Genomic DNA, 72089 nt, shown 5'->3' with positions numbered 1-72089 from the left:
ACTTTCCAAGCAAATATTCTTGAGAGCTCCCTCTCCATGAATATCATCTCTTTTCCCTCATCACTTACTGGGCTATGTAGGCTTGGCAGCATTGACCTTGGAAGCAGGGCCAACTTCCTTGAATTGTGTACTCTGATGAAGACAGAAGAGCTGTCCACTGAAAGAGCAGGGAGACAGAGCCAGGCATATGGTATGGGGTCTGGCTGACTTCTTCTGGAGAAGGCATGAGTGTCTTAGCCTGGCACTTAAAGGCCTTGGTGACTATAAGCTGATGAGTTTCAAGTTGCACCCTGGAGGCTGTATCCCCAGTGAAGTTTATTAAACAAATTGATCAATGGTATGTTCCTTCCTTGATCAGTTTGGCTGCATAACAGCAGGAATAAACAGGAAGAAGTCTCTAACTCCTCAATTCCTTATTCCAGGGAGACTAACTGTAGGTCCATCAGGATTCCTCTCTCCTGTGTTCCTCTCCTCTGGGAAGAGTCACTAGTCTTGCTAGATTCCCTCTTGGTGACAAATGTCACCATTTTCCACTTACAGTTTCCTTATTAGGCAGATGGCTGAGTAGCAAAGGGTCTCAGGATTCTCTAGGGTAGGGATTCTCAAAATTTGGCCTACACCAGGATGACCATGAGGACTTGTTTAAATTCAGAGTACTGAGACCCACTCACCCCCAGTTTTGTCTCAGTAGATCTGACTTTAAGTCTAATAATTTGCATTTTGGGCAAGTTTCAATTTTTATATCCCCAAGACAGTCTTTTTTTTGAGAGAGAGAGAGAGAGAGAGAGAGAGAGAGAGAGAGAGAGAGAGAGAGAGAATTTTTTAATATTTATTTTTTTAGTTTTCGGTGGGCACAACATGTTTATTTTACTTTTATGTGGTGCTGAGGATGGAACCCAGCACCCTGCGCATGCCAGGTGAGCGCGCTACCACTTGAGCCACATCCCTAGCCCCCAGTACAGTCTTTTGAGAAACACTGTCCTAGGATTTAGGTTTCTCAAAATCATCACCTTGGGCTTTGCTAACATACAGCTTCCTACTCTATCCAAGACTTAACTTGTCAATATATTCAGGGAAAGATCTCAGAATCTACTTTTTAAATATTTCAAGGGGTTTTTAAACTTTTTATTAATTTTTATTGTGGTAAAATATACCATTGTCACGATTTTTCAGTGCATGGTTCAGTGGCACCATGTGTATTCATAATGCTGTGCGGCAGCACCACTGTCCATTTCCCAGGCTTTTGATCACCCCAAACATAACTTTTATTTCCATTAAACAGTAACTCACCATACTCCTCTATACTCTAGCCCTTGGAAACCACTATGTCTTTTTTTTATGCCTATGAATTCCCTCTTCTAGGTTTTCCATCTAAAAGATGAATACTTGGAGGTAGTCTTTTTATTGCCTAATGATGTTCATCATGCGGCACATAATCAGGAAAAGAACAAATTTTAAAAGGAAGAATTGAATATTTATTTTACCATAGAGTGTAATATTTTAGTTTTTATATACAATATTATCTAACCTCAGTATTGGAAGTAATATCAAATCAATGGTATGTTCCTTCCTTGATCAGTTTGGCTCCTTGGATCTACCTATCATGATTGCAATTTGATATTACATTTTGAGGGATCTACCCATAATTATTTCAATTTGATATTATACTTCTTGCTACTGATTCAGCATTCTAAATTTTCTCATTATTCAATCTCTCCCTTTCCAGCCAACCTCTAAATACATGCCACTTGGTCACTTGTTCTCAGAAAATTACTCTCTGCCATTTACCCACACATACACACACCATCCTTTCTTGTACATCCATTGTGATTGGGTATGGATTTGAGTTTTCCTCATGTCAGTTAATGACAAACTAATCTCTCTGTCCTCAGTACAGAAATCTCCCAATCAAAAGGGCTGTATATCATCTCTAATTATCAGAGAAATGCAAATCAAAAGCAATACACCATAATTCTCATATATTCCACTTGATCAACTATATAAAATACTCAGAGGTGAAGAGCACATTTATTGAAGACTTCATGAACTGCAAACATGAACAAATATAATGCAAGTATATTCTAGAGTTACATGAGTCTTTGTAACTAAGTAGAAGTGAGAATTCACTAGGACAATTGTTGAGTTCAGACACAGAATAGCTATGACTGAAACTGAATGATGGGGGACTCTAGAGGTAGTGGAAGACAAACTAGATAGATTCTTCTGACTGCATGCAGAAAAATGAAACTGGACCTTAATCTCACACCATATACAAAAACCTCCTCAAAATGAATTAAACATTTAATCCTAAGACCTGAAACTGTAAAGCTACTAGAAGAAAACCAGAGAAGAAAAAACCCTTGACACTGGTCTAGGAAAATGGTTTTGCTTGATTTTTTTATTAGGGACTGAACCAAGGGCAATTTAACTCCTAAGCTACCTTCCAGCCCTTTTTGTTTTTTAGTTCAAGGTAGGGTCTTGCTAAGTTGCTGAGTCTGGCTTTGAAATCACAATTCACCTACCTCCATCTCCCAAATTGCTGGGATTACAGCTGTGTGCACTGTGCCCTGTAAAAATGTTTTTAAGGTATACAGGCAAATGAGATTACATCTAACTAAAAACAATTTTGCACAGCAAAGAAAACAATCAGTGAAGATATAACCTACAGAATAGGAAAATAGTTTGCAAACCATTTATCTGACAAAAAGTTAAGACACAAAATACATATGGAACACAAACAACTCAATACCAAAAATAAATAAATAATTCAATTAAAAATATATAAAGGGCCTAAAAAGACATTTCTCAAAGAAGACATGAAATGGCAAACAGATATATGAAAAATATTCAACATCTCTAATTGTCAACTGAATGCAAATCAAAACCATGTAAGTCACATGTTTTATAATGGTTATTAACAAAAAGTCAAAATATAACAAGTGCTGGTAAGGGTATGGAAAAAAGGAAACCTATGTACTTTGTTTGTAGTATATCCATTATGGAATGCCATATAGAAGTTCCTAAAAATAAACACACACACACACAGAGAGAGAGAGAGAGAAAGAGAGAGAGAGAATATCATGTGATTCAGCAATTCCTTTTGATTGTATATCCCAGGAATAAAATATTTGCACTTTTACACTAACTTCAGCATTATTCAAAATAGCCAAAATATAAAACAATGTGTCTGACACATGAATGGATAAAGAAAATGAGATACACACACACAGTACCCAAGGTGTGGAAACAACCAAGTATTCTTCAAAAGATGAATCAATAAACAAAACATAATGTATATATACAAGGGAATATTATTTAGCCTTGAAATTCTGGAAATTCTGACACATACTACAACATGGATGAACCTTGAAGACATTATGATGAGTGAAATTATCCAGTCACAAAAGGACAAATATTGTATGATTCCACTCATGTGATATCCCTAGAGCAGTCAAATTCACAGAGACAAAAAATAGAGTGGTCATTGTTAAGGTCTGAGGTAGGTGGAAATGGATAGTTATTGTTGAATATGTACAGAATTTCACATAGGGAAGATGAAAAAAGTTCTGGAGATAGTGGAGATGGCTGTACAACATTGTGAAGGAATTTAATGCCACTAAATTATGTACTTAAAATGGCTAAAATAGTTATTTCTTATGTTATAGACCATAATTATAAAATAATAAGGCAATATTATCTTTGCAAATTCCAAGACTTTTGGCAATCACTTACTTTTGTTTCAGAGTAGATCAGACACCAAAGTGTCTTATTGCAGTTTGTTAGAGCCAGTAAATCAGAACTCTAATTTAGCCATTTTTATGAGAGTATCTCTTATCACTGGCTGGTATGACTTCTTCCTTTGTAAACAGCATTCCCTTCTCGGATATCAGTACTGAGGAGTGAAGCTGGTAGACAACTTAGCTTAATAGCAAAAAGACAAATAGCATGACATCAGCTCTGTTGAGAGTTTCCCTGGACTATGTCACATCATAGGAGGTGGCATCATGAGGAAAGCACACAGAAAGGGAAAGATCACATGGTAAGCAGGACTCCAGAGAGCAGGGAGGGGCCAGCCTTACTCCTTTATAACATACCACTCTCATGAGAACTAACTCATTCCTTGAGACCAGCATTAATCACTTTCAAGGACACTCCCCAATAATATATTTAATTTCTGGTACCCCACCACTCAAAGGTTCCACCACCTCCTATATCACCACTCTGAGGACCAAGCTACCAACACATGGAGCTTTGAGTCACTGTAACCAAACCAGAGCACCCAGACTGAGGACCATTTACATTCATCCTTACACATAACATACCTAAATATATCTAAAAGACATGAAAGTAGTATAGAAAAGAGACATGAATTCTTGACAGGGATGAAGATTAAAATTACTTTTCAAAAACATTGGTGCATTTCTCCAAGATGCTCGGGCCATAGATTAAAAATAAAGAAGGTTATATAGATGTTGTAGAATTCAGTTATACAGTGACTCTAATGCAGACAACATCCCATAATACTCCATCAATCCCATTACATCAATCCCAGAGAAGCAATGTTCATATAGGAGATATTGAGAAAACTGAAAGACATGAGAGCTACAAAAACTACAGAACCAGATGGGCAGAGTTGGGGGATCCATAAGTTTGGTTTCACTGGCTTATCCAATATGTACACTGTACTTTTGAGGAACCTCCTCATGGTTCTCTTGATGTCCCTGTTCCTCAGGCTGTATATGAAGGGGATGAGCATGGGAATGACTGTGGTGTACATCACTGAAGTCAAATAAATAAATACACTGTATAGAAAAAATGAGTGAAGAAACTAGCCAAAGACTGGAAAAGGTTATCCGATATAATATATATGCATTTTTATGAACATATATACTATATGTATATATGTGTGTGTGTGTGTGTGTGTGTGTGTGTGTGTGTGTGTGTGAATATAGATAGATAGATAGGTCAATGTGTATGTATCAAGATACAAAGTTACACATACATACAATTAGACAAGTAACCAGAAAAAAGCGTTCAAATTTTTTAAAAAAGAGAGAGGACAACAAATGGGTGAATTGCTTCAAAAAGTGCCTTCATCAAGATGACCAAATAACCAATAAGCACACAAAAAAGTACTCTAAACCATTACATATCAGAAAAAATGCATAATATCACTACACACTCTATTGAATGCCTAAAGTTTCTAAGCATGACCCAGGTGTGTGGAACTGCTAAAACTTACATGCTGTTGGGGGATTTCTGCTGAAACTAACATTTTTTTAAAAACTAAAGTATCTACCAAAAGTATACATGAAGTCTTCCCTTTCATTCTGTCATTGCACTACCCCACATACAGCATATACCAAGAGAAGTAAGTGTGTAAGTCTACCAAAAGACCATCTAAAGGACAAACCAGGCATTAAGCTGAGTTAAAGAAGCCAAACAAATAACTGTACATATTATAGTTTAACATTTATCTAAAAGCAAGAACAATGAAACCAAATCAAGTATAATAAGAGTTAAAATTGTGTTTCCGCTGTGGTGTGATTATTGACAAAGGGATAAATGAACTTCCTGGAATCCTGGAAATGTGTCCACCAGGATGTACACATTCACGTGAAATTTCATAAAGCTGTACACAGATTGGCACTTCATGCACATTAGCGTATATACCCTTGACAAAACAGTAAAAAAGTAATTAAGGGAAATGGTGTAGTTATACTTTTAGAAATAAAGTATAACTTTTTTTTTTAAAAAAAAAGTACCCACTAAAAAGAAATGACCAGATATGATGGCACTCACCTGAAATCCCAGCCATTCTGGAGACTAAGACAGGAGGATCACCAAATTCAAAGCCAGCCTCAACATAATGAGGCACGAAGCAACTTAGCAAGACTCTGTCTCAAAATAAAAACAAAAAGGACTGGGATTTGGCTCAGTGGTTAAGTGCCCATGGGTTCAATTCCTGGTACCAAGAAAAAAAATCTAAATACAAAGAATGAATTCTATGTGATGATGATATATCAACATAGTTCATTAATTATTTTTAAAAATTACCATTCTGGTGAGGCTATCCATGTTTGGGAGTAGAAAAATCTCTCTACCTTCCACTCAATTTTGCTATTAACTGAAACTTCATCTAAAAGTAGTTTGAATATCTTCTCAAAAAAAAAAAAATCCACCCAGAACCTTAGAATATTGCCTTATATATGGAAACAAGTTATTTGTCAATATAGTAAAGTTAAGATGAGGTTATTCTGGATTAAGATGGACCCTAAATCCAATGACTGATGTCCCTATATGGACAGAGATTAGAAACAGGTACACAGGGAAGGTAATGGTGGAGGCAGAGACTAGAGTGATACATCTATAAACAAAAAGGTCTGCCAGCAACCACTAGAAGCTAGAAAGAGACAGGGAAAGACTTTTTCCTTAGAGCCTTTAGAAAGAATATAGCTCCACTGATACCTTGTTTCACAATCCCAGATGCCAGAAATAAAAAAGAATAAATTTCTATACTTTTTACCCACCATTTTGCGGTACTTGTTCACAGAGGGCCTAAGAAACCAATATAATCTACCCCATAGACTCATCTCTAAATCATCCAAAAAGCACAAATTCTCTAATAGGTACTTTCTAATGCCCTCTTACTAAAATGCCCCTCGACTCCCCATGGGTATGTTCTCCCATGACTGCAAAATAAACCCTGCTTGTTTAACTTACAGGTGTACTCCTGGTGGTCTCTGGGTAAAGGGCATTCACAGCAGTAGATTCTTCAAAGGTCTAAATCACAAACTCTCCCTGTGCCCCAGAGAAGCCCCTCAATGCCCACACATTCAACACTTAATAAGCCTCAAGGCTTTCAACCACAAAAAGAAAAAGAAAAAACAAGTTTAATATGCCCATGTTCATTTTCATGAAGAAGACTCTAGATTGTAAGCACCCTGTGGTCAGTGACCACGTTTGTCTTATTTACTAAGTACTCCCACTCCTCAGCACAGATCATGGAACAAGGTGAACTAGTAGATAAAATTGTTTTCTAAACCACTACATGGACAACATTGCCAATCTTACCTAGTGAGACCAGGTTCTGGAAGGTTTCCAGCATCACATCTCTGTAGAGGCTCCTCTGAGCAAGATCCAGCGAACCCCACTCCTGCTGGGTAAAGTCCACAGCCACATCCTCAAAGGTCACAAACTCTGTTCAGAAAGGTAAAATTCCTCCATTGTGTGCGAGATGATGGGTGAGGCTGACAGCACTGGAGACCTGAGAATCAATTCAGGGGAGGCTCAGAAGATTCTGTGTTCTCCCCGAGTCTATGTCAGGACTCAGTCAGCAGATCTCTTTCCCTTTCTTCCCACATATACTTTCTGGTTGATCAAATTCTTTCTGATAGACTTATCAATTCTAAAAAAATAAATTTATCTCTTCACAGTATAATTATAATGAGGTCACACAAAATTACTCTTATACAATAATCTAATTTAGCACACAATACTTCTGTTACAAGATGTCAGGGGGATCTGCACACATCAAGCAGTCCAGCAGACAACCACTGGGTATCTGATAATTCAATAAAACTATTTTACCATCCATCTGGAGATACTGTCATTCCACAGGTTGAGGGCTCAGTCCCACAATACTTTCCCAAGTCCAGAAGCCAGTCACAGGTAGTAGGTTGTCACATACACCTCTGACCAACTGGCTACCTCCTCCTTGAGGGATCGATTTGCTGGGAATTTGCTGGGACCACTCAAAGAATGCAAAGAAATACTTCTCTGTGTTTACTAGTTTCTTATAAAGAATATTACAAAGTACATAGATGGATGGCCAGATAAAGAGATGGATAGGACACAGTATGGTGGCAAAGGTGCAGAGCTTCCATGCCCAAGAACCTCAACATGTTCAGCTATCCTGAAGCTCCCCAAACCCAGTCTTCTGGGGTTCCCATACAGGCTTTACTTGAAGCCACTGGTTATCAATCTAACTCCCAGTCTGTTTCCCTTCCTAGAGTTTGGCCTGTGGGAGTGTGAAAGTTCCAAGCCTTTAATTATGCCTCCATCTTTCTGGACCAGCCATGATCCTTAGGTTATCTACAGCCTATGAGCCACTAGTCATCTTATGGGCATACAAAGCTATTTTTATCACTCCAGACATTCCACAGGTCTTAGAAACTCTGTACCAAGACACTGGACTAAGACCAAATACAGACCGCACAATATCACACTTGGTGACCAATTCCAGTTCCATATTGCTCCAGAATATGTGGCAGAAATGAGAGAAATATTCTAAAAGAAATAATTTCCACAATGATAGAATCAGTTCCTTGTAACAGAAACAATTTCACCTGATACCTTAGTTACATCATAGCAAATCTGCACAACATGAAACCCAAGATTAAATGAGTTTTTGTTTGTTTGTTCCTTCTCCACCTTGCTGAGGATTGAATCCAGAAGCACTCTACTCCTGAGCTACATCCACAGCCCTTTTCATATTTTAATTTGAGACAGGGTCTTCCTAAATTGCCTATGCCCTTAAACTCAGAACCTCTTTCCTCAGTCTTCCAAGTAGTTGGCATTACAGGCACATGATGAGGTTTTAATGAATAAAAACACACTGAGGGAAAAGGAATTTTTCTGTTTTTCCCCCTCACAAACCTGAGAGGCCTATGAGCCTGCACAGCACATCTTTATGGCAGGCCCACAAGTAGCAAATTTTCTTTATTCTAGGCCAGGATTTGGCAAAATAGGCATGAACTAATCAGTCCTGTATTTGTGTACATCAGTTTGACTGGAACACAACAAAACATTTCTTTATAAGATTTCCCTTGGTACTTTTATACTAAAATGAGAATTTCCTTGCAATAGAAATTCTCTGGCCTTCAAAACCTAAAATATTTCCTCTATGATCCAATAAAGAAACAGATGGCCAACGTGTGTTCTAAAACAGATAAGCAATACCCATCAAAAGACACATTGTGATAGCAAGAACCAGAATTTGTTGTTCCTCGCTGCCTAGAACATATGAACCTTTGAATATCTGATGAATGAAAACTGTTAATGGATGGATGAATGAAATCTAATCTGTGAAGCCAAGTATGTAAATCTGGAACCTCTTTTCTGTGAGAACTTTGTAATCACGTTCACGTTCAATTGAATGCCATATATTCCTTTTAAATAAATACATTAAACAGCTAGAAAGCCAGACACAGAGGTACACACCTATAACCCCAGTTACTTGAGAGGCTGAGGCAGGAGGATTACTATTATAAAACTGCTAAGCCAGAGTATGACAAGTCTACTTGTCTTCAAAGCCTAAATGCCTGAGTACATTTCTGGACACATGCCTTACAATTTAGTTGTTATTAGAGTTCTTTTTCCCTATTATCAGAACTTAACCTAGAACACTGTTGGGCACTATAGTGTCAGAGGAAAGACTTTATTCAAATGTGCTATCTCTAAGCTCCTCTTCCAAGCCATTGGCCTTGGGCAAGGACATTTTTCTTAATACCCACACCAACTACTGCTTAATATCATTTTACTTAGGTAATAATTGTGCTTACCCTACCACATGCAGTCATGGGTGTTAGTTATGGAAAATGAAAAACCCCAAGATAGTGCAGCCTGGGAAAAGGGAGTGAAAAAGAAAGCCATACATTGATAGCCTTCATCTCTTGTAAGATAAATCCTTTTCAGACGCTGGCCACAAGTGGGGAGAAAGTGTTTCATCAAACCTAAAATGATAATCTCTGGGAAGCTTTTAATCTCTTTCAAGATGAATCCTCTCCAGGTGCTGGCCACAGACCCCACAACCCCAAAACTCAAAATTCCTGAGTGCCCAAACTGACATGCTCACTAAATCACCTCTCAGTATAACCTATTTAAGCCCAACTCCTCTGGCCAGTGACTCATTTCCACCAGGACAGTGAGTCCACTGGAGGTATAATACCATTCCTGAATAAAAAGCTGATGAGAGCTGGGACAGTGCCCAGTGGTCAAGTGCTTGCCTCACCATATGTGAGGCACTGGGTTCAATCCTCAGCACCACATAAAAATAAATAAAAACACTGTGTGTTCATCTACAACTAAAAATAAACCCTAACTAAAAAAAAAAAAAAAAAATCCTGAAGTGCCAAGCACAGTGCTGCACACCTCTAAACCCAGCTACTAGGAAGGCTGAAGCAGGAAGATCACAAACTGCAGGCCAGCCTGGCCACCAAGAACCCAGTCTCAAAATTTAAAAATAAGTAAAAAAAAAAAAAATGCTGGGAACCTAGCTCAGGGGTAGAACATCCCTGAGCATGGGTAAGGCCCTTGGCTCAGTCTCCAGCACCTCAAAACAAACAAGGACATTTAATCACTGGTTAGCAAAATTCACAGCATTAATAGAAAAAAGATTGTCTGGTTCATCCCCTTAGTCATGACACAGTGACAAATCTATTTCAACATACAAGCCTGGGCAACTACAATTTAGCCCACTAGAAAGGAAGCTACCACGCGGAGACCCTCTCCAAGTGCCTGTCCCGAACCCGACGGCAACACGGCTTCTGCTCTCGGCAGAGAGGCCGCGGGTGGAGACCAGAAACACTGCGGGGCTCTCCAGCTCCCGCTTAAGGGAAACACGCCAGCGCCCCTGAGGAACCACCTGACCAGGAGACCCCAAGGCACACGTGTAGAGGCATATTCCGCTTCCAGTTTCTGCATGCAGGAGGCGGGGCATACTAAGCAAGGGGCGGGGCCTCGGGGGCTGGGATTTAGGGTGGTACATCCTAGCAGGGTTGAGGCCTGCTTGGGTGCTGTTGGAAAATGATGGGTTTTGCAGGGGCTGAGGGTAAAGAAAGAATAATCAGGTCGTAAATGCCAAATGTCTTCTTTGATATAAGGAGAGTAACTAAGATCAGAGTAGGGATGAAGAGCAGGAGAAGAAGATTAACATTTAACAGGGATGAGAGGTGGGAGGGAAAGGGAGAGAGAAGGGAAATTGCATGGTAATGGAAGGAGACCCTCAGGGTTATACAGTGGAGGGGATAGAGAGAGAGGAGGGGAGGGGAGGGGAGAGGTGGGGAGGGGGGAGGGTGGAGGATGGGAAAGGCAGCGGAGCACAACAGACACTAGTATGGCAATATGTAAATCAATGGATGTGTAACTGATGTGATTCTGCAATCTGTGTATGGGGTGAAGGTGGGAGTTCATAACCCACTTCAATCAAAGTGTGGAATATGATATGTCAAGAAATTTGTAATGTTTTGAACAACCCACAATAAAAAATTAAAAAAAAAAAAAGAATAATCAGGTCGTTTGGAAAAGCAGAGCATGATGGCGACTATCCTCTGGCGGTGATACCAAGTTGAAGAGCTATGCGTGCTCTCAGCTATCTTCTCAAGAGCTGAGGAAACCAATGCACCCCTGAGGCCAGAAGTTCAAAACCAGTCTGGGCAACTTAGTAACACCCTGTCTTAAGATAAAAACTTCCAACCTGGCGCACACCTGTAATCCCAGCAGCTCAGGAAACTTAGGCAGGAGGATCACGAGTTCAAAGACAGCCTCAGCAAGGGCAAGGCCCTAAGCAACTCACCGAGACCCTGTCTCTAAGTAAAATTCAAAAATAGGCTGGGGGTGTGGCTCATTGGTCGAGTGCCCCTGAGTTAAGTCCTCAGTACCTAAATAAATAAATAATTTCCAAAAAGAGCTGGGGATTTACCTCACTAGTGGAGCATTTGCCTAGCCTGGGTTCCTTCCCAAGTAGGAAGGCAGGGGATGTTAAGGAAACCAGTTGAGAGACCATAGTGTCTGCTGTTAGTAGAAAAAAAAAAAGATGTTTGAAGAGGATACAAAAAGAGTTGCCATCCGCCTCCATCTCTAAGCAGCTCAGCATGTAGAGACACTTTCCACCTAGACAAGGGAGAAAGAAATAACTCTAGGCCTTAGATTTCAAACCCTTTACCAGGCCTGGGTGAAACCAGCTGCCATGCTGGCAGGTGGCACAGCCTGTAAACCCTGTAATCCCAGCAATTTGGAAGGCTGAGGCAGGAGGCTTGAGAGTTCAAAGTATCCTCAGCAACTCAGCCAAGACTCTGTCTCTAAATAAAATAAAATAAAATAAAACGGATGGGGACTGGGGTTGTAGCTCAGTGGTAGATCAGTTGCATTGCATGCGTGAGGCACTTGGTTTGAATCTCAGCACCACATAAAAATAAATAGAGATATTGTGTCCATCTACAACTAAAAAAAAAAAGAAATTAAAAGGCTGGAGATTGGCTCAGTGGTTAAGTGTTCCTGAGCTTAATCCCCAGTACAAAAAAAAAAAACCCACCACCACCTATGGCCATGGCCATGCACAGTCCCACAACCTCCAATACTAGCTCAGTGAGCTTGCTGCTGGAACTGTGTTTGCCAGGGCACAGAACCACAGAAATTCTCCATCACCCTTCCCCCAAGAGTGGGCAGCTGAGGGAGGAGAAGGACTACCTCCACAGGAGAACAGGTCATGAAAGCTAGTACGGGTCTTTGTCTTGGAGCTCAGTGACAGGCCTGCAACTGTGAGACTGAGAAGAATAGAGACCAAGGCCCCTGTGTAGGCCCGAGCTCACAGATGGAGCCTCTAGACATGAACCAGCATCAGGCAGATACCTTCATGCCACCTCGGAGAGACTATATCATTCAGCCTATATCATCACCAGCCTCCCCAAAATTGTATCTGTCCTCTGGATGTGAGACTCAGATGTGACCCAGCTTAGTGTCAGTCTTGGGGTCCATTTCTACCACCAGTCACCCAGTCTCAGGCAGCACAGCTATTGTGAGGCCAGTACTTACAGATGAGGCTCTAGAACTTCTTCAGCACCAGACACCTATGGATAAACTACCACCAGCTTCAGTTTTGGAAGTGTGAGAACTGGGCATGATCCAGTTAAATACCAGCCTGGGTGGACAAGGGGCTGCCTTTGTTATTGGAGACAGGATCTTCTGGCTTGGAAACAGGAATGAGACCAAGTCCAATATTGTGGGCACACAGAAGCAAGCCTTTAATTAGGGCTTCACCAAAGGTGGACAGCACTAATTAAGGAACGAGGCTGTTTCACCAAAGCAAGATGTGGAAATTTTTATTGGTTTTCTGGGGTGAGGCAAAGTCCAATAATTTCCAATAACCAGGGGCATGATTCCAAAAGATGTGTTTTCTTGCAAGAAACTAGAATACTAGGCCAACAGGAGGTTAAAGAAGAATAAAATAAAAAGGAAAAAAAATTACAGGGGCACACACCTGTAATTCCAGCAACTTGGGAGCCTGAGAAAGAATTGTAAGTTCAAGGCCAGCCTGAGCAACTTAGCAAGACCCATCTCAAAATAAAAAGGGCTGGATATGTGCCTCAGTGGTAGAGTTCCCCTGGGTTCAATCCCCAGTACCAAAAACAAGAACAAAAACCAAGAAAAAAAATCATATATACATTTTGATAAATCATAAAACAAACACCAATATAAATACAGACATGATTTTCTTTAAAGTAGCATGTTGAATCTAGCAAAATGCAAAGGCTAATAGACCAATATGTACAAATTTAATTTATTCCAGTAATACATATTGTTTTACCATCTGAAAATCAAAGAATGTATAGTTCATTCTGTTAACAGAATTAAGGATTTTTTAAAGACCCTGATACATGCAGAAAAGGCACTGGTTAAAATCCAATATCAATTTGTGATTTTTAAAAATATTTGACAATCCAGGAACAAAACAGAATTCACTTAATTTGATAAAAGTTATCTATGAAAATTTACAAGTAGCATTATATTTAATGGTGAGATGTTGAATACTCTTTCATACAGGAACAAGGAAAAGATATTCATTTTCATGACCTCTATTCATTAAATAAGACAAGAAAAATAAATAAAAGATTTAGAAACCAGGTGAGAATTACTTGAGTGAGTTAAATTTATCTCACTAGCTATAAAGCTGATGTAAGAAAAAGGTGTGTACTAATCCAAAAATTAAATATAAAAAGGTATGTACTAATCCAAAAATTAAAAATAAAAAAATTTACAAAGCAAAACACACCATGTATCTAGAAATAAAGGCATTCAAGACCTCTACAATTAAACTACAAAACACCTTCAGAAAAATTAAAGACAACCTAGGTAAATGGATTGTTGCATCATGTTCATCAATTGAAAGATGCAATTCTGTCTTAAGATCTAAATTATCCTTAGGTTATTCTATAAAATGGACTCTGAATATTTTTATAAAAATTAATAAATTCTAAAATGAGAATTTATTACTAGATTTCCAAAAATACTACAAAGCAATACAAATTAAGATAGTATGGTGCTGCTGCAAGGAAAGACAAACAAACCAAAAGACATAGATTGCATACCTAAGCTGAGGGAAAACATGATCTAGTGGATAAATCTGTACACATACACCTGCATCCTACCTCACACCCTATCAAACAAAAAAATACTTGAAATGGATCACCGACCTGAATACAAGAAGTCAAACAATGAAGGGTCAAAAAGAAAACATAAAATATATTCAGTATCTTGGTCTAGGCAAATACTTCATAAAGAACACTCAGGTCTCTACTTATTTTTATGTTCTGTAAAGACTGAGAGCAATTTTTAGCAATCTAAAAGACATGTGGCATCTGACATTCTAAAAGGATTTCTAGGAAGTAACAAACACTGGGTAAGTTCCCAGACTTTGTATTTCCCAAAGTCAGCATCAGGTGCAAGCTTACAATATTGCACCTATTTTGAGCCCTCACCTGCTCACAGCTGCCTCTCTCTCCTCTCCATGTGCATCATAACTGCCACAGCTCTATGATTTAGCGGTGCAAATTCTAACCTCAGTTTCTCAATGAGAAACTGGGAGCTGGTCCTAAACAAATCAGAGTATTAACATTCCCCTGGCCATGGTGGACAAAATAAGCCATTAATCAGATTCCATTTTTTTATTATTAGTTGTTCAAAACATTACATAGCTCTTGACATATCATATTTCATACATTTGATTCAAGTGGGTTATGAACTCCCATTTTTACCCCGCATACACATTCCAGAATCACATCAGTTACACATCCATGTTTTTACATACTGCCATACTAGTGTCTGTTCTATTCTGTTGCCTTTCCTATCCTCTACTATCCCCCCTCCCCCCCTCAGATTCCATTTTGATGATTATATTGGAACTGTTCAAAAAAGATGTCACTCTTCTCCCTGAAGCATTATCTTGGGAAGAAAGCACCACAGAACTTCTGAAGCCTACTGTGAAGAAAACATCCCAGCTGGAAGAAAAGACAATGCAAAAGGATGCACAGCCAAGACTCGGAGACAGACAAATGCACATCTTTTAGCCTCAGGATCCAGATTGAAGCTTAGTTATAGCCAAGGACTTTTTAGCAGCAAGGAAACACTTCAAAAGAAAAAAGAAAATAAAAATGGGTGAAATGCTTCAAAAGGTAGCCTAATTAAGATATACAAATAACCAATAAGCACACCAAAAACTATTCAAATTCATGACATGTCAGGAAAATGCATATTTCAACAACAACAAAAAAACATCACCACACACTCTGCTGAAGAACTAAAGTTAGAAAGTGTGGGCACAGTATGCAGAATAGCCAACACTCACATGTACTGGTGGAACCAACATTTTTGAAAATCTAAAGTATCTACCAAAACTACAATTGAAGTATACCCTATCATTCAGTAATTGCATTCCCCACATATAGCATATACCAAGAGAAATAAGAGCAACCAACTGACAAACCAGACATTATGTTGAGTAAAAGAAGCCAAACAGGTAACAGTACATGTTGTAGTTTTAACATTTATTTGAAAAGTCAGAAAAAGCACACCAAATCAAGAGTAATAAGAGTCAAAATCCAATTTCCTCTGTGGAGTGATTATTGATAAAGGAGATGAATGAACTTCCTGGAATCCTGGAAATGTGTCCACCAGGATGTATACATCTATGTGAAATTACATCAAGCTGTACACAGCTTGCACATTAGTGTATGTATACCTTGATAAACAGTAAAAAGTGATTAAGGGAAATGGTATAGTTATGCTTTTAAGAGATAAAATATAATTTTCTGAAATATTTTTAGTTTTTAATAGACCTTCATTTTATTCATTTATTTATATGCCATGCTGAGAATCAAACACAGTGCCTCATACATGCTAGGCAAATGCTATACCACTGATCCACAACACCACCCCTTAAAATACAATGTTTTAAAAAAGGGGAGGAGATAGCAAAATGTACCTGAAACAGCTCATAGCATTCCTCTTCTCACATAAAGGCAGTAAAATCGTCCCTGTCTGAAGGTATCAAATATAAATCCTCCTCTACCAAAATAGGATGACACCTATCTGAGGCTTGCCTTAATTACAGTCAGGATAACTTCATTAACCACAGCTCTACTCACTTTTGGGACCATCATAGTGTTAAGAGCCACAGCCAAGTAATATGATGCATGGCATTTTTGGTTGAAAGGTGATGCCAGCAAGCCATTGAGATGATATGATTATGTTAAGATCTGCATTCTTATGGATATTAGATTCCTGCTGTTCACCTGGCCTGCTAAGGGACTCCTGGAGAGTTCCCATTGGTTGGGGAAGTGTGGTAGGAGGGAATTCCAGAGGAGGGACTTCCTGTGGGGGTCCGGGACAATGCCACATGGGTTGGTCAGCAATCTTCCCTGGAGCGTATGGGGTATTGGCATCAGTTTCAAAAATAAAGTTTGTTCCTGCTTGAGTGGCTCGTGATTTTGTGCCCAGCCAGACTGCGGCAATTGGTGGCCCGTGCGGGGGACGCCTGAAGCTTGGAGGTGAGTAAAATTGCTTGCCCCTGAGGGAAGGAGAGAGAATGGGTGACCATTTCAAAAAACAATGTGTTCTTGTTTTGATTTATTTTGTTTTTGTTTCAAGCTGCCTATCCTTAGAATTTTCTCAGGCAAACTGGGAAAAATGGTTGGCTCAAGGTTTGAAGTTGTTCGGCCCTGAGAAAGAGAAAATTGATACAACGATTTTTTGTTCTGTTTTTGTTTCATTCTGTCTCGGTTTTGTTTTATGTTATCTTATTGGGTTGCATTACCTTTATAGTAATTTAGAAATTAGTAAAAAACAAACCGAAAGACTGTTAAGTAAATTGTTAGAGGTCCAGACTATGGTAGAAAACATGTTAGGTCAAGCAAAAGAGAAGGTGTCTCGAGCTAGTCAGACAGAGGAAAATTTAAAGGAAGAAAGCTTAAAGGACAAACAAACATCAGGGGGGGAGCTACAACAGGAGGCTGCTACTAACTCTGTTCTATCACCAGAGGGCGTAATTCAACCAACAGCTCCATCTACAGCTGAGTGGCCCTCAACTCCCGTAATTGATGGACGGAATCCTGAGGCAGGACCTCAAAGATTAGCATGCCCTGTACTTGAGCAGGCAGGAGGGCAACGAATTCACCGTGCTTTAGATTTCAAAACAGTGAAGCAATTAAAGGAGGCTGTAACAACCTATGGCCTGCAAGCACCCTTCACTGTGAGCATGGTCAAATCCATTACCAACTTGGACATGACGCCAGCAGATTGGGCTACCATGTGTCGATCTGTGCTAAATGGAGGACAATATTTGTTATGGAAGGTTGCCAATGAGGAATTTTGCATGGAGACAGCTAGGCAAAATGCAGCAGCTGGTTACCCTCAAAGAAATCTAGATATGTTGTTAGGAAAAGGACCTTATGAGGTTCAACGGCAACAAATTGAATATGATCCTGGCATATACGCACAAATTGCTGTAGATGTGGTTAGGGCATGGAAAACTTTACAGGGGCATGGAGATTTATAAGGACAATTATCTAAGGTAATACAAGGAACTAATGAACCTTATGCTTAATTTGTAGATAGGCTTATTCAAACAGCTTCCAGAATTTGGGGGGATACAGAACAAGCAATGCCATTTATAAAACAACTGGCTTATGACCAAGCAAATTGTTGCTGCAGAGAGGTCATTAGACCATGGAGACATGAAGATTTAAACACATATATTAAATTATGTAGAGACATTAATGAACAAGAGCAAGTCTTGGCAGCAGTACAACAGGCTTTAGATGCTAGGCCAAAAACATGCTACAATTGTGAACAAACAGGACATTTTAAAAGGTGTTGCCCCATAGGGGGAGGATTTAACAAAGCTAGGTATCAAAGGAATAGAATACCGGGTATTTGCCCATGATGCCGTAGAGGGAGAGATTGGGCTAATGAATACCATTCTCAAACTACCATAGAGGGTATTCCGTTATCAAAAAACGGAAAAGCACCAAGTGTTTACGCATGATATCGTGGAGAAAGGCATCAGGCTCCATTGCCAAAAAACGGACTGGGGGGCCCAATGCTCCGGGGCCCACAACCACAAATATATGGAGCAATGGGGGAACCCAGCAACACCATCAGTGTAGTGCCCAGGACACATTATCCATTAAATCCCTCATCAGACAAACTAGAGGGAGTGCAGGGTTGGACATCTGCACCTCCACCAGAGCAGTACTAACTCTAGAGATGGGAGTTTAAATCATTCCCACAGGAGTAAAAGGACCTCTTCCCCAAGGAACAGTAGGCTTATTATTGGGACGCAGTTTTTCTACACTAAAAGGATTTATGATAAGTCCTGGGGTAATTGATCCCGATTATGAAGGTGAAATAAAAATCATAGCTAGTTCTCCAAGAGGTATATCAGTAATATCACCAGGAGATAGAATAGCACAGTTATTAATAATACCCAGCCTGCATGATAAATTTTCCAGTCGTTCTGTAGAAAGAGGTTCCAGGGGATTAGGCTCCACAGGTGTGGATAGGGCTATGCTGTCTTTAAATTTAGATTCTCACCCAATGCTAAAACTAAATATTCAAGGACATGAATTTAATGGGCTACTGGACACAGGAGCTGACCTTAGCATCACATCTCGTCAAGAATGGCCAAAACATTGGCTATTACAACAAGCCACTCAAGCGCTTCGAGGCCCAGGAGTGGCAACTAATTCCCATAGAAGTACAATAGTATTGGATTGTAAGGATCCTGAAGGATGTGAAGGAACTATACAGCCTTTTGTATTGGATCATCTTCCTATAAATTTATGGGGACGAGATGTCCTAGATCAATTAGGTTTGACATTAACAAATAACATCAATCCTAACGCGCCCACTACTAGGGCTAGACAAGGGTTTAGGAAAGAAAAAAGATTAAGAGAACAAGAAGAAGGTCTGACAGCACCAATTCAAATAGATCAAGGAATAAATAGACATGGATTGGGTTTTCAGAAAGGGGCACTGAGACAATCAAAATTACTTGGAAATCAGAAAGACCAGTGTGGGTTCCTCAGTGGCCCCTGACTAAAGAAAAGATACAAGTAGCCCATGACCTGGTCAACCAACAATTAGTGGAGGGACATATACAACCTTCCGTGTCTCCCCATAATACTCCCATTTTTGTCATTAAAAAGAAATCTGGTAAATGGAGATTATTGCAAGATTTAAGAGCCATTAATAATGAGATGGTTATTATGGGACCTGCTCAATCAGGGATTCCCCAATTGTCTGCTTTGCCAAAAACCTGGTATGTTTTAGCTATAAATATTAAAGATTGTTTTTTTCAATTCCAATTCATCCTGAGGATAGTCCACGCTTTGCATTTACTATCCCTGCACTAAATCATGAAGGTCCTGATCAGAGATATTAATGGAAAGTACTCCCTCAAGGGATGGCTAATAGTCCAACTATGTGTCAAATTTATGTTAACAAAGCAATCCAGCCACTTAGAAATCAAAATCCTGAACTACAAATATTTCACTATATGGATGATGTATTATTGGCACATAAAGATAAAAACATATTGCTAGAAGGTTATGTCACACTTACAAATTTATTAAAAAATTATAATCTAGAGATAGCAATAGATAAAGTACAATTAAATCTTCCAATTAATTATTTAGGAGTTCTATTATCCTCAACCATGGTCCATCCACCAAAAATTCAAATACGAGTAGATCAACTCAAATCACTTAACGACTTTCAAAAGTTATTGGGAGACATAAATTGGATAAGGCCTTATCTAGGCATACCAACAGGAGAGCTAGGACCTTTATTTGATATCCTAAAAGGTCCATCAGATCCAAATTCACCCCACATGTTAACGCCTGAAGCAAGAAAGGCATTAAAAATTATTGAAACATATATGGAAAATATGCATTTGAATATAATTGATATAAGTTTGCCTTTGTTATTTATCATAATACCAACAAAAAATATTCCTACAGGAGTATTTTGGCAAGAAGGTCCATTATTGTGGGTACATTTATCTTATTCTCCTAACACTATTCTTACTAGGTATCCTGAGGCTGTAGGACAATTGATACGCAAAGGAATAAAAGCAGCAAAGGGAGTGTTTGGAATTTCTCCCAATAAAATTATTACTCCATATACTATGGATCAAATTGATGAGTTAGCTAATGAGTTAAATACTTGGGCAATAATCATGTGCAAATCTAATGTTTCATTTGATAATCACTTACCATCTAATCCTTTGTTGTCTTTTTCGTCTTCGCATCCTGTAGTTTTTTTCCAAAAATGACAAGAAAAACACCTATCATGAATGTTCCAAATATATTCACTGATGGGTCAAATAATGGTACAGCAGCAGTAGTTACCCCTGATCAAACTTTTACATTTTTAGTACTGAAACAATCAGCTAAAATGTAGAGCTTAATGCAGTATTCCAAGCTTTTGTGATGTTTAAAGTTTCTGTATTTAATTTATTTTCTGATAGTCAGTATATAGTTAATGCTATAGTATCCCTTGAAGATGCTGGTAATTTCTCCTTCCTCTACTGTTTTCTCTTTGTTTTCCACTATACAAAGTCTAATCTGTGACAGAAAAGATCCATTCTTTATAGGAGATATCAGGGCACATACAGGATTGCCTAGAGCCCTTAGTTTGGGCAATGATTTAGCAGAAAAAACTACACATGACATACATATTTTCTCTACACTAGAAGAAGCTACAAATTTTCATAAAAGCTTCCATGTCAATGCTAATACTTTACAGAAGCATTTTAAAACAACTAAGGAACAAGCTAGACAAATAATAAAACAATGTCAAAATTGTGTGACCTTTTTACCACAAGTTAATCTTGGAGTCAATCCTAGAGGACTGATACCTAACCATATTTGGCAGATGGACATCACTCACTTGCCAGAATTTGGAAAATTAAAATATTTGCATGTTATAGTTGATATTTCTTCCTGATTTTTGATGGGCTCCCTTCATAATGGAGAAAAAACTAAAGATATTATAGCTCATTGCTTTCAAAATTTTGCCACTGTGGGCATTCCAAAACAGTTAAAAACAGATAATGCCCCTGGCTATACCTCTACCTCTTTTAAACAATTTTGCTCAGCATTTGGCATTACTCACATAACAGGAATTCCATACAATCCACAGGGACAAGGCATAGTTGAAAGAGCTCATCAAACTATTAAAATGTACTTATTAAAACAAAAGGAGGGAATTGGAAAGGGGCATATATCCCCCAAAGATAAACTTAAAATAACCCTTTTTACTCTAAACATTTTAAATTTGGATTCATCAGGGCTTAGTGCTACGGAAAGACATTAGAATCCAAAAAATGTACATAAGCCTAAGGTACTTTGGAAGGATATTCTAACAGGACAATGGAAAGGTCCTGACCCAGTGATTGTCTGGTGTCGGGGTTGTGTTTGTGTGTTTCTACAGGGAGAACAGCAGCCGATTTGGATTCCAGAGAGACTAACCAAAACAATTTCTACAGACCAAAAAAAAAAGATGATTTGACTCAAATCCATAACAGCTGATATCCAGAGCTCCAGTTGGCTAGTCTTACATCTGTCACAGTGATTAACCAGGATGCTTTTTCCAATGTCTATTTTATTATTGCTTTTTCCCACATCATAAAGTTCTATTTTATTTTTGAGCTCATACAGACCTAGGTTAATGTTTTTCTGATCAGTTTTATTTTTTGACTGTGGAGTTTTTAAACATTGCAATGGAGATTTCACCTGTGTAAAGCTACAAGGCCTTTACTATTGTCTTATGTGTTGTATGTTATATGTGCACATTTCTGTTGTGTTGTAAGTCTGTATGTGTGTGTGTCCATATATCATATATGAGGAGCGCTCATGAATAAATGGATCCAAATTTTTTTTATTATTTACATGATTTTAATGGTTTAATTTAAATTGGGTAAACAGCTGTTGAGGATTGTTTTAATATGTGAACAAATAGGAAGTTGACATATCTGTTTGTTTACTTTCACCTTTCCTTTTCATTATATTTAATAATTCTGTTCAGGAAAATGTAAATTGTTCAGAAAATTGTTTTCTCAGTACCTGTTGAAATGTTACATAATTTTTTTAGCATCATTGTCAGAATTCCTATTTCAATCCCAGTGCCAGTGAAGACAAAAATGAAACCAAACTACAACTTCTTCGATAGTTATCACAACAAACTGTATAAACTGATGCATCAATGAATAATAACTCAACAAGTAATGCTCAATCAAAGAGTCGATTTATTTTGGGAGGAAACGGACATATTGATAGATTCCTCCACTTTGAACTGCTTGCAGAAATTGCCTGGACTATATATCACTTGCATGCATTGTGAACTATCTGTTAATGCAGCGAATTATGGTAGTGCTGGTGTATCTTTGCTGATGTGTCACCAGTGATGCAATTTTTCCTAAGGAGCTATCAATTGGCTTGGTGTCATGACATTTCTGTATCCTCCTCCCTTCTACTAGTGATGGTCTAAATTTGGGGGCCAACAGAGTTGAGGCAAAGAACCTCACCCCCCCAACGGCACCAAGGCCAAATTTGGGGGCCAGCAGAGGTGAGGCTAAGAACCTCACCCCCCCACTGGTGCATAGGCCTATCCACAAGTATGGCTATATGCTAGACTGGTAGTCAGTGATGGGTATGATCCAATTGCAGTGGTATCAACCTAAGACTGGAGGATGACGCCTAGAGGTCAGTTCATCCGATGACGGGTAAGAACCATATGTTGAATTGGACAAACCTAACAGTCACACTCCCTAGCCACATTACTTGTTGCTTAATTAAACAGAAGGGGGGAGATGCTAAGAGCCACAGCCAAGTAATCTGATGCATGGCATTTTGGGTTGAAAGGTGACAACAGCAAGCCATTGAGATGATATGATTATGTTAAGATCTGCATCCTTATGGATATTAGATTCCTGCTGTTCACCTGGCCTGCTACGGGACTCCTGGAGAGTTCCCATTGGTTGGGGAAGTGCGGTAGGAGGGAATTCTGGAGGAGGGACCTCCTGTGGAGGTCCGGGAGAACGCCACATGGGTCGGTCGGCAATCTTCCCGGGAGCATATGGGGCATTGGCGGCAGTTTCAAAAATAAACTGCTTGAGTGGCTCGTGATTTTCTGCCCAGCCAGACTGCGGCACGGTAGGCTTGTATAGACATCAATCCCATAAGCAGAGTGAAGAATGGGACTGGACTGTGAGCATGATGACAATCCTTCCACAAACTGGTCAACTCTAACAGGGCAGTGAAAGTGCCAGAGGAAGTGCAATGAGAAGCAAAAATGCCAAAATGAGCTTGCCAGAGAAATCTAAGTTGTGTTTGGCCAGGATACAGGAGATAATGGAGATGTTTGTGGAGGTGCAGCCCCTGAGGAGACTGAGGTCAAGCACTTAACATTCAGTTTTGAGCAAGGATGGATCACTGTGTTCAATACTTAGAAAAATGAGCTGAAAACTGGGGCCCACAAGGTCCCTACTCATTGGTCTACCTATATCGTGGTCCTAATAAGCAGGCAATTGTAGCTCCTTCCCTAAAGCCTTTCAAACTTCTTGCAAAGTTATTTTAGAAAACTATCACCTAGGATTAGAAGTGATTAAGGGAAATGTACTCTTCAGCTATATCCAAATTAATATAACACACTTTATTAACTTAAAACATTAGATCAAAATTCCAGCTATGAGGGCTGGGGCTCTGGCTCAGTAATTGAGTGCTTACCTAGCGTGTATGAGACACTGGGTTCGATTCTCAGCACCACATATAAATAAATAAAATAAAGATCCATCAACAACTTAAAAAATTTAAATTCAAAAAGATTCCAGTCATGAACAAACATAAAGAATAAAACACAAAACAGCAAATAGATGAGATTATACTCTTTCAAGGCCTTTGTACTAATTAATTTCTGCTAAAACTTTTTATTACACATGAAAAGCTTTTGATAGTAAACACTAATATTCTCAAAAACAGTTGGTACTCTTAGTTTAAAGGTAAGGGGGGAATTATTGGGTATGCAACTTTCAGTATCCAGACGAAGGCAAAGACTAAGAGGAAGATGATGAAGAAGAAGAAGGCAAAAGCAAAGACAAAGATGAAGAAGAAGAAGGTGCCCATTCTGTGCGTTCAAACTTAAACAATAAAAAAAAAAACCACCATTTACCTGCCTGCCAAAAAAAAAAAAAAAAATGTACTTGAGCCAGACTCAATGATATATGCCTGCACTCCCAAACTTAGGAGGCTAAGGCAGAAGTCCAGGAGTTACAGGCCTGGAGAACATAGCCAGACCCTGTCTCAGAGGAGAAGCATACACACCTGTACACACACAATCTCCCAAGAGTTCAAAAGACTTTGTAATAGAAATAACATTTACATCTCAGCTAAAGAAACTCACCTCATACTCAAAAGTATGTCATAAAAGCTGAAAAGGGAAACATATAACCTTAAATCTTCCTATTAGAAAACACTGGAAATCAATGACCCTCTAGAAGTCCACTTTAATGAGGCACTGATGTTCTTTTCTAGCTCAAATTTAGAATTTTCTTACACAAGTGTTGAGAGCCACAGCCAAGTCAAGAAGGTGTCTGGCACGCTGCCAGGAGGAGTGGTTTGAGAAGTAACGCCAGCGAGCTATTAAGATGATGAGGATTCCTTAATGACTGACTGCTGTATCTAGATGATGTTAATTGAGTTAAGCTGTGTTTGATTATTAAGATGGTGAGGATTCCTTAATGACTGATTGCTGTAACTGGATGATATTAATTGAGATAAGCTGTCTGTATTTACTTGGGTATATATACCTCTGCTGGTCTGAACACAGTGGCTCCCGCTGTTTCCACCTTTACAAGTTGCTTGTCGCCCCACCCCCCACCGGCTACTTTGCACAGCCCAGCCAGACTGTGGCACAAGTTATGTTCAAAATCAAAAGGCTTTACCTTATAGCTAACAAACACAGGGTTTCTCTCAGTTGTCCTCAACTATTCAAAAGAATGAGTGGTAATCTCCTACTTTCTCATATTTATAGTGTCTCTACAGTATAAGACTTCACAAAATGAGACTTCACAAACTGCATTAGTTCAGAAAAAGTCTTGCAGAGATTCCCTTACTCCTTACATTTATATGTTGTCCCTTGTGTGAATTTTCACATGTCTTCGAAAGTAGGCTGTACAAATAAAGGCTTTGCCACATTCCTTATATTAATATGGTTTCCTTCCAGTATGGCTTCTCACATGTATCCCAAAGGATGAGGGAGAACTGAAAGCTCTTCCACACTCCAGACATTCAAAGGGTTTTTCTCCGCTGTGCATTCTAGCATGTATAGTCAGGGATGAAGAATGTCTAAATGCCTTCCCACATTCCTTACATTCATAGGGTTTTTCCTCAGTGTGGATTCTCATATGGATACTAAGAGCTGAGAAACAAATAAAGGCTTTCCCACATTTTTTACATTCATAAGGTTTCTCTCCAGTGTGAGTTCTTCTATGTACTGTAAGATGGGAAGAACTACTGAAGGCTTTCCCACATTCCTTACATTCATATGGTTTCTCTCCAGTATGGCTTCTCACATGTATCCCAAAGGATGAGGGAGAACGGAAAGCTCTTCCACACTCCAGACATTCAAAAGGTTTTTCTCCAGTATGCATTCTTGCATGTATAGTAAGGGATGAAGAATGTCGAAATGCCTTCCCACATTCTTTACATTCATAGGGTTTTTCCTCAGTGTGGGTTCTCATGTGGATACTAAGAGCTGAGAAACAAATAAATGCTTTCCCACATTTTTTACATTCATAAGGTTTCTCTCCAGTGTGAGTTCTTCTATGTACTGTAAGATAGGAAGAACTAATGAAGGCTTTCCCACATTCCTTACATTCATATGGTTTATCTCCAGTATGGTTTCTCACATGTCTCCCAAATGATGAGGGAGAACTGAAAGCTCTTCCGCACTCCAGACATTCAAAGGGTTTTTCTCCAGTGTGCATTCTTGCATGTATAGTAAGGTATGAAGAATGTCGAAATGCCTTCCCACATTCCTTACATTCATAGGGTTTTTCCTCAGTGTGAGTTCTCAAGTGGCTACTAAGACCTGACAAACGAATAAAGGCTTTCCCACATTTTTTACATTCATAAGGTTTCTCTCCAGTGTGAGTTCTTCTATGTACTGTAAGATAGGAAGAACTAATGAAGGCCTTCCCACATTCCTTACACTCATAAGGCTTTTCTCCACTGTGAGTTCTTAGGTGTTCAGTGAGGGATGAGGAATGACTAAAGGCCTTCCCACACTCCTTACATTCATATTGCACCTTACCATGGTGATCTCTCACATGTGCTTTAAAGGATGAGGGACAACTGAAGGCCTTCCCACATTTCTTACATTCATATGGTTTCTCTCTACTTTGATTGCTCACATGTGTGTTCAGGGAAGTGGGGAGATAGAAGGCTTTTCCACATTCCAGACATTCATAAGGTTTCTCTCCAGTGTGTTTTCTCATGTGGATACTTAAGGAGGAGGGGCAATTGTAGGCTTTCCCACATTCCTTACATTTATAGGGTTCCTCTCCGGTGTGTGTCCTCATATGTACAGTGAGTTTTGAGGATTCACTGAAGGCCTTCCCACACTCTTTACATTCATAAGGCTTCTCTCCTGTGTGAATTCTAATATGTCTTATAAGATGAGAGGAAGAGCTAAAGGCCTTCCCACATTCCTTACATTCATATGGCTTATCTCCACTATGAATTCTTTTGTGTTTGGAGAGTGATGAGGAACAACTAAAGGCCTTCCCACATTCCTTACATTCATAGGGCTTATCTCCACTGTGAATCCTTTTGTGTTCTGTGAGGTGGGAAGAACTACTGAAGGTTTTCCCACATTCCTTACATTCATAGTTTGCCTTTTCACTATGAATTTTCATATGTGCTCTGAACAGGGAGGAACAACTGAAGGCCTTTATACATTCCTTACATTCATATGGTTTTTCTTCAGTAGGAGTTTTCATATGCTTCTTAAAACAAGAAAGAAAATGGAAGGCTTTCCCACATTCCTTACACTGATAGGGTTTGTTTCCAGCATGAGATCTGCTGTGATTCTTAAGTGATGAATGAAACAGGAAGGACTTTCCACACTCATAGCATTCAAAGGATTTGACTTCAGTAGTTCTCTGGAGCATAAGATTTGAAATTTGTCCACATTGATTTTCTTCATTGTATTCACAGATGTTCTCTACCACATGACTTTTAAAAATAAAAGACAGATTATTAGTAATAAAATTTACCATTTTCAGTAAATATGTATGCTTTGTGCCCCATCAACTTATAAGCTAAAAGTTCTCAAGAACGCTCTTCCACAGCCAACATTGTCACTGAGCTTTTGACTTACATGATTTTTCTGATAAATCTGTCAAACCAATCTATGTGTCAAACCTTCAATATCTCAGTATCATTTGTAGGAAAAACTATCTAGACAAAATTCTTTGTGAAAGCACAATATTTTTTTATTTTGAATTTGAATCCTTTTATTTCTTTTTTTTATTTATTTTTTATTTGCATGTATTCATTAGTTATACATGATAGCAGAATGCATTTTGATACATCATACATAAATGGAGTATAATTTCTCATTCTTCTGGTTATACAGGATGTAGAGTTACACTGGTCATGTAATCATACATGCACATGGGATAATAATGTCCAATTCATTCTACTATTATTCCCACACCCCCTCCCTTCCCCTCACTCCCCTCTGTCTAATCCAAAGTACCTCTAATCTTCTCAATCCCACCCCATTGTAAATTAGTACCCACCTATCAGAGAAAACGCTTCGCCTTTTGTTCTTTGCACCAGCTTCATCCATTTACTGGCAAATGCCATGATTTCATTCTTATGAAAGCATAATTTTTGACCTAGGTTTATGTTGAAAATATGTTTCTTTATAAAAAATATTTTTTAGTTATAGATGGATATAATATCTTTATTTCATTTATTCATTTTTATGTGATGCTGAGGATCAAACCCAGTCCTCACATGTGAAAGGCAAGCACTCTGCCTGCTACTGAGCCACAACCCCAGCCCCAAAATATGTTTCTTAAATCTCAAAACTGTTCCTGATGCACTACATACTCTTATATGAAGGGCACTCACCTTAAACCTTTCTCATGGCTTTTGATCCAATCATCCACACCACGGAAGTCCTGGTTTTCATGTAAAATAGAGGAGCAGGAACCATTTCTTTTGAATCTCACTATTTTCTGTTCATTGGATATTTTTCCTCCATTGTTATCTTGAAGAACAACTAATTCCTTAGTATTAAGTAGAGACTCAAAGCCTGGAAGAAGAAAAAAAATAAAATAAAATAAAGTTACCTATGAGCGAAGGACGTTGAGCAGTGCAGCTGTTTCAGGACTTCATTATTAATAGTCACAAGGGACAAAAGTAAAACAGTTCACTAAAAAATATTTCCATGAAACCATAGTATGGTAACATTACCATAGTATGGTAACACATGCTTGTAATCCCAGCTACTTGGGAGGCTGAGATAGGAGGTTCACAGGTTCAAGCACAGACTCAACAACTTAGACCCAGTCTCAAAATTAAAAACGGTATGGGATATAGCTCAGTGGTAAAGCACTCCTGGGTTCCCCAGTGCTGAAAAATAAAAAATAGTTCTATGAAGAATGACAGTGATGGTAACATGACCAGTAGAAATTATTGGGACCAGAGACATGAAAAATTGGGCTTCATATGAATCAAAATGCATTCTGCTATCATGTATAACAAAGTAGAACAAATAAATAAAAAAATAATTTTTTCAAAAAAGAGAGTTTACGTTAAAATTTTTCTGTTAACTTGATATTTCATATTAGTATAGAAAATATATTAAAAAGTTTCATTAATAATTTTTTAAAAATTATTAGGAGAGGAACACAGAAAAGATAAAATACACATACCAAAAACAAACTTTAAAAAAGCAAATATGGAGATCTTTGACAAGAACAAGGAAAGTATGAGAGGACAGATAAACAGTCAAAATAGTCCTCTCAGGCATCTGTGGATAATGAGCCTCCTCAGACAAAACAAACTTTTCCTTCATTTTCTATTTTATTTTTTTCTCCTCCCAGGCCAGTTTCTCCCAGGGATTCTTGCCTTCCTGGTGCTGCTCGGTACAGATGCCCTGGATAAGTTCTGTCTTCACTGTCTGCAGTTCCTCCTCTTGTTCCCACTGGGAGATCAGATTGGGTGTGAGCAGTGGGTACCCTGCACATGAGGAAAGGAATATCATGAGGGAAAGCAATGAAGAATCACAAATATCCTTCCATAAGATTGGGTCAAACTTTGGTCTTCTGATACTCTAAAGACAGAGAAGGATGAGTTTAACTGAAACAAAATGTCAAATCCATTGAAGAAAATAAAAAGAGGCAAAGGAAGGAGGGAGAGGAAAGAGAAAGAAAAGAAAAATAGAGAAGATAAAAGAAAAAGCTGAGATATGGGGGGAAAGGCAGCCTCTAATGTGAAGAACTGATCTGAATCAGACATAGTGACACAAGCCTATAATCCCAGGGTGTATTTTTTGTGCTTATGTCCAAATCAATAAAGTACAAAAGTAATTATGAATAAGATAGGAACACATTCCATAATAAACAAAAATTAAAAGAATTCACAATTAGAAAGTCTATATTACAGCGCATTCTCAAAAAAATATTCCATGAGGATGAAGAAGGGAAAAAAAAATGAAAACCAGCAAAGGGAGGATCTACACTAAAACAACACTCAACCAAATGAGAATCTAAGACAAATCAAAAACCAGAAAAAAATCAAAATGATAGGGAATACAAAATCAGATCACAATAATAACCTCGAATGTTAATGGCCTAAACTCATCTATCAAAAGACATAGACTGGCAGATTTTATTAAAAAGCAAGACCCAACAATATGCTGTCTTCAAGAGACTCACCTCATGAGCAAAGACATCCACAGGCTGAAGGTAAAAGGATGGGGGAAAACCTTATCACTCAAATGGATTGTATAAAAAAGCAGAGGTTTCCATTCTCATCTCAGATAAGTAGACATCAAACCAAAGTTAATCAGAAGAGATTACATATACTTCCCTTAAGAGAACATTTCATACCTCTTAAGGAAAGTATATATAAGAAGGATATAACAATTACAAATATTCATGCCCCAAACAATGGAGCATCTATGTACATCAAACAAATGCTTCTCAATTTAAAGAGTCAAATAGACCACAATACAGTAATATGGGTGACCTTAACATACCTCCCTCACTATGGGACAGATCTTCCAAAACAAAAACTAAATAAGGAAACTATAGAACTAAATAATACAATCAATAACTTAGACTTAACAGACATATGTAGAATATTTCATCCATCAACAAGCTAATATACTTTCTTCTCAGCAGCATATGGCTTATTCTCTAAAACACACTATAGCTTATGCCACAAAGCAAATCTTAGTAAATACAAAAAAAAAAAAAAGAGATAATATCTTGCATTCTATTAGACCACATGGAATGAAATTAGAAATCAACAATAAAATAAAAATAGAAGTAATAAATGGAGACTAAATAATACACAATTGAATGATGATGTATAGTAGAAGAAATCAAGAATGAAATAAAAAAATTATTAGAAGTAAATGAGAACACTGATAATCATATCAAAATCTCTGTAACACTATGAAGTCACTACTCAGAGGAAAGTTCAATGCATCAAGCACATTCATTAAAAGAATGAAAAGTCAACAAATAAATCACCTAACACTACATCTCAAAGCCCTAGGAAAAGAAAAATGAATCAACACCAAAAGCAGTAGAAGACAGGAAATAATTAAAATCAGAGCTGAAATTAATGAAATTGAAACAATTGGAAAAACTGACAAAACATAAAGTTGGTTCTTTAAAAAAATAAATAAAATAGATAAACCCCTGGCCATGCTAACAAAGAGAAAACTCCAAATTACTAAAATACAGGATGAAGAAGGAATATCACAATGGACACATCTGAAATACAGAAGATAATTACAAACTATTTTGAAAATTTATACTCTAATAAAATAGAAGATATTAAAGATATCAACAAACTTCTAACGATATGTGACCTACCCAAACTGAATGATGAGGTCATACATGCTTTAAATAGATCAATTTTCAAGTAATAAAACAGAAAACACCATCAAAAGCCTACTAACCAAGAAAAGCCCAGACCAGATGGACACTCAGCTGAGTTCTACAAGACTTTTGAAGAAGAATGAATACTAATACTCTTCAAAGTATTCCATGAAATAGATAAGGAGGGAACCCTTCCAAACTCATTCTATGAGGCCAATATCACCCTGACACCAAAACCAGACAAAGACACATCAAGGAAAGAAAACTTCAGACCAATATCCCTGATGAACATAGATGCAAAAGTTCTCAATAAAATTCTGGCAAATCACATACAAAAACATATTTAAAAGATAGTGCACCACGATCAAATGGGATTCATCCGAGAGATGCAAGATTTGTTCCATATACGGAAATCCATAAATGTAATTCGTTATATTAATATACTTAAAAACAAGAATCATATGATCATCTCAATAGATGCAGAAAAACCATTTGACAAAATATAGCACACTTTCATGCTCAAAACACTAGAAAAACTAGAGGTAGTAGGAACATATGTCGACATTGTAAAAGCTATATATGCTAAACCCAAGGCCAACATCATTCTAAATGGAGAAAAAGTGAAAGCATTCCCACTAAAAACTGGAGCAAGACAAGGATGACCTCTTTCACCACTTCTATTCAACATCATCCTTGAAACTCTAGCCAGAGCAATTAGATAAAAGAAAGAAATTAAAGAAATACAAATAGATAAAGAAGAACTATCACTATTTGTTGATGACATGATTCTATATCTAGAAGATCAAAGAAATTTACTAGAAAAATTCTAGAATAAGTGAATTCAGCAAAGCAGCAGGATATAAAATCAATACCCATAAGTCACACACATTCCTATACATCATCAATGAATCCACTGAAAGAGAAATTAGGAAAACTAACCTATTCACAATAGCCCCCCCCCCAAAAAAAAAAAAAAAAAACAAAAAAACAAAAAAAAAACTGGGAATCAATCTAACAAAAGACCTCTACCATGAAAGTCATAGAACACTAAAGAAAGAAATTAGAGAAAATTTCAGCAGATGAAAAGATCTCCCATGCTCCTAGACACGCAGAATTAATATTGTCAAAATGGCCTTACTACCAAAAGCATTATTCAGATTCAATGCAATTCCTATTAAAATCCCAATGACATTCTTCATAGAAATAGAAAAAGCAATCATGAAATTTATTTGGAAAAATAAGAGATCCAGAATAGCTAAAGCAATCATTAGCAAGAAAAATGAAGCAGGTGGCATCACAATACCAGATCTTAAACTATACTACACAGCTATAGTAACAAAAAACAGCAGGGTATTGGCACCAAAATAGACTTGAATCAACCAATGATACAGAATAGAGGACACAGACACAAACCCACATAAATACAGTTATCTCCTACTAGACAAGAATGCCAAAAACAATCACTGGGGAAAAGATAGCCTATTCAACAAATGGTACGGCAAACACTGGAAATCCATATGTAGCAAAATGAAATTAAACCTCTTATCTCTCACCCTGCACAAAAAATCAACTCAAAGTAGATACAAAAAACTTAGGCACTAGAACAGAGACCCTATGCCTAATAGAAGAAAAAAATAGGCCCAAATATTCACCACATTGGATTAGGAACTAACTTCCTTAACAAGACTCCTAAAATGCAAGAAGCAAACTCAAAATAATCAATAAATGGGATGGATTCAAATTTAAAAGCTTCTTCTCTCAACGGAAACAATTAATAACGTGAAGAGAGAGCCTACAGATTGGGAAAAAAATTTTACCACATGCAACTCCAATAAAGCATTAATCTCTACAATATATAAGGAACTCAAAAAACTTGACACCAAAAAAACAAATAACCCAATCAATAAATGGGCTAAGGAACTGAATAGACACTTCACAGAAGAAATACAATCAATCAACAATTTGCATTTCTTCTTTTTTTTTAACAAATAATCTTTTTTTTAAATATATTTATTTTATTTATTTATCTTTACGTGGTGCTGAGGATCCAAACCAGGGCCTCGCACGTGCTAGGTGAGCTCTCTACCGCTGAACCACAATCCCAGCCCACATTTCTTCTTTTGAAAAATCTGTTTAGTCCCTTTTGCCCATTTCTTGACTGGGTTAATTGGTTTTTGTTTGCTTTGGGATTTTTGTTTGTTTGTTTGTTTGTTTTGTTCTGCTGTTGAATTTTTTTGTTCCTTGTATATTCTGGATGTTAATCCCCTGTCAGAGGAGTAGGTGGAAAAGATTTTCTCTCATCCTGAAGGCTGTCTCTTCGCACTTTATCATTTCTTTGGCTGCGTTATACAAAGAAATCTTAAAGATCAATAATAAGAGAACAAAAAAATACCATAAAAATATAGCCAAAGACCTAAACAAACACTTAAACATATACAGACAAATGGCAAGTAAAAAAGTAAAAGTACGCTCCACATCCTAAAATCACCCAGGAAAAACAAAACAGTGACACACCTCTACACGCCTTTTTGAACAGCCAAAATCCAGAAAATTGACAATGCCGAATATGGGCAAAAATGTAGAGAAACTGGAACTCTGATTCATTCCAAATTGGAATGCAAAATGATACAGCTACTTATGAAGACAATCTGGTGGTTTCTCATAAAATTAAAAATACGCTTACCATGGGGCTGGGGCTAGCGCTCGCCAAGCACATGTGAGGCGCTGGGTTCAATACTCAGCACCACATAAAAATAAATAAATAAAGATATTGTGTCCATCTAAAAAATAAATACTAAAAAAAAAAACCTCTTCTTACCATATGATCCAGCAATTAAATTGTGTCCCTTGGCATTCATCCAAGGAGTCAAAACTGCACACAAAGGGCTACACATGTTTATGAGAGCATAATTCATACTTGTCAAAACCTGAAAGCATCCAAGATGCCCTTTAGTAAACGGGATGATAAATAAACTATGGCACATCTATACTACATAATGTTATTCAACAGTAAAAGAAAAATCATAAAAAGACATGAACGAAACTTAAATGCACATTACCGAGTGAAATAGGCCAATCTGAACAAGCTACATACTATATAAATTCCAACTTTATGACATTCCACAAAAGATAAAAAAATATACAGATGATATAAAGACCAGTGGCTGCCAAAGGGTTAAGAGAGAGTAAGGGATTAAAAGTGAAAGCACAGAAAATTTTTAGGGGAATAAAACTACTCTACATATTACTATGATGGTACATGTCATTGTACATTTGCCCAAAGCCATACAATGTACAACACCACAAATGAACCTTAATATAGGCTATGGACTCTAGTAAATGATGAAGATGTGTCAATGTACATTCATCATTTGTAAACTAAACATGGACCATTCTGGTGGAAGATGTTCATAGTGAAAGAGGCTGTCTGTGTTGTGAGGACAGTAGTTTTTAGAAACCTCTCTACCTTCCACTTAATTTTGCTTTCAAACTGAAACTGCTCTAAAAATTAAAGCCTGTTACTCTGGGGCATGGTGGTGCACACCTATAACTCCAGTTATTCAGGAGGCTGAGGCAGGAAGATCCCAAATTTGAAGCCAACTTGGGCAACTTAGCAAGACCTTTTCACAAAATAAAAAAGAGCTGGGGATTTCGCTCAGTGGTAGAGAGCCCCTAGGTTAAATTCTCAGTACCACATAAACACACACATATATACATACATATGTGCAGACGTACAAATGTACATACACACATACATTTTTTTAAAGCCTATTTTGAAAATGTTCACCCATATTCAGAATGTTGCCTTATATGGAAAAAAGGTCTTTGTCAATATACTAAAGTTAAGATGAGGTTATTCTGGATTAAGAGGGACCCTAAATCCAATGACTGATGTCCCTATATGGACAGAGATTAGAAACAGGTACACAGGGAAGGTAATGGTGGAGACAGAGACTGGAGTGATACATCTATAAACAAAAAGGTCTGCCAGCAACCACCAGAAGCTAGAAAGAGACAGGGAGGGACTTTTTCCTTTGAGCCTTTAGAAAGAATATAGCTGTGCTGACACCTGGTTTCAAACTCCAAGATGCCAGAAACATGAAAGAATAAAAATTTCTATACTTTTACCCACCAGTTTATGGTACTTGTTCATAGAGAGCCTAAGTAACCAATATAATCTACCCCATAGACTCATCTCTAAATCATCCAAAAACCACAAATTCTCGAATAGGTACTTTCTAACGCCCTCTTACTAAGACACCCCTCGACTCCCAATGGGTATGTTCTCCCATGACTTCAAAATAAACCCCGCTTGTTTAACTTACAGGTGTACTCCTGGTGGTCTCTGTTAAAGGGCATTCACAGCAGTAGAATCTTCAAAGGTCACAAATCACAAACTCTCCCTGTGCCCCAGAGAAGCCCCTCAATGCCCACACATTCAATACTTAATAAGTCTCAAGGCTTTCAACCACAAAAAGAAAAAGAAAAAAACAAGTTTAATATGCCCGTGTTCATTTTCATGAAGAAGCCTCCAGATCGTAAGCACCCTGTGGTCAGTGACCACGTTTGTCTTATTTACTAAGTACTCCCACTCCTCAGCACAAATCCTGGACAAGGTCAACTAGTAGATAAAATTGTTTTCTAAACCACTACATGAACCAACATTGCCAGTCTTACCTAGTGAGACCAGGTTCTGGAAGGTTTCCAGCATCACATCTCTGTAGAGGCTCCTCTGAGCAAGATCCAGCAAAGCCCACTCCTGCTGGGTAAAGTCCACAGCCACATCCTCAAAGGTCACCGAGTCCTAAAAGATGCCACAAATTCTCTTCAGAAAGGTACAATTCCTCCAGTGTGTGCGAGATGATGGGTGAGGCTGACAGCACTGGGGACCTGAGAATCAATTCAGGGGAGGTTCAGAAGATTCTGTGGTCTCCCCAAGTCTATCTGAGGACTCGGTCAGCAGATCTCTTTCCCTTTCTACTCACACATACTTAGAGACTGAACAAATCCTGTCTAAAAGCCAAAATACTTCTAAAATACTACATAAGTCTCTTTGCAGTTGATGGTAATGAAATAAGAAAAAAAAAAAAAAATCAAAGTTATTTTCCTTCGAACCTGCACAGAACACTGGATATTAGGTATGTGGGTAATTTTCCACAAACATCAAGCAGTTCTCCAACAGACACTAGCTAGGTTTCCTGTTATTCAATAACATTCTTACACTATCTACATGGACAGCTTCATCCCACAGGTTGAGGGCTCAGTCCCACAAAACTTCCCCATACTTCAAGCAACATAACAACTAGTACATTGTCATTTATACTTCTGACCAAATGGCTACATCTCAGGGTCCCCACTGTACCCTCCTTGAGTTGGCTAATATGCTGGGATGGCTTACAGAATCTAAGCAAACACTTCCTTGTGCTTATGGTTTCTTATAAATACAGAGAACTATCCAGATAAAGAAATATATATGGCATAGCAGGGTAGGAAAAGCTGCAGAACTTCCATGCCTATTGGGGTGCCTCGTACCAGGAACCTCTACATATTCAGCTATACAGAAGCTCCCTAAATTCATTCTCTTTGGGTTCTCACAGAGGCTTTACTAGAAAGCATGGCTGATTTAAATTAGCAATTTAAATAAACAATTTAACCTTCAGTACCTCTCAACTTCAAGGTTAGTGGATAGGGCTGAAGAGTCAAGCATACCTTAGTTCTTCTGGACCAGCAGTCATCCTGAGGCTATCTGTCCTGGTCACCAGTCATCATACAAAGCTACTCTTATCAGTCCAGACATTTGAAGGGTTTTAGGAACTCTATGCCAGGATATGGGACCAAGACCACATATTGGACAATATCATATTATTCTATATTCATAAATTCTTCCTTATTCAAGAATAACTTCACCTGCTACTTTTTTCCTATTAAGGCATTGAGCACAACATCAAACTCAGGTTTAAATCTTGATGAGGTTTTAATGAATGAAAACACAAAGAGTGAATGGGAACTTTTCCTTTTTCCCCCCTCACAATCCTGAGAGGCCCAAGAGCCTGCACATCTTTCAACTCAGGCCCACAGCTGGCTCGGTTTTATAGTATTGTGGCCTGGGCTCACCAAACTATAGCACATGCACTTACTCTAGCCTATCACCTACTTAAAGTAAAGTTTTATTGCAATACAATAAAACATTTGTTTATGTTCCTCTATGAATATTTTTTGTATTAAAATGACAATTTCCTTGTAACAGAAATTCTATGACCTTCAAAACCTAAAATACTTACCATGTGATCCAAAAAAAAGAAGCAGATTGCTAACCTGTGCTCTAAAATAGCAGCAGGATATCAAATGAAATAGAAATATTCTTTTAGAGCATTATACCTTTTACTTACCTGCATCATACTCTTCTGTAATCCAACACTTATTCTTTCTTCCTCCATGTCACCTTCATAAAGAAAAGTAAGACACTGAGAAGTTATAGGTAAGACAGAAGCTGACATGGGAATCCAACCCTCCAGAGAATTCCCATACTCATGAGCCTGGATATTGTAGCACATCAATTACCAGTGACAACTCAAAACACATACCATGACTCCCAAGTAAATACAAACTGAACTTGTATGACTGAAACAATGCTTTCTCCCCTAGAGATACAAAAAACACTCTTACCCTTGTCAATGATACAAAAGAGGTTAATAGTAACATTTTATTAGTAAATTAACTCAAGTCTTAAGAACATCTGGCTGTTCATTTCCCCATAACAAAAAGCATAAAATGTATCAAGTGGTGCCTTCAACCCTAAGAATATATATTCCCTGATTCATATCTAAGAAACCACTAATTTATTTAAACACTAGGCTTCTTGGGGCTCCTTGACCAATATTTTTACTTGTTTACCATTTTACAGGATAATAGGCATTACTACAAACCCCTGAACACTGCTGTCATCCCAACCCCACCCAATGGGCACCACAAAACCTAATTTCTGAGAAAGAGAATCAACCTATTTGTTATGGTTTGAATCTGGGATGTCTTTCAAAGCCTCCTGTGTTGAAGGCTTGGTCTCCAGTGCTGCAGTGTTCAGAGTTTGGGCTTGGGGGAAGCGATTGGATTATAAGGGGTCTGACTTCATCAGTGGATTAATCCATTTTATGGATTAACAGTTTGAATGGACTACTGGGAGGTAACAGGAACTACAAGAGGTAGAATCTAGAAGAGATGAGAAAGAGGAAAAGGAAGAAGTAGTGGAGGTGGTGGAAGTGGTGGTGGTGGTGGGTGTTGATGGTAGTGGTAGAAGAGGGGGAGGAGGAAGAAGAAAATTTCATTGTATCCAGTTATTAAAAGAATCATATTTAAAACATGCACAAGGAAACAGAAGTTGCAAATTGTTTTACAGAAAGTTTCACAAAATAAGTGGGAAATTCATAATTCCAGTGTACAGAGGGAAGGTAATTTCCTACTTTCAACACCAGAAGGGTACAACTAAAAAATATGCCAGATCACAAACAAACTACAAATAACACAAAAGTATTGGTAAGAGTTGAGAAATGAACAATAAGTATAAATCACAATTTAAGTTCATTTCATCCTAGGAATGATGGATGCTTAAAAACTGAATCACCCAAACAAAAAAAAAAAGAATAAAACTGAATCACTGGGACTCAGTGGTACGGTGCCTTACTAGTGTTGAGTCCTTGGATTCAATCCTTGCACCACAAGAATAAAATAAACAAAAATTGAATCACTGATTAATGAAATTCACAGTATTCATAGAAAGGTTATTTGACATATTCCCTTAGACACAAAGCAATGACTAATCTATTTCAGTGTACATTGCTAATAATAACTTAGGCCATTAGAAAGGATTAGATTTTATAGGTTAAAAAATGCAAACATTCTATTTAATAGTGAAATACTGATTAATTTTCTCTGAAATCAGGAACAAGGCAAGAATGAAAATTATATGCTAATCTCCATTCAGCTGGACGTCCTGGCAAGTGCAGTAATTAGAAACAAACAAACAAAAAAAAATGGAAAACACAAAGATTTAGGAGGAAAAAAATTCAAACTGGCACATTTTCTGTGCAAAATTGAAAGAATCTATAAATAAGTGACCAAGCTTTTGTTTCTTTTTTTTCCTCCCTGCATTTTGCAGTACTAGGGATTGAACCCAAGGGCACTCTACCACTGAAGTACACCCCTGGTCCTTCTAATTTTTTGTGTAGAGATAGGGCCTGCCTAAATTGCTCAGGCTGCCCTTGAACTTGGGATCAAGTTCTACCTCAGAACCAAGTAGCTGGGATTACAGGCGTACACCACCGCGCCAGGCTAAAATGTATCACTTTATTAAGGATGAAATGCACTTGCCCAGGAGGCGGGTTAAAAGTATTTTAAAATCAGCTCCCTCTTGTGTACCTGAATGCAATGTGTCAAACATGCCCCAGGCCCCCGGGGAACTCTCAGACCCGCGCTAGACAGTGAGCGAGGCCCAGGGGCAGCCGGCCGAGCTCACCCCACGCTGGGTGTGTGCAGACCAGCAGACCCGCACGAAGCTCCGGACCGGGACCCGGACGCAGGCGAGGCCTCTGCTCTCCGCAGGGAGAGGTCGCGGGGCTCTCCAGCTCCGGCCGGCAGGAGACGCGCCCGCCGCTGGCGAAGCCCGGAGTCCCCGATGCGGTCACCGGGACGAGCTCGGCGCCGGCGGAGCCGACCGGACTCTGGGCCGCGCGGTTGAAGGGGGCCCGGGGAAGGCGAACGAGCGGAAGCCAGCCTTCCGCCTCCCGCGGCTCATACCTGGATGGCGCGGGGCCGGGACGGATAGGATGCTGCGGCGGAAGGGAAGAAACCAGCCTTCCGCCTCCCGGGGACCATACCTGGATGGCGCGGGGCTGGGACGGATAGGATGCGGACTGAGGCAAGAATATATCTCTCACGCGAGCTGCAGCCTAAAGTGTCATGGCGGCCTCACGCACACAGTGAGCTACCTAGCGCGTGCGCAGACGCGCTCTTCTGCCTCCCGCTACCCCCTCCCCATTCTGAGAAACGCTCTGCGTAAGGGGCGGGGCTACAGGAGCTGGGCGGGCCGGGGCTCAATCCATCAGCACGCAGAACGAGCTAATTTTCCCTGGGCTTGTAGGTAAAAAGAGAACCAGAACCGAGGAAGAGGCTGGGGAGGGACCAGGCTAGGCCGGCCGAGTGGACTCAGGTGAGACCAGATCAAGGGTCGTGGCTTTTAATAGTCCAGAGGTTGGTTCTAAGATGGGACCTGGTTGCCAAGCGAGACCCCTGGAAGTTCCTAGAGGCGGGGCTAAGGTTAGAGCCTGTCACACAGGTTCACCGAAGCCTGGGAGTATCATGCTCATCAAATGCGTTAATACCCTTGCTAGAGCCCTGTCCACAGGCCATGATACTTAAAACTCTGAGTCTACCAACCTGTGGGATAAACTCTTTTCCATTGATTCCGTCCTTTAGGTCTTTACTTTTCCCTTTCATTGTTTTATTGATATTGCTCTGCTAGAGGAAAGCTATTGAAAAGTATTTAATTAGGTCCTTCTGTCTGGAAACCTTGCTGAACTTTAATATCTGTAAGTTCGTTATTTTGGACTTAAATATAAATAATGTTTCCTGTGCATTTTTGTTATTATAATATTCATGAGTCGTTTATTTTTCTTCTTGTTTGTGCAGGGCCTCCTAACTATAAGTCAGATAAGAAAGAAGGTATTCTTGTCTTGGTTAATAATAATCACCAAGGTTCCCATGTTAGCTGTAGTTTGTGGCTTTTATCAAGTCCTGTTTTGAATCTGCTTTGTGAAGACATTTTATCAGTAGTTTTGATAAATATTATACAATGTATATGAAACTATTAAGTTCATAATAGTTTACTCCAACTTGATTTATGATGTCATGTCTGTAAAAAAACAGACTCTCCTGTCCAAACCTAAAGAATAGATTAAGAAACAAAAGGTATAGCCAAAAAAAGCAAGGAATGTGTTTTTCCTGTCCCCCGAGGCCAGGTAGGGCTGAAGGCAGATTGCTTTTTAGCAAAGAAAGCATGTGAGAATCAGTACAGTGAACTCATTTTATAGAATTATTCTCTGAACCTTGTGTTCCCACCATCTTCATCTATTTGTCCCCTTACACCTTACATCTAAATCTGTCTGTCTCCTTGATATAGGACAGATGTGGCTGGACACCAGAAATCAGGTTTATTTTAGCTGCAGCAGTCCAGAGGAAGCTAATGCCTAAAAAGCTTTGGACCCTGAATCTGAAAATTCTTTTAGACTTATAGTCAGTGGGGTGGTTACATGTCCCTGGGTGGGTACATAACAGTTACTCTTTGTCCCACATTTTTAGGCTAGACAGAGGTTTCACAAATTTTGTCTGCAAACCTGGCATTTATAAGAAAGAGGAAGCTACAAACCACAGAAATTTTTGCTGATATCCTATTGACACCCTTGGTAAAATTCTTTCTGACAAGGAAAAAAGCTTAACTGTGGCAATGGTCTTTTGGATGGGGGTAACTGGTCTGCTTCACCCTTACAAAGCAGTAAAGAAAATTTTTTTTTTCAATGCTAGGGATCGGACCAATGTGTTGTACATGCTAGGCAAGTGTTCTACCACTAAGCTATACCCCTACCCCAGAACAAATTTTATTTAGGACAATTGCAGTAGGGGAGTAGAGACCTCAGTATAGAACTGGACTCAATTCTGAATATAGCACAGATCATTGGAAATTTATATGCCAAGGAACATGGTGGTGGTCTAGGTAGACCTGAGCAGTGGGAACAGGGTGTTTAAAGGGTTAATTCTATGTATAAGTGAAGAATATGAAAAACTACATTTCCCTAGAAAAGGGAAATGACAACCCCCAGGGCTGAGGGAGGACAAAGGGTCCTGGGAGAGAAAAGGCAAACAAAGTGCCTTGTGCTCTCTCTGGTCTTTCCTCCTTTCCCAGTATCCTGGAGGGGAAGGCAAACAAATGGGCTCTGGGCTCTGGATTATTATCCCAGTAACAAAGAGTTTCAAGCTTTTACAACTGTTTTCCTGACTTAGATTTTTAACCTGCACAGCTAGTTTCCTGACTGTCCAGTTTAGCTAGTCAAAGTGTGATGTTTGACCTGAGGAGGAGGAAACATTTGTAATGGACCTTCCTCCATCCAATGTCTACTTCAGAATTCACTAGTGTATGGTGCATCTCTGCTGGGTTATAACTAAAGAACACAGATTGAACACCCCTCTCCTGCTTGGAGGCCATTGAGTGCCTGCTCAGTCCCTAAGATTGCTATCAATTCAGTCTCAAATAGGAGCTTCCTGATGCAGAACCATGGAAGGAAGAAACATGATCATGGAGCAGTGGATCAAATAGATCAAGCTGAAGGGCTACAGACTGATAATTGACATTCATATGACCTTGGAGGTTCAATGCAAAAAGCTCATAATTAAACAAATTGATCCGTGTTATCTAAATCCCGAAGGATTTCAGTATTTCAATATTGAGTATTGTGATGCCTCCAGCTCTACTCTGCTTTGGTTATTCTGCATCTGAGTTGCATTGGCTATTCTGAGTCTCTTGTTCTTCCACACAGATTGTAGAACTGTTATTTCCAGTTCTTCTCAGAACTATATTTTGATGAGTATTTCATTGACTCCTGTAGATTGGCAACGTGGCCATTTTAACATTATTGATTTTTCCTAACTCTGAACATGGGAGGGCTTTACATTTTCTGGTGTCTTCTCTCTTACTTTTTCCAGCCTTCCATACTTTTCTTTGAGGAGGTCTTTCATTTCTTTTGTTAAATTAATTCTGAAGATCTTTTGAGGCTAGTGTGAATGGAACAGTGTTCTTGGTTTCTTTCTCAACATATTCATTATTGACATGTAAGAAAGCACCTGGTTTTTGTGTGCTGATGTTGTATACTACAGAATTGCTCAGTATGTTTATAAGCTCAAGAAACCTTTCCTCAGCTGCTTTCTCAAGGCACTCCCCACCCCAACCCTGCCACCCCTGCCCTGTCTCACTAGAGGGAGCTTTCCAAAGTTCTCCACCAGGGAGATCTCCTCCAGCTGTGTGCATGTCCAAAACCTTTGAGAGATGGAGATGAGCCAGAAAACACATGGGGGTCTGTCTCCCATGGTGTCCTGTCCAACACTGGGCTACCCTGACTCCCGCTCTCCCACGCTGCCCACCAAGGGCTTACTAGGGCTAGGTCAATCCCACAGGGGAGACAGTTTAGGGCAAGTCTTTGTCAGATTCCATCTGCATGTGCAAGATAGGGTTTGGACTGCTGTCCCTTGTATGGGCATTGCAGACTCTCTCTCTTTGCTATCCAGGCGTGTCCTGCCACCTGGACTTCTAGCTCCTCTGTCCATCTTCCCTGGAGAAGCCTGAGCCAAGCATGACTCGGGAAGCTATTTAGCACTACCCCTGGTTCAGCCTACCACTTTCTTCTCTACTACAGCAAAAACCATCTCCACCATCTTAGCCTAAAGAATCAGCCTGAGGGGGCTGGGAGAAAAAAAATTGACACAGTGAGCAAGGAACAGCTTTTATCCAGAAACCCCTGCTCTGAGAGCTCATCTTTCTTCATCTTTCCCATTGATGGCTTTCAGCTTCACCCTTCTCCCATGGGGGCAGAATTTTACGGGCATAATTCACTGATCTTTCCCTCCGTTTTACATTGCTAATAATGGGTGTTAATCTTGAATCTTTCAGCATCTCTTGAAATCATTGAATTAGAATGGCTTTCTCATAGTTTATTTTAGAAAGATATTCAATATACTAAAGCAAACCAAAAAAAGAAAAAGAAACCATTGGTGCAGTTTTTAGGATCTTCTAAGAATAGGATTACATCATCAGCAAATAGACAATTAGACTTCTTCCACATGATTTATGTTTCTTTATTCTTCCTTCACAAATTCAAGAACAAGGCAAAAATGTACACTTCCATCACCTCTATTCAATACCATCCTTGAAACATTTGTTAGAGAAATTAGGCAAGAAAAATAAACTGTGGTAAATTTAAATCTCAAAACCATTACAGTTTTTACCATTTTCAAGTACACAGCACAACAGCCTTAATTACATTGACATGGTTGTCAAACTATCATCATCATCCATCTCCAGAAATTTTTCACCATCTCAAAGTGATATTTTGTTCCCATTTTGAAAACTCCCCAGACCTCCTTTACCAATCCTGGTTACAGACATTCTTATATGAAATGTGATGAGAAATTAGAGTCATTAGTGCTTTGAAGGAGATGAGATGAGATGAGATTGAAAGGACAATGAAAACCAACAGTGGGAGGTAGTACAGTAAAGGGAAAAAATAATAAAAAATAATCAAAGAGGAAAAACAAACCATGTTAAGGAATATAAATAAACAAATATGGCTGGAAAAACAATCCATATCTCAATAATAACACTAAATGTTAATGGCTTAAACTCACCAATCAAGAGACACAGGCTAGTAGACTGGATCAAAAAAAGATCCAACAATATGCTGCCCACGGGAGATGCATTTGATAGGAAAAGACACACATAGACTGAAGGTGAAAGGTTGGGAAAAATCATATCACTCATATGGACCTCAGAAACAAGCAGGAGTGTCATAATCATATCAAATAAAATAGATTTCAAGCCAAAGTTAATCAAAAGGGATAAAGAGGGACACTACATACTGCTCAAGGGAACCATACACCAACAAGACATAACAATCATAAATATATATGCCCCAAACAGTGGTGCAGCTATGTTCATCAAACAAACTCTTCTCAAGCTCAAGAGTCTAATAGACCACCATACAATAATTATGGGAGACTTCAACACACCTCTCTCACCAATGGACAGATCTTCCAAACAAAAGCTGAATAAAGAAACTATAGAACTCAATAATACAATTAATAACCTAGACTTAATTGACATATATAGAATATACCACCCAACATCAAGCAGTTACACTTTTTTTCTCAGCAGCACATGGATCCTTCTCAAAACTAGATCATATATTATGTCACAGGGCAATTCTTAGAAATTTTAAAGGAGTAGAGATAATACCACGCATCCTATCTGATCATAATGGAATGAGACTGGAAATCAACGATAAAAGAAGGAAGGAAAAATCATGCATCACTTGGAGAATGAATAATAGGTTACTGAATGATCAATGGGTTATAGAAGACATCAAGGAGGAAATTAAAAAATTCTTAGAAATAAATGAAAACACAGACACAACATATCGGAATCTATGGGACACAATGAAAGCAGTTCTAAGAGGAAAATTCATTGCTTGGAGTTCATTCCTTAAAAAAAGAAAAAACCAACAAATAAATGATCTCACATTTCATCTCAAAACCCTAGAAAAATAAGAGCAAAACAACAGCAAAAGTAGTAGAAGGCAAGAAATAATTAAAATCAGAGCTGAAATCAATGAAATTGAAACAAAAGAAACAATTGAAAAAATTGACAAAACTAAAAGTTGGTTCTTTGAAAAATTAAATAAGATTGACATACCCTTAGCCATGCTAACAAAGAGAAGAAGAGAGAGAACTCAAATTACTAGCATACGGGATGAAAAAGGCAATATCACAACAGACACTTCAAAATACAGAAGATAATTAGAAATTATTTTGAATCCTTATACTCCAATAAAATAGAAGATAGTGAAGGCATCAAAAAATTTCTTAAGTCATATGATCTGCCCAGATTGAGTCAGGAGGATATACACAACCTAAACAGACCAATATCAATCGAGGAAATAGAAGAAGCCATCAAAAGACTACCAACTAAGAAAAGCCCATGACTGGATGGGTATAGAGCAGAGTTTTACAAAACCTTTAAAGAAGAACTAATACCAATACTTTTCAAGCTATTTCAGGAAATAGAAAAAGAGTAAGAACTTCCAAATTCATTCTACAAGGCCAACATCATCCTGATTCCTAAACCAGACAAAGACACTTCAAAGAAAGAAAACTACAGACCAATATCTCTAATGAACATAGATGCAAAAATCCTCAATAAAATTCTGGAAAATCGGATACAGAAACATATCAAAAAGATTGTGCATCATGATCAAGTGGGATTCAACCCTGGAATGCAAGGCTGGTTAAATATACGGAAATCAAAAAATGTTATTCACCACATCAATAGACTTAAAGATAAGAACCATATGATCATCTCAATAGATGCAGAAAGGCATTTGACAAAGTACAGCATCGTTTTATGTTCAAAACTCTGGAAAAACTAGGGATAACAGGAACATACCTCAATATTGTAAAAGCTATCTATGCTAAGCCTCAGGCTAGCATCATTCTGAATGGAGAAAAATTGAAGGCATTCCCTCTAAAATCTGGAACAAGACAGGGATGCCCTCTCTCACCACTTCTGTTCAACATAGTTCTCGAAACACTGGCCAGAGCAATTAGACAGACGAATGAAATTAAAGGCACAAAAATAGGAAAAGAAGAACTTAAATTATCACTATTTGCAGATGACATAATTCTATACCTAGAAGATGCAAAAGGGTCTACAAAGAAACTACTAGAGCTAATAAATGAATTCAGCAAAGTGGCAGGATATAAAATCAACACGCATAAATCAAAGGCATTCCTGTATATCAGCAACAAAACTTCTGAAATGGAAATGAGGAAAAACACCCCATTCATAATATCCTCAAAAAAATAAAATACTTGGGAATCAACCTAACAAAAGAGGTGAAAGACTTATACAATGAAAACTACAGAACCCTAAAGAGAGAAATAGAAGAAGATCTTAGAAGATGGAAAAATATACCCTGTTCATGGATAGGCAGGACTAACATCATTAAAATGGTGATATTACCAAAAGTTCTCTATAGGTTTAATGCAATGCCAATCAAAATCCCAACGGCATTTCTTGTAGAAATAGAGAAAGCAATCATGAAATTCATATGGAAAAATAAAAAACCCAGAATAGTAAAAGCAATTCTAAGCAGGAAGAGTGAATCAGGCAGTATAGCGATACCAGATTTCAAATTATACTACAGAGAAATAGTAACAACAACAGCATGGTACTGGTACCAAAACAGGCTGGTGGACCAATGGCAAAGAATAGAGGACACAGAGACCAATCCACAAAATTACAACTATCTTATATTTGATAAAGGGGCTAAAAGCATGCAATGGAGGAAGGATAGCATCTTCAACAAATGGTGCTGGGAAAACTGGAAATCCATATGCAACAAAATGAAACTGAATCCCTTTCTCTCACCATGCACAAAAGTTAACTCAAAATGCATCAGGGAGCTTGATACCAAATCAGAGACTCTGCGTCTGATAGAAGAAAAAGTTGGCTCTGATCTACATATTCTGGGGTCGGGCTCCAAATTCCTTAATAGGACACCCATAGTACAAGAGTTAATAAATAGAATCAACAAATGGGACTTACTCAAACTAAAAAGTTTTTTTCTCAGCAAGAGAAACAATAAGAGAGGTAAATAGGGAGCCTACATCCTGGGAACAAATTTTTACTCATCACACTTCAGATAAAGCTCTAATATCAAGAGTATACAAAGAACTCAAAAAACTAAGCAATAAGAAAACAAATAACCCAAACAACAAATGGGCCAAGGACCTGAACAGAAACTTCTCAGAGGAGGACATACAATCAATCAACAAGTACATGAAAAAATGCTCACCATCTCTAGCAGTCAGAGAAATGCAAATCAAAACCACCCTAAGATACCATCTCACTCCAGTAAGATTGGCAGCCATTATGAAGTCAAACAACAAGTGCTGGCGAGGATGTGGGGAAAAGGGTACACTTGTACATTGCTGGTGGGACTGCAAATTGGTGCAGCCAATTTGGAAAGCAGTATGGAGATTTCTTGGAAAGCTGGAAATGGAACCACCATTTGACCCAGCTATCCCCCTTCTTGGTCTATTCCCTAAAGACCTAAAAAGAGCATACTACAGGAACACTGCTACATCGATGTTCATAGCAGCACAATTCACAATAGCTAGACTGTGGAACCAATCTAGATGCCCTTCAATAGATGAATGGATAAAAAAAAATGTGGCATTTATACACAATGGAGTATTACTCTGCATTAAAGGATGAAAAAATTGTGGAATTTGCAGGGAAATGGATGCCATTAGAGCAGATTATGCTAAGTGAAGCTAGCCAATCCCTAAAAAACAAATGCCAAATGTCTTCTTTGATATAAGGAGAGCAACTAAGAACAGAGTAGGGAGGAAGAGCATGAGAAGAAGATTAACATTAAACAGGGGCGAGAGGGGGGAGGGAAAGGGAGAGAGAAGGGTAATTGCATGGAAATGGAAGGAGATCCTCACTGTTATACAAAATTACATACAAGAGGAAGTGAGGGGAAAGGGGAGAAAAAAAACAAGGGGGAGAAATGAATTACAGTAGATGGGGTAGAGAGAGGAGATGGGAGGGGAGGGGAGGGGAGGGGGGATAGTAGAGGATAGGAAAGGCAGCAGAACACAACAGACACTAGTATGGCAATATGTAAAACAGTGGATGTGTAACCGATGTGATTCTGCAATCTGTAAAAATGGGAGTTCATAACCCACTTAAATCAAATGTGTGAAATATGATATGTCAAGAACTATGTAATGTATTGAACAAACAATAATAAATTTTTTTAAAAAAAGGTCAACTTACAACATTCAAAAGTTTTCCAGGTTATATTGCTAAACTTTCCAAAATTCCTCCTACAGATTCTAAAAAGCTTCAAAAACTTCTGAACCATACAGTCAGGTTAGTCACAGTAATGACCCACTTCTGGTACCAATTTCTGTTTTAATTAGCTTTTTCCTGCTCTGACCAACAAACCTAACAAAATGATTTTAAGGAAAATGTATTTGTTATCCCAAGCCATAACAACTGCCTTAGAATATGTCTTGGCATTTACAAATTTTATAATACATTAAAAAGACATAAATCATGATCAAGTTGGTTTCATTCCAGAAATACAAAGGTGGTTCACATATGCAAATCAATAAATGTAATACACCACATAAATATAATCAAGGATAAAAAGCAGTCATCTCAATATATATGGGGAAATCTATTGACAAAATTCAATATCCCTTTATGGTAAAATTTCTGAAGAAATTATATAGAAGTATTTTACCATATCATTATAAAACATACATGTGAAAAACCTATAGCCAACAGCATACTAAATGGGAAAAAAACTGAAAACATTTCCTCTAAAATTAGGAATGAGATAAGGATGTCCACTCTTACTACTTCCTATTTGATATGGTTAAGACATGAGGTGTCCCCCCCAAAAGATCATGTGTGAGAAAATACAAGAAACTATAGAAGCCAAATCATTGGGTTATGAGAGCCTTAACCTAACCACTAATATGGATTAAGTGGATAGTAACTGTAGTCAGGAAGGGTGTGGCTGAAGGAGGTAGGTCACTGGGGTGTACCTCTGGGGTACATATTTTGTCCCTGGTGAGCAGAATTCTCTCTGTTTCCTGGGGCCATGACCAGACTGCCTTCTTCTTCCACACGCTTCCACCATGATGTTCTACCTCACCTCAAGCCCAAAGCAATGGAGTTGGCCATGTATGGACTAAGACCTCTGAACCCATGAGTGCCAGATAAATTTTTCCTCCTCTAAAAATGTTCCTGTGAGATCTTGGTAACAGTAGTGAAAAGCTACCTGAAACACCATTCAATATAGTACTTGAATTTTAGCTGGAGCATTTAGGCAAGATAGAGAAATAAAATGGATACAAGTAGGAAAGGGAAAAATCAAACTATACCACTTTTTAGATGATCTGATCTTATATTTAGGATATCCTAAAGACTACACTAGAAGACTTTTAGAGATTATAAACAAATTCATCAAAATAACAGGATACAAAACCAACATTCAAAAATTTATAGTTTTTCTATACACCAATAACAAATCGGCTGAGAAAGAAATCAGCAAAATGATTCTACTTGCAATGACTTCAAAAAAATAAAATAAAATACCTAAGAATAAACTGAACCAAAGAAGTGAAAAGACCTGTACAGTGAAAATTACATAACACTGAAGAAAGAGATTAAAGAAGACACTAGATGATGGTAAGTCTTCCCATGTTCATGGATAGGCAGAATTAATATTGTTTAAATTGCCATATTAACCAAAAATGATCTACAGATTCAATACAATCTCCATAAAAATACAAATGACATTTTCACAGAACTAGAAAAAACAATTCTAAAATTCATATGGAAATACAGAAAGATCCCAAATAGCCAGAGTAATCCTGAGCAAAAAGAACAATTCTAAAAGCATTACAATAAGCGATTTCAAAATACACATAGCAACAAAACAGCATGGTACTGACATAAAAACAGACACATAAATCAATGGAATACAATAGTGGACCCAGAGACAGACCCCTAACAATATAGTCAACGGATCCTTGACAATGGCACAAAAAACATACCTTGAAGAAAAGACAGACTCTTCAACAAGATGCTGGGGAAACTGGATATTCATATGTAGAAGAATGAAACTTGAATCCCTATGTCTCACACTATATAAAAGTTAACTCAGAATTAATAAAAGACTTAACTATAGACCCAAAGTGCAAAGGTTATAAAAAAAGAAACCCAGGGTAAATGTCAAGACATTGGCATAAGCAATGAGTTCCTGATAATTCAGAAAATAATAAGAAAAATCAACAAATGGGACTGCTTCAAATTAAAAAGTTTCCACATAGCAAAGGAACCAACAGCGTGAAGAAATAGCCTATAGAATGGGAGAAACATTTTATGGGCTACTCTTCCAAAAGGGATTAACGTACATACTATATAAAGAACTCAAAACACTTAATATCAAAAACAGAAACAACCCAATAAATAAATTGGCAAATGCAATGTACACATACTTCTCAATGGAAAAAGTATGTATAGCCAACAATTACATGAAAAAAAAAGTTCAACACCTTAGCCATGAGGGAAATATAAATCACAACTACACTAATATTTCATCTCATCCCAGGCAGAATAGCTATCACCAAAAATACAAAAAAAAAAAAATGCTGGCTAGAACATGAGGATAAAAGTAATCCCTATTCACAGTTTTGGGAATGTAAATTAGTTCAGCTACTTGGAAATCAGTATGCAATTTCCTCAAAAAACTAAAAATAGAAATACCATGTAATCCATCTATAAGATTTGGGGCATATAACCAAAGAAATTAAAGTCAGCATACTATAAACACATCTGCATACCCATATATATCATGGCACAACTCATAATATCCAATTTATGGGATGAGCCTAAGGGCCTATCAACAGATGACTGGATTAAGAAAATGTGGCATATATACACAGTAAAGTATCATTCAGCCATAAAAAAGAATAAAATCATGTTATTTTGGGTAAAATGGATAAAAATGTAGATCATAATGTTAACCAAAATAAGCCAGACTCCGAACGGCAAGCGGTATATGTTTTCCCTCCTATGTGGAATCAAGGGTGGGGGACATATGAAAGTAGCAGAGTGATCATTAGAGAAAAGGGAGAGGGAGGAGTGCAAGGAAGGTTAATGAGGAGGTGGGTATTATCAAAGTATGTTATTTGCATGCATGAATATGACACAATGAAGCCATTTATTCTACATAATTAAATGTACTAATAAAAAGAGAAAAGAAGGTATGCCTAAAAAATAAGAAAAGAGAATGCTGTTGATATTACTATTAATTCACCCTTCTCTTTCCCCAGGTCCAATACAAGTTCAAGACAAAAAAACATGGAAAATATTACTTATTTCTACTGTGAATAATACACACCTCTTTATTAAAGTTCAAAAATTTAGCAACATTTGCTTCATACCTAATATTTTATATTGATTTGATAACTGTGTGGGAAATTTGAATTCTGGGCATCTCTGCATGATTAAATTCTTCAACACACCTGTCCCCAAATGGCGACCACTGTCATGGAATTGATAGGAAGATTTTCCCATCAGTGTTTCCATGTCACTATTGAAATTCACAGTGAATTTCATCTTTATGTATATCTATAAAATACTAATTTAAAAAAGGAACTGTAAATAAATACAAGAAAGACCAGTAGAATAGAGAAGGGGAATGGGGGAGGGAGGAGGAAAGAAAAAGGGAAGCAATGGGGACTGAAGTAGAGCACATTGTAATCCATGCTTATATGATTATGTCAAAATGAGCTCCAATATTACATATATATCTAATACACTAATAAAGCAGTCATTATGAAAAGAGCAAGTTTATTGATGAATACAATTGTCAAAAGGGACTGGAGCAACTAAACAGACACTTCACAGAAGAAATACAATCAATAAATATATGGAAGAATGTTCAACATCTCTAGCAATTAGAGAAATGCAAATCAAAACTACACTGAGATTCATCTCACTCCAGTCAGAATGGCAATCATCAGGAATACAAGAAACAATAAATGTTGGCAAGGATGTGAGGAAAAAAGGTACACTCCCACACTGTGGGTGGGACTGAAAATTGGTCCAACCACTCTGGAAAGCAGTATGGAGATTCCTCAGAAAACTTGCAATGGAACCACCATTTGACCCAGTTATCCCACTCCTCAGTTTATACCTAAATAACTTAAAATCAGCATACTACAGTAATGCAGCCACATCAACATTTATAGCAGCTCAATCTACAATAGCTAAACTATGAATTAACCTAGATGCCCTTCAACAGATGAATGGATAAAGAAAATGTGGTGTATATACACACAATGGAATATTACTCTGCTTAAAAAAGAATGAAATTATGGCATTTGCAGGTAAATGGATAGAACTGGAGAATATCATGATATGCAAAATAAGCCAATCCCAAAGAACCAAAGGCTGAATGTTTTCTCTGATATACAAATGCTAATTCACAATAAGGTGCAGGGGGCACAATAGTGGTATTTTGGACTAAACAACGGGAAGTGAAGGGAGGGGAGGGGACATGGGGGTAGTAATGATAGTTGAATGAATTGGACATTATTACCCTCGGTGCATATGTGACTACATGATCTGTGTAACTCTATATCATGTACAACCAGACAAATTAGAAGTTATACTTCATTTAAGTATGATGTGTCAAGTTCTACTGATATGTATAACTAATTAGAACAAATAAATTTAAAAATATATAAAATAAATAGGCTTAAAGCACACACACAAAAAGGAACTGGAGCCAGAATGATATGAAACTCTAAAATGTCTCTAAGTTCAAGAAATAAAATGTACCTGACCCCTTCACTTTCTGCTTGATTTTTTTTATATCCCATGAAGATTTCTGCAATGGTTGTTGAATAACTGAATGTTACCAATACAATTAAGTGGGATCACAGGCACTGTGTCTCAAATTCTATGGGATATTCCTGAAAGGGAGGAAAGTATAGACAGTCTGGAAAGTGCTCAGTGTACAGAAGCCACACTGATTATGGCCACTGTTTGAACCAAGGAAGGGTATATTCAATGTTTAACAGAGATTTTTATGTTTGATGCCTTCTCTGTGGCAAGTGAAGTGACAGTTCTTGGAAATCAGAAATGAAAGAACCAGTGTGGAAGGAAAGAAACAGTTTGAGTGAGATTTCTGGGACTCCATGACAACCACAACATAAATATTGCAGTCCTCACAGTTGAAATTTCATGTATTTGTATCCTGCCACCTGACCACACAAACTGCCATTTTTGTCCTGATGATGATTAATGAACAGTCTGCCCCTGGCTGTCTCCTCTATGCATTCTCTCTCTCAGCACTTACTGGGTTAAGCAGTGACTCTGTGTTTCAAGGACTGCAGGTACCATGTCCCTTGGCTGTATGATGCCCAATGAAGGTTCCGGCTCCATCCTCAGGGTTGATATTATCAATGTCACAAAAGACTTTCATAATGCAGACAACTAAGAGAGGAGAAGGCACAGGCTTGGAATTCATGGGACTGGAGCCATCAGACCAAAAGTCCCATAGCATAGACTCATTATTGAATATTATATACCCCTAGAGGCTCAATGCACAGAGTTCATCTTTACCCAGTTTGGCCTAATTTATCCTAAGAATTAAGGACTTGATAATATTAATGAAGGAAACAGAAGAAGAAGAAGAAGAAGAAGAAGAAGAAGAAGAAGAAGAAGAAGAGGAGGAGGAGGAGGAGGAGGAGGAGGAGGAGGAGGAGGAGAAGGAGAATCAATGACTATGAAAGAATTTGGACTCCTCTACTAATGAGTAAGATCATGCATAATATTTATTCTTTTCTTTCATTTCTTTCTATTTCAAATACCAGTGTGCCTTTTATTGTCATTGTTTGTAACTGTCAAATATACAGAACAAAAAATTGAACATTTTAACCACTGTTAACTATGGAGTTCAGTGGCAAGAATTACACTCATGTATGTGCAACCATCACCACCATCCATCTCCAGAAATTTCTCATCTTCACAAACAGAAAATGTACCCATTTTAAAATCTCTCCTTCCTGTTTTCCACCAGTTGTAGCAACTACTATTCTATTATGAAATGTGATAATTACTCATTAAACTATAAAAATTTATATATACAATGAGGTAGAATCTGCAGACCTAGATATTTGGCTTTGTTGCATTTTCCAAATAAGATTAAAAAATGGATGTCAGAGGTCCTGAGTATAGACTGATCTGCTGTGGATCCTCCTCAGTGAGCCTTTAATGTCCCTGTTCCACAGGCTGTAGATGAAGGGGTTCAGCATAGGGCTGACCACAGTGTACATAATTAAGGCCACTGTGTTGTTTTAGGGGGACTGTGACACAGCTGATCCAAGGTACACTCCAATGCCTGTCCCATAAAATAAGCAAACAACTGACAGATGAGATCCACAGGTGGAGAAGGCTCTGTACTTCCCACCTGTTGATGGGATTCCCATAATAGAAGAAATAATTTTACAGTAAGAGAAGAAAATTCCAGAGACAGGAAGAAAACCAGACATGGCACCAACAAAATAGATGACTATATTATTGGTGAAATTGTCAGAACAGGCCATATTAAGAACTTGAGAAGGATCACAGAAGAAATTGGAAATTTCTACATCCTTGTTGTGGGTAGATTGCAAGGCAATCAAATTATGCAGTTGGGAGTCTAAAAGGCTAAGTTAAAAAGACACCAAAACAAAGAGGGCACAGAGGCGAGGGTTCATAATGACTGAATAGTGCAGGGGGTGACAGATGGCCACAAACTGATCATAGGCCATCACAGTAAGCAGCATACCATCCATACATCCAAAAAGGATAAAAAAGAACACCTGAGTCAGGCAGCCCACATAGGAGATGACTCTGCTGTGAGTTAGGATGTTCATAATCATCTTTGGGACCCTGGTGGAGATGAAACCGATGTCAGCAAGGACAGGTTGGAGAGGAAGAAGTACATGGGGGTGTGGAGGTGGGAGTCAGAGCTGACGGCCAGGATAATGAGCAGGTTCCCAAGTACTGTGACCAAATACATGGATAGGAACAGTCCAAGGAGAATGGGCTGCAGGTCCAAGATAATCCGAGAGGCCCATGAGATGAAATTCTGAGACATGTGTTAGATTTTGTAGTTCTATGTTGTTTGGACAGCTTTTGAAAATGAAAAGTTAGAGGAAATGAAATAAGTATGTCATCTAGTATTGTGTCTATATTTTGGACAAAGCAATATACAATATACAGACCTTATACCTCTTATACAGACCTCACATTTGACCATACATATTTGACCATAAATCCCATATCCTGGTTTTTCATTTGTTGGGTTTTCTTTGTTGTTGTTTGTTTGTTTTTTGTTTTTTGTTTTTGTGTGTGTGTGTATGTGTGTCATACCAGGGATTGAACCCACAGGAGTTCAACCACTGAGTCACATCCCCAGCTGTTTTGGAGTTTTTTTTATTTTTATTTTTAATACAGACAGAGTCTCACTGAGTTGCTTAGGGCCTCACTAAGTTGCTGAGGCTGGGTTTGAACTCACAATTATCCTGCTTCAGACTCCGAGTCACTGGGATTACAAGAGTACGCCAATCCACAAACACTTCATTTTTACATAAAATACAACCAACTCTTTTCAGATTAAAAAAAAAATGATGTTTACAGCAGCACAGTTCACAATAGCTAAGATATGGAGACAATCTAGGTACCCTTCAACATATGAATGGATAAAGAAATTACTCAGCCATAAGGAGAAGGACTTTATGACATTTGCCAGTAAATGGATAGATCTGAGAACCATCATGTAAGTGAAATAAGCCAATCCCAAAAAACTAAAGGTGGAATGTTTTTGCTGATATGAGGAAGCTAAACCACAATAAAGTCAGGGAGAAGAAGAGAAGTTTAATAGATTAGACAAAGGGGAATGAAGGGAAAGGAAGAGGGATAGGAATAGGAAAGACAGTGCAATCAATCTAACATAATTTTCCTATGTATACATATGAAAATACCTAAGTGAATCCCACCATCATGTATACCCACAAGAATGGGGTCCTAATTAGAATAAGCTATATTCCATCTATCTTTAAATAATTATATCATAATGGATTCTACTGTCATAACAAAAAAGAACCAATAAAAATAAATAAATAAATAAAATGGAAAACAAAAATACCCTTCCTTAATGGAGAAAAAAAAATCATTCTAATTAAAGGTAATTATCAAAGAGTCAAACATAGATTATTTTATTCTAAGACAATGATATGAATTTCCTGGATGCAGAATATTTATAAAAACTCTGTGAGAGCTAAGACCATGTTATTGGAATTCAAATAAAGTTGAAAGTTCATAATCACACTTTTATTTGCCAGTTAAATTCATGGATTTTCATAATTCTTTTACATTAACATTTCATTCTTTCACAGAAAGAGGGTTTCATTCAAATATGTACATTATCTTTTTTAACTCATTTTATAATCCTACCCTTGGCTTTAGTGGACTTCAAATTTTGATGAATATGCACATAATCACGAAGCATCACTGATCACACACCAGCATACAGTGCATCTGTCAATAATTCAACAATAAAGAATTTCAATAAACACTTTTGAAATGTTTTGTTTTATACAGCGTTATCTGTATCAACCCCATACAAATATAAGGAAACATCTTATACATAAGAACACTTTTGCTATTTTCCATTTTGGCAGGGTTTTTTGTTTTTAGGTTTTGCTCTTTATTTGTTGTTGTTACTTGGTTTTGCTTTGTTTATTTGTATTCCATAGTGTCCTGGTAATATCAGTTCTTTTTATCATAAGTCCTATTATTTACAAATAAAGAATTTAACACCTCAAGATACGTCTCCATCAGGTTTGAAACTCAGCCTTCTTAACCTAGTTAAAAGAATTTCATGCTAATCTTTCCCATGAAGGCAAGATTCATTGACTAGTACCATGAGGGAGAGGCCTACAGAAGCTAGAATTAGTGTAGGAGAAAAACAGAACTTTGTGAATTCCTGGACCCCATCCCAGAACCAAAACATAAACTTAGTCCTCTAAGCTGAAACTTTGCATATTGATATCATCCCAACTGACATGGTTGCCCCAGTGTTGAGGAAACAATGATGCTGACAGTTCCTCCTCTTTTTACCATCTCCCACAGAACTTACTGGGCAGTACTGCATTTCTACTGGGGCATTACCAAGGAGTATGGATCCAGTGCTCCTCTCCTGCTTAGTGTGTGATGAAACCTCAGGCTCTGTCCTCAGGACTTGAAAAATGGCTCAAGTTTATGAAGATGCCAATGAAGACAGTAGACAATGCTGTGGAGCCACTACACTGGAACTGGCAAAGTAAAGGGCTAGAAGCACAGGCTAATTAGTTCAGTTGCGCAACCTTGGAGGCTCAATGCACAAAGTGCCTAATTAGCCAATAGATCCACGATAATTCAATCTATGAGGACTTGTTAATATTAAAGGAAAGAGAAAAAGAGAAAAGTAAAAGTACTTGGTCAGACTTCCAATTTGTTGGATCTTTATGTAAAACTCAGACTACTTTTTCTTCACTATAACAATCAAATATGGGATTTGGTATCTGTCATTTCATTGTATTAATCTGAAAATATATGGAGAATTAGATTTCTTGTTTCAAGAATCTCACACTATTTCCATTCCTATATGTCTCTAAGGAGAACTTCATATTTCAATTTATTTTTACCTTTGCTTGGTTTGGTACTTTACGTACTGAAGATATATGGATTTTTTACTAGTCCAACTGAATCTTAGTTCTTTTTTCTCTAGTGAAAATGCATTGATACATTATAAAACCACTCATGGTTACATAGGTTTTTGATAATATACTGTATTTAAATACTCCAGGAGCAGGGCTTGGGCTGTAGTTCACTGGCAGAGTGCTTGCCTAGCATGTATTTGATCCTTAAAATCACATAAAACAAATAAAGATACCTGTTGATCTACAAAAAAAAAAAACTTTAAAAAATTAAATAAATAAACAAATACTCTACAAGCAGCAGGAGGAAACTATATTTTAATATTTATTTCTCTTTTTTAACCAATACATAATAATTGTACATATTTAAAACGCCGTGTAATATTTGGAATCAGGTATACATTATGTAATGTCAAATCATAGTGAACATATCTCTTCAAACATCTGTCATTTCTTTATGGTGAAAACATTTAAAATTCTTTCCTGTAACTTTAAAAAATTAGAGTATATATTTTATTTGCTATTCTCAAACTAGAAAACTCTGTAATTAATCCTTCCCCATCACTCCCTCCTAATCTTCAAGGCCTCTGATAACTATCATGCTACTGTCAACTTCTGAGACCACCTTTCTGAAAGATATCAGGTAGTGCTTGTCTTCGTAGTCTGGCTTATGTAATGTCTTCCCCTTCCATCCATTTTGTCTCAAATGATAGAATGGCATCCTTTTATGGCTGAATAGTATTCATTGTGTGTATGTCCAACATTTTCTGTATCCATTAATCCATTGATGGACAGTTAGTTTATTTCCATTCCTTGGCTAGTATGAATTGTGCTTCAGTAAAAATGGGAGTTCAGATGTCTCTTCAACAGATGTATTTCATTTCCTTTGGGTACATACACAGCAAATGGATTGCAGAATAATATGGTGGTTCCCATCACTTCTTCCATGTTCTCATTGCTGAAAGGGAGTCACTAGCCTCTCCCCACCTCATCTTCTATCAGAACATTGGGCTTGATACAAAGAAAAGTTTAATGCATACATCATGGATATGGGACAAAGTATGCTGTTTAGCTGTACATTGATTAATTATAGAAGAAATAAATAAATTATTTTGAGGGGATCCCAAATGGCAGATATATAGGGATAGATATGAGAGGAAGAAGCTGAGTATATTCAGACATTTAGAATACCTTGTCTGTACAAAATGTATTACTAAACCAAAGTCATTTCATATTAGATGGAGGGATAACATACGAGGGTTATAGCCAAGGATGAATTTACAGCACATGACAAATGAACACCAAAGATAGTTATATTTGCATAGCAAAATGCTTATTTTCACTTCCCCATCCATGTTTACAAAAAAAATAGTGATTTATACATGAACTGGGTTTTCACTGGGTTTAATACATTAAAATGACATAATCCAACCCTACTCATGCATTACTTTCAGAGATACAGCACAACTGGAAATAGAGTTGCCATCACGGTGGACATTTCTAAAAAGCAAATGCCTATGGGTGTTCCTGAGACCTCAAAACAATAATAATAGTAGTAAAAACAAAAGTAACCGACACCACAGTTCTCTAAAAATGGCTGTGTTCTGCACATTGTGGAAAGATAATAAAAATAGCCTTCTAGTGTTTCAATATGCTTCATAACATGGATTTCATCTCCCTTAGTTTGCTTGCGGCCTTCTTGGATCACTTGACTAGAAGCCTGTTTTCATTGCTTCTGTACTAATTGCTGTTGGTCTTTGTAGGCTACATGTTTTAAGCTTCTGTAAAGAACATTACAAGTTATTTGATGTAATTTAATTTTGTACTGAATGTTCTTCAAAGAATTTTATAAACAATACAACATTTTAAGTGAGTCTTCAAATTCTCTTGTTGTGAAACAATATTGTTGCTTTTTCCAACTTTATCTATAAATGATCTAATTCCAGGTGAATTTAAGAGGGATCCAAGAACTGGCATTCTTCTAATAAAGCCAACAACACAGAAAAGAAGCCCCTGAACAAGTTAAGAATCCATAAATTTCAAAGATCCTGCCTCTCAAAGGCCAACCAATAAGAACTACAAATACACCACCTCAGAAAAATCCTGTAGCTTTCATTTTATGTTTTTGGAAGAAGAATCTGAATGTTCTTTCTAAACTGATTATAAGAGCCTAGCCAGTCACAAACAAAACATTTCCAATAGCCAGTAGTACTTTGTCAAAAAAAGAGAATCATTCCAAACAACAGGAAAAACTGTTAATCCCATTTCAACTTTCTGGGTGTCTATTAAGGAGATCGTGGTTGTAGTGGTGAGGGCAGTGGAGACAGCACCTCAAAATGCCCAGCGTGAAAAGCTGAGTAGGGAAAAAAGAAGACAGGAAGCAGCCCAGGAGAGTGTCACATCTTCTGGAAACATCCACTGTTCATAATTTTAAACCATACATTTCTCTCAAAAGTTGAGAAATTAGAGAACAGGGCATGGAGACACACACCTAGAATGCCAGCAAAAATGGAGGCTAAGGCAGAATCACAAGTTTAAGGGTAGCCTCAGCAATTTAGTGAGGCCCTAGAGATTTAGCCAGAACCTGTCTCCAAATAAAAAGGGCTGGGGATGTCACTCAGTGATTTAGCATCTCTGGGTTCAATCCCTGATACCAGAAAAAAAGAGTTGAGAAATTAATCTATGGAAGGTCTGGTGGTCCTGGGAAGAAGTACCATATTGAATATGCATGTAAAAATATCTTAAGTTTCTCCTCTGAAACAGTGGATAATTTGCTTGATGTTATATAAGGTAAAAGTGTACCTATCTCTGCCCTACTGTATAAGACTTTGGATATATAGATAAATGACATTCAGTTTATGCTTTAAACTGCTTAAGTCTAAAGAATTCTCAGTGACATTTCTTAAATTCCCTCTATGAACACAGAATAAATTTCATAGGTCTCTGAGCAAAAACTTTGCATTTTAGACCCATTCAGAATAGCCATTCCAATGATCTTGCTGATCCTCAATTTGAGAAAGCAATACTCCCAATAGTATCTCCAGCATCTCTGTGTGCCTCCCAACACTCACTCACTGAACTAGGCTTCCTTCCTAATGGGGTGGTCTTGCTAATAGTGCTACTGAAATTCATTCCCTCTTCACATCTGATGAGCAGTGAGAACTGAGGATCTTTCCTCATGAATGACAGGACTCATTCCACAGAATCAGGAAGGGGCCTCCTAATACAGATGACTCTGGAAAGAGACAGAGGTGTGATTTCCACTGAACCGGAACCAGCATTCTGAAAAGCTGAAAGAACAGGTTGATATTTACTGTTGTATGGTCTTAAGCATGCTGTGTGATCAAGAGTGCTCTTGATGTTGTTCTGTAGGTACCACAAGATTATGGATCTATCCCTCTTCTTTCCAGCAAGTTACACAACACATCAAATCACCATGTTCTTATCTAAACTTTCCTGTCACATGGGAAGAAGTAGCTCCGTATTTGATATTTCAGCAGAAACCACCATGTAGTTCCTTTCCATGTAGTATGGAAAAAATGACACTAGTTTCTGTCCTACTAGCAGGATTCCTCCAATGATGTCTCAATACACTGCAATCATTCTGTGTTCAAATTCAACACATGTTCTCATAGATTCTTATTTTTGCTTATCAAGTAATTGCTCATTTCACTTCAGAAATTTTTTTCTTCTGTCTTTTTATGGGTGTTACCAGAAAACAAAGTCTTTCTTTTTATTTTAAATAATTTATTTATTTCTTCTATTTTAGGATCCAATCGAAGTTCACATATTCCATTTAGTTATCATGACTCGTGGAACTTCAGTCTGGAACAGTTCTTCAGCCTTTATCTATCACAACACTGACATTTTTTATGAGTCAGAGTTTATTTTAAAAGGATGTCCATCAATCTGAGCTGTGAAAATATTTTTACTATAATATTTGTAGGGTCTTACACCTTTCAGAATTAAACACACACACACACACACACACACACACACACGACACACTTGGCAAGAAATTAAATGAACCCAGAAGCAGTAAACTTCAAGAAGCTCTGATTAGCAAAAACATCAGCAGACAAGGCCTGTTTAGCAGATATGGACTGTCTTCTTAAATAATAATTTTCTCCTGATTATAAAATCAGAAAACAAGCATTAAAGGCCTCTCCCCTGTTGATTGCCTGCACTTTCTCCCATCATAGCAAGAAGGCCACCACCAGAATAAAAGCCCGACCACATGACAAAGTGCTCATTTGCAGTGCCATTTAATGAAATAAACTTTTAGCCACAGAAACATCAATGAGACAATGAAATAGTAAGTGCCAAACCTTAATTCCTCCACAGAGACACTAAATTAGCAACATATATGGACCAAGTTTCCTTTGTGAGAACTCCAAGAACTAGTTAAGAGATATTAGCACATCATGGAAACACAAATTCAGGAACAGGTGAATAAAAATGGACAAGAAATTTTGCTGTATTTGCTCATCAAGGACCTAACCCCTCCCAGAAGCAGCATGGCACAATCATGAGAAAATTCCCAAGTTCTGCCCTGAAAGAAGAAGGAGAAGGTGGAATATTCATGGTGAAAATTACACAAACAAGCCCAGAGAAAATTCATTTTCTGAAAATGTTTGAGAATTTCTAGGCTTTTTTATTGGCAGGGCAGGGGGATGGGGAGAGCCTCTGGGGATTAAATCAAGGTCCTCCCATATGCTGGGCAAATGCTCTATCACTGAGCTACATCCCCAGCCCTAAAATTTCTATTAGTCTGTGGTGAATGTCTTCCACTACATGAAATCAATCCATTAAAACTGTGAAAAGTAGCTATTTTCTCAAAAGCCAAAAACTCAACAAAGAGAACATGGCATGCAAAAAATTATATAAACATGGCCCAACCAGAGAAATAAATTAAATATTCTTAAACTTACTGTGAAATATTCTTTAAAGAAATTAGATCTATGATTTATCTGACAAAAATAAAAAACATCCACCTGAAGAATAGTCAGTAAGCTAAAAGAGAACACAGCCACAAAATCGGGGAAGCAATGCATGAACAAAATGAGAATATTAGCAAACACCTATAAATTATTAAAAAGCAACAAAAATTTTGGAGTTGGAGAATCAATAAGTAAATTGAAATATTTGATAGGGTCATAATAGACTCAATCAAGCAGAAGGACATAATCAATAAACTTAGGAACACATCATTTGAAATTATTGAATCAGTGAAGCAAAATAGAAAGGAACAAATAAAAGTGAAGAGATTCTAAGGATTTTAAGGATTTTATGGGAAACTATTAAGCTGAATTTTTTGCATTAGGGGAATGTCAGAAAGGGAATAGGGTGGAAGAGATAGAGATTCAACTTTTAAAATAATGATTGAAATTTTAAATTTCTCAAATTTGAAGAATAGACATACATATCCAAACACCAAATAAACTCTGATAAATCCAAAGACATCCATAATGAGATATATTACACTCAAATCATCAAAAGTCACAAAGATTGAACCATGGCAGCATCAAGGAAAAGCAATTCATCATGTACAAGGAAGATCCTAAAGGATTATCAGCAGATTTCTTAGTAAAATCCTTGGGCATCTTAAAAAGTCACAAGCTCAAGTCACATGCCAGTTCAATAAATCAGAATCTCTGGTGGTGAGACTCAGGCATCAATGTTTTTAAAGATCCCTTAGTGCTTCCCATAAAGGCAATCTGGAGGAGCAGTGATAGGCATCCTAATAGATAACCTGCACAAATAAATTTTTGATAAATGCAAATTTTATATGGTAAAGACACAGAAGCTACTGAAAATATATTAATTATAAGAAATCTTAAGTATATAAAAAGAGAGTTGCTCATCTTTCTGAGATTCTAATAAATAATAAAGTACAGAAGTTTGCATAAGTATAATAGAATTCAGAAATGCATGAGTAAGCTGTACAAAGAATACAGAAACTCCCATAGTTTCACTAAAGACAGTTTTTTTAAAAAAGCAATATTTAGATATGAAATAGGAAGAGGAATGAAAACCACAAGAGCTTGAAAATAATGTGATGAAAGAGATGAGTTTTGCAGGCCTAGATGTGTAGTTTTGTTGCCTTTGCAAACCAGCACTGCAAATAGATGTCACAGGTCCTGAGACTAGACTATTTTTCTGAAGAGCCTCCACATAGCCCTCTTGATGTCCTTGTTTCTAAGGCAGTATATGAAAGGGTTAAGCATAGGGGTGACTACAGTGTATGCTACCAAGGCCACTGCACCCTTCCTAGGAGAAAGTGAGACAGCTGAACTGAGATACACCCCAAGGCCTGTCCCATACAATAAGCAAACAACTGACAGGTGAGACCCACAGGTAGAGAAGGCTTTATATTTCCCACCTGATGATGGAACTCTCAGAATAGAGGAAACTATTTTATAGTAAGAGAAGAAGATTCCTGAGATAGGAAGAAAACAGAGATGGCATCAACAAAATACATGACTATGTTATTGGTAAATGTATCAGAACAGGCAGGGTTGAGGAGCTGAGAAGGGTCACAGAAAAAATGAGAAATCTCCACATTCTTGAAGTAGGTAAGTTGTAACACCATTGAATTATGCAGCTGGGAGACCAAAAGGCTGATGAGAACTGACAACAAAACCAATGAGCCACAAAGGCGAGGGTGCATACTGACCTGGTAGTGTAGTGGATGGCAAAAGGCTACAAACATGTCATAGGCTATTACAATTAGAAGCAGACTATCCAAACATCCAAAAAGCATAAAAACAAGACATCTAAGTCAGGCAGCCTGCAAAGGAGATGACTCTGCTATGTGTTTGGATGTCCACAATCATCTTTGGGACCATGGTAGAGGTGAAACTGATGTCAGCCAAGGACAGGTTGGCGAGGGAGAAGTACATGGGGGTGTGAAAGTGGGAGTCAGAGCTGACAGCCAGGATGATGAGCAGGTTCCCAAGCACTGTGACCAGGTACATGGACAGGAACAGTCCAAAGAGGAGGGGCTGCAGTTCTGGATCCTCTGAAAGGCCCATGAGATAGAATTCTGAAACACGTGTTACATTTTGTGATTCTATATTGGAGGGACACCTTTTGAGAAGGGGAAAAAGGTTGAAAAAAGTAAATAAGCAAACCAGCATGCAGCACTATTATTTTGTATTAAAGCGATTCACTAGTAAAGTCCTTTCGTTAGAGGGCCATATACCCTCAGCAATATTTCTTAGTTGTGACACACCCTAACACCTTAGAAATCTGTCATCGTTTCTTTTTTGCGGTATTCATCTTTTTCTATACACATCAATCTTATAGACACTCAACTGAAGTATAGTTTAAAAGCAAAAGCATTAGAGATGAATATATAATTAAGGTAAAATATTCTTTTAAGAAAAAAACAAAGATAAATATCCTTTCACCTTTAAGAAAAAGACCATTCTAATTAAAAGAAAGTAAAAACTATTTTATTCAAATACAATGCAAGAAATTCTCTTATTATATAATATTTATAAGCTCTCTAAGTGCTAAAACCAAAGTATCTGGATTCTAACTCAAAAACAAATATTCATAATCATAAAGCATTTTATGTGCCAGTTATCATTATGGATTTTCATCCTTTCTTGGCCCTCTGACTTTGCTCCTTTATGGAATTAAGTGTCACTCAAAACCATAGGATGTATGTTTTTAATTCTTCTCTAATATAACATCTAACCTTGGCCTGATGTACTTCAAATTTTGACACACATGTTTTGGTTAAATATACCAAATCATACAGCATCACCAATCTCATAGATGTCATCAGTGTATAATAATATACAAATCATTAAATACATAATAATTAGCATTTAAGAAATATTTTCTAATAATTCTCATTTTATTCGTATTAACTTATCAATCCTACGCAATCTCAAGGAAACATCTGGTATTTCATACTTCTTTGTGTTCTCTCACTCTCTCTGTTTTAATTTTGTGATGGCTTGGTTAAAATACTTAAAGAGATGTCTTTTATTTCATTGACAAAATATAGTCATGTGTTTGGGGAGTATAGAGCGATATTAAGAAATGGGTACAAAGTAATTGGATCAAGTTTAAATGAATTTCTAATCTTAAGCATTTGCAAATGTTGTGTCCTCATGAAATCCAACCTCCTTGATGATGGTTGAGGAATTTAGGGCCATGAGTGACCCAAACCCAGGCCTGACACCTAGCCTTCGTATGCCTAATTAACAGCTGTTCACCTCAATCTTTCCTGACACAGAAATTTCAGTTCTCTTTCACCAGCTCCCTGAGGGCAACTGTAGTCCTCATTTCTCTAGGCATATCACAGTATGATATAATTTCAGAGAAAATACAAAAGGGAAAAAAGAACAGACAGGTGAATGTAACACCTGGAGAATTTCCACACTGTAAAATGAAAATCATAGCTGAACTTAACTTACAGTGATGTGTTTAAGAAATTGGGTGAAATGAAACAAAGTGCTTAGACCAGTGGTCATCAATACTAATTGATCATTATATTTACCTATGGGTATTTAAAATATACTGATGCTCTGCCATAGCTTAGAATGAATTAAATAATTATCTCTGTATATATGGTTCTTAGTGGTCCCGGACCAAGAATCAATGTCTCAAAATGCTGCCACACACTAGAAAATGTTCTATTAATAGTATATATGTTATTATCATCATTAACACTTACTACCTATATTAAAAATATAAACAATTCAATATTTGCCTCAGAACTTCTATTTATAGAGATCTGAAATATTACCAATAAAATCTGAGTTTTTTTATATCCATGCATAATCCCATTCTTCTATACATCTGTCCCCAAATGCAAACACTGTCAGGAATTTGGTAAGTATATTTTGTCCATGATTTTCTAACATTAGTATTGATTTGCTTATGTGTAATTCTCTTGAAAATCTAGGTAACCAATATACTACTCTATATTACATCTAACATTTTAATAGAATACTGAATTAAAGTCTTTCTGTGAAGTACATATATTTAGATATAACATTTCAATGCATAACATTGCCTGAAGATTGGATTTCATTTTATTTTTTAATTTCTCATGACAACAATCCTATGAAAATTCTCACACTTCTCTTATCACACAAGTGAGAATTTGTATATGATGTGTGCCTGCAGGATAGCTGTTTCGAGTTGTAAAAAAGATGTATATTAATTTTTACTATTTATTGCCTACATTTGTTTTTCCAATAGAAAAAATCAGGTGCTATCAAATACTTTCTTTTATTAAGATATCAAATGAAGCGAAGCTCAGTGGCACATACCTGTAATCCCAGTAACTCAGAAGGCTGAGGTAGGAGGATCACAAATTCAAAGCCAGCCTCAACAAGTGAGGCCCTAAGGAACTTAGAGAGACCCTGTCTCTAAATAAAAATATAAAAGCACCCCTGGGTTTATTCCCCAGTACAAAAACAATACAACAACAAAAAAAGTATCAAATAAGAAATATTCTTGAAGTCTATCTAATATAATCACTCCATGAGAGTTCCATGTGAAAATTCTCATCTTATATAGGAAATAATATTTCCATGTCTCAGATGTCCAAACTTGGTTGTAAAAATGCATTATTATTCAAATTAAAAATTTCATACTTATGTCAGAATTGCCTCTATAAACCACAGTTCATGCTGCCACTTCTCAGATGAACTCACTGAATTGCAAGAGAAAGAATCAATGCCTCTGCCTTGGTTTGTTGATGTGTGCTTGAGGAGGTTTTACAAGAAAAACTCTAATTTGGCTCACATGAGGAAACAAAGTCCTGAAAGTACAGTCAATAGACCACAGTCTGAGTCCAATTTCTTTTTCTAATACTCACACTGTAGTACGTATAAAGAACTCTCCCCTTCTCTGTACTAGCTTTCCTTGTCTGTAAATGGGGAGAATAATACTAAACTCTAGAGATGTACAGTGCCTAAACTTAAAAAATATTTGTTCATTATTTTGTAAACAGAATTTGAATCATCATTGGAATTTATTCCAGGCTTATTCATAAAATACAATCCTATACAGTTTTCATGCCCTTTTGTTGTTTATATGGTAGAGAAGACAAGTCTCTCAGGTCTCAGGCACTGGAGCCCAAGAGAATTGAAATAGAAAGTTCTATTCCTTTCAAGTAAAAGAACAATAATGTTTTTTACCTGGGAGTGGTCATTGTAGATGAAATTAAATAAACTATATAGAGTCAGGCACTTGGGAAAGTTTAATAAAGATTCATGACATCATCATTATAGTCATCTTTGTTCTTATCTTCATCCTGACCTTCATGATCATTTTAGATCACATAAGAGACAGTTTAGAGAGATCCATTTCTTGTGCTAATGAGATACCCACCAGAGCTAGAACTAGTGTGAAAGAGAACAGAACTCCTCTCAGTCTTGGATCCTGATCAGAACCAAGACTATAAACTAGAATAGTGGTCACAGAGGGTGGGAAGGGTAGGGAGAAGTGGGAAAGAGGGAGATGGGATAACAGGAACTAACATACATTTAGCTAGGAGGAATAATTTTTAGTGTTCTATAGCACAGAAGGGTAGGCAAAGTTTACAGCAATGTATTATATATTTTATAAAGAACTAGAAGAAAGGCATTTGAATGTTCCCAACACAAAGAAATAAGAAATGTTTAAGGAGATATAAATGCTAATTATCCTGGTTTGATCATGAAATATTATATACATGTATCAAATTATCACACTGTGCTCCATAAACATATACAAAATTATTATGTCAATTAATTTTTAATTTAATTTTTTATTTCATAGGCCTCTGAGTTAAAACTATGTATTTGGGGCGCCTCCTATCTGGATACTCCAACTTCTTGTCTGGGTAATGAGGAACTGATGCTCTCTGAGTCCCTTCTGGATCCAGTTTCTTCCACCACACTCACCAGTCAGAGCTGTCATGCTGGGGCATGACCAAGGAGTGATGATCCATTGCCTCTCCCCTGCCTGGTGAGTGGTGAGGAATCAGGCTCCATCCTCAGAATTGGGAGGAGGACAGACTCAGGCATGGATCTCCAATGTAGACAATGACTCTGGAAAGAGGAGACACACAGAACCAACTGGACTGGGACCAAGAAGCTGCATGACATAGGCTGATTGTTTATAGTTGTATGGGTGGGTCTGAGAGCTCCATAGGCAGAGCTCATAATTAGCCAAATTGGTTCATGTAATGCTAATCTCTGAAGATACATTAATATTAATGGAACAGAAGCATAGGGAAATTTGGCTACTCCCCTCTTATACCTCTGAAGCTTCATAAATCTAAAACTCACTTTTTAAGTTTAAACAAAATCAAGAGTTTAATCTCATTAAAAGCATGCAAATTACCAAGAAATTTTGAGAAAATTAGATCTGTATTGAGAATCAGATAGCATATCAGATAGCATAATTATCTCAGGTTAATACTTTTGCCTCTAGAATGAACTGACAGAGGTGTATCAAATCTCCAACATTAATCACATTGTTAGACTTCAAGTGTCCAAATCCCTCTTGCAAACACACCCCATAAAGCAAGACATTCCGTGGGACTACTCCTAGTAGCTGAGGACAAAGACCGGACTCTCTTGGATAAAGCTAAATTTTCACTACACACATCACAACCTGGGCTTCAATCAAGACTCTCTTAGAGCAAAATGAGCATAGTTGTTGGAACATCTACCTTCAGCATACCTTTTATGTAACAAATAAACCCTATCAGTCTGAGTGTTCCTATCATTTGGAGAAGCCAGTATTGGGTTGAGATAGATTGTTTTAAAAAATAACTAATCTGCGCTGGGTGTGGTGGCATACACCTATAACCCCAGTGACTCAGGAGGCTAAAGCAAACATTGCAAGTTTGTGAGTGCCCTCAGCAATTTAATGAGACCCGGACTCAAAATAAAATTAAAAACGACTAGTGATGTAGCTTAATGGTAAAGTACCCTGAGTTCAAGCCTTAGTAACAAAACAAAACAAAACAAAAACAAAAAAAAAACTAATCTGTCTAGTAAATACTTTATATACATTTCATTTATTTGTGCTAATGTACTTATCCCTTGCACTTAATTTAATGCTATTTGAACCTGCAATAACTTGTGCAAAACTACCTGAGCTGAAAGTTAACTAAATTCAGTTCTAACCATTCTAAATCCTGGCACTAAGGTAGTAATGGATTTCCTTCACTAAATAATCCATTTATTCATTGATATTCCCTCATCTCTTTCTTTCTGTCTTTCCCCCTCCCCCTCACTCCCTGCCCTGGCCCACTTTTATTTTTATTCATACTTTTTCACCTTTGGAAGGGACATTAGTTTTGGTCAATATTCTGGTCCAGATTGCCAGCAATAATACTAGTCTAGCAAGTTCATACCCTTAAGTCCACTCCCATTTATATGGGGAAAAGTTACACAGGTACAAAATTTGAGAGCTATCATGACAACTAGGCAATAAGGGACAATCACCATGAACCCTAATTTTGTCAGATGGGTGAACACAGGGTTCACCAACTCAAGCCCTAGGAATTCTGACACAGAGGCCTAAAGCTATGCCTAAAAGTTTTTGCCTTGGAATCACCCCTTCTTCTGGTGCCCAAGGTTTCAACTCTGGTCCTGCCTGGGCTACTGCATTGAGTAAGAAAAAGAAAGTTGAAATAATATGGAGAAGAATTATAGATTTGTGCCAGCATTCTCTCCTTCCCTTCTCCTCTTCTCCAGATCCACAAGAACAGCAGGTGAATCTATCTAGTTGGGAACAAACCTCAGTGTTGAATGTGAGCTCACACTCACAAAGGCCCTTCATGCCTTTATCTCTGCCTAATTTAGACAACACAAGTTATTTCAATTGCCCATCCTACTTTTGTATTAGACCTACTGTAGTTTAGGTAAGTGTCCCCCAAAGGCCCATAAAGGCTTAGTCCCCAGAGCAGCACAACTGGGAGGCGGTGGATTCTTTAAGCAGTAGGGTCTAATGGGAGGTCTTCAGAACATGGGGCAAATGCTCACAGGGGATAGTTTGACCCCAGACCCTTCTTCTTCTGTTTCCCAATCATGAGGTGAATGGCTTTCCTTGACCACATACCCCTGCCATAATATGCTACTTCCTACAGTCCCAAAAGCAACAGAACCAACTGATAATGGACTGAAACCTCCAACACTGTGAGCCAAAACCAACTTTTCCTCTTTATAAGGAGCTTGTCATTTGTTATAGTGATGGAAAACTAACACAAAACTGTTAGTCTGAGGACGAAAGTGTGTTTCTTGGTATGAGGAATGAGACACAGGGGTCCAAATTGGTGCCTTGTCTTCTGTCCTAGTTCTTTTATGGTACTCTGAGCATTCACTTTTACCATCTAGTAAGCAAAGCCCAGTCCAGAGTTAAGTTTCTATTCCTGTCAGGATCACTTATGTTCTAAGTTGGACATAAATCCAACCCACCAGCCATGTGCAGGGTCGTTGTCCTAAGTATTCTGTCC

General features: G+C 37.7%; 1 protein-coding gene and 3 pseudogenes across 1 annotated transcript; all 4 read right to left on the bottom strand.

Moving 5' to 3' along the window:
* Nucleotides 1-15804: 15804 nt before the first annotated feature.
* On the bottom strand, nt 15805-40464 carry LOC124105195 (zinc finger protein 699-like). Its single transcript, XM_058584965.1, is given in 7 exon segments — nt 15805-25635; nt 25637-27569; nt 28476-28659; nt 29478-29588; nt 36140-36266; nt 37852-37904; nt 40333-40464. Coding segments are annotated over 6 exon segments (2472 nt in total). The 5' UTR covers nt 37900-37904; nt 40333-40464; the 3' UTR covers nt 15805-25566.
* Nucleotides 40465-55087: 14623 nt separating this feature from the next.
* LOC124105200 (olfactory receptor 7E178-like) lies at nt 55088-56056 on the bottom strand (annotated as a pseudogene).
* A 4392-nt stretch (nt 56057-60448) lies between these two features.
* LOC124105199 (vesicle transport protein GOT1B-like) lies at nt 60449-61744 on the bottom strand (annotated as a pseudogene).
* A 2679-nt stretch (nt 61745-64423) lies between these two features.
* On the bottom strand, nt 64424-70002 carry LOC124105198 (olfactory receptor 7E178-like; annotated as a pseudogene).
* Between the last annotated feature and the right edge of the window lie 2087 nt (nt 70003-72089).

Source organism: Marmota monax, unplaced genomic scaffold, assembly GCF_021218885.2.
Source record: "Marmota monax isolate L192 unplaced genomic scaffold, Marmota_monax_Labrador192_F-V1.1 WCK01_AAM20220418_F8-fsc00732, whole genome shotgun sequence".
Taxonomy (NCBI): domain Eukaryota; kingdom Metazoa; phylum Chordata; class Mammalia; order Rodentia; family Sciuridae; genus Marmota; species Marmota monax.
The sequence above is the reverse complement of the archived record's forward strand: the minus strand, read 5'-3'. Positions and strand labels throughout refer to the sequence as shown.